The sequence below is a fragment of the Lathyrus oleraceus genome, chromosome 5 (assembly GCF_024323335.1).
Source record: "Lathyrus oleraceus cultivar Zhongwan6 chromosome 5, CAAS_Psat_ZW6_1.0, whole genome shotgun sequence".
In the NCBI taxonomy this organism is placed as follows: Eukaryota; Viridiplantae; Streptophyta; class Magnoliopsida; order Fabales; family Fabaceae; genus Lathyrus; species Lathyrus oleraceus.
The window spans coordinates 177,068,738-177,140,826 of record NC_066583.1 but is presented as its reverse complement, the minus strand read 5'-3'; the positions used below and the strand labels follow the sequence as shown (position 1 = coordinate 177,140,826).

The 72,089-nt window shown below is 35.8% G+C and overlaps 3 protein-coding genes and 1 non-coding gene across 4 annotated transcripts; 1 reads left to right on the top strand and 3 right to left on the bottom strand.

The window, feature by feature from the left end:
* Positions 1 to 23,820: 23,820 nt before the first annotated feature.
* LOC127081567 (probable 6-phosphogluconolactonase 4, chloroplastic) lies at positions 23,821 to 28,362 on the bottom strand. The gene is made up of 3 exons (XM_051021813.1): positions 27,869 to 28,362; positions 27,618 to 27,753; positions 23,821 to 24,522 (listed from the first exon to the last, which is right to left on the bottom strand). Exons 1-3 carry the CDS (start codon positions 28,192 to 28,194, stop codon positions 24,055 to 24,057), a joined length of 930 nt encoding a protein of 309 aa, XP_050877770.1. The 5' UTR covers positions 28,195 to 28,362; the 3' UTR covers positions 23,821 to 24,054.
* Positions 28,363 to 39,152: 10,790 nt separating this feature from the next.
* On the top strand, positions 39,153 to 40,876 carry LOC127081564 (ubiquitin-60S ribosomal protein L40). Its single transcript, XM_051021809.1, has 5 exons — positions 39,153 to 39,372; positions 39,461 to 39,547; positions 39,735 to 39,837; positions 40,474 to 40,540; positions 40,643 to 40,876. Exons 1-5 carry the CDS (start codon positions 39,270 to 39,272, stop codon positions 40,667 to 40,669), a joined length of 387 nt encoding a protein of 128 aa, XP_050877766.1. The 5' UTR covers positions 39,153 to 39,269; the 3' UTR covers positions 40,670 to 40,876.
* Positions 40,877 to 41,563: 687 nt separating this feature from the next.
* LOC127081562 (pyridoxal reductase, chloroplastic) lies at positions 41,564 to 45,417 on the bottom strand. The gene is made up of 9 exons (XM_051021808.1): positions 45,241 to 45,417; positions 44,910 to 45,138; positions 44,380 to 44,473; positions 44,170 to 44,293; positions 43,753 to 43,854; positions 43,285 to 43,436; positions 43,077 to 43,170; positions 41,897 to 42,078; positions 41,564 to 41,800 (listed from the first exon to the last, which is right to left on the bottom strand). The coding sequence occupies exons 1-9, from the start codon at positions 45,340 to 45,342 to the stop codon at positions 41,797 to 41,799; spliced, it is 1,083 nt and encodes a 360-aa protein (XP_050877765.1). The 5' UTR covers positions 45,343 to 45,417; the 3' UTR covers positions 41,564 to 41,796.
* Positions 45,417 to 45,496, bottom strand: TRNAL-UAG (transfer RNA leucine (anticodon UAG)). Its single transcript has one exon. It is a non-coding gene; the product is annotated as a tRNA-Leu (tRNA).
* Between the last annotated feature and the right edge of the window lie 26,593 nt (positions 45,497 to 72,089).

The window sequence follows — 72,089 nt, the reverse complement described above, 5'->3', positions numbered from 1 at the left end:
ATATTTATTGTGCAAACATTGATTGGGAGGATGAGAGAAGAATATACAATTTTTATTATTTTTGTGTTTGGATGGATGAATCCATTGCCTACGTACCCTTACAGGATCAAAACCTCGTAGTTCGGCTAAAAGATTTCCAAAAAAAGATAAGTGGATTGATTTTAAACAAAAGCCCTAAGGTCTTTCATTATCCACGGGAGAAAACTCAACCTATACAACCACAAGTCCACAATGTGAGAACAGCTTCAACTTGCTAGTGAGGGATTATGCCCTATAATAAGCAAGGAAGTCTTACAATTCAATCACTAAGGACAAAAGGTGAGATTCACATCAACCACTAAGATAATTGAGATCTATGGCTAATGTATGAAAACTTATCAAGAAGTGGACAAGGGCCACAAAAGCAATTGAGTGAGTGAAATTAACCGATTAGAGTATTCACAAAAAATGAAGTCAAAGTTGACATTAGATTCAATTCAGAAGAAGTATTGTGAAAATGAAGTTTGAAAATCAGAGGCTTAAGGCCTAGGTTTCTAATTTGAAAACAGATGAAAATGTTTGCACAAAGTTTTTGGTTTGAGTTACAAATGCAAGTGGAGGTTGTAAGGAAACAAAAGGTGGGGATGAGGAGTAAAACTTCATTAGGAGTTCCTCTCTTGAGATCATATGTAGATGATCCAAGTGATTCCTTTGGAAAAGGCAACAAGCAAAGCAAACAAGCAAGGTTCAAAAAGAAATAAAGATGGAAACAGATGGCCAATAAATGGTCTTATATCCAACTCCGAAAACGAAACGGGAAACGGAGTGCCAATAAATGGTCTTACGTCCAACTCTACAAAGCAACATGAGATAGGAAACAGGTAGCCAATCAATGGTCTTACACCGGACTCCACAAAAAGAAACAAAATAGGAAACAGGTAGCCAATCCATGGTCTTACACCTGACTCCACAAAAACAAAACAGGAAAGGAAATGGAGTGCCAATAAATGGTCTTAAATCCGGCTCCCCAATAGGAACAGGAAACAGATGGCCAATCAATGGTCTTACATCTGACTCCTCAAGCAAAGCAAAGAACAAATGCAAAAGAAATATGCGACAACATGCAAAAGCAGTATGCAAGAACAATATGCAAAGTAAGCACGAACAATCACAATCAATCAATTAGCACACACTATACACAATCAAGAGGCTCAATCAGGGTTAAGCTTTAGTCAAGGGGTCATATCAACCTCAACAAACAAGCTGGTACTGTATGGGTGTTTTGAGCTCTTAACCCTAACATTGAGAGTTAGGGTGAAGCAGATGAAATGGGAAATGAGGATTAGACCTCATAGCTCTTAACCCTGGCCGGGGTGAGCTTGAATCAAAGAAGGTGTGGGAGTCCAGAATGAGGAACTCTACTCCACAATGACTGACTCTATATACAATGATCTTGGGTGTTTATTCAAATGCATCAGCATGTAGTGCGAGCAATATGAAAGACTCAACTGAATAGCAGGGGATGGATTGCACATCCCTTCTATCTGCCAATGCCTCTTAAGAGGACTTAACCTGCTTGGCACAAATATAAACAATCAAATACATGGCCTCTTAAGGAGGGCTTCAGACAGGTGCCTGCCAAAAGAACATGACAGGTCTTCCAGACTACATGGAGAATAGGAATTTACCTAAGTGGTATGCCAACCACAAGCAAAGCAACTCAAGTAATGAGTTAAAGCTACTAAAGTACCTGTAAGAAAATCAAACAAGTCAATATTCACATTTAGACAAACAATCAACAGACAACAGTCAACAGTCAACAGTCAGACAACCAATATACACAATGTAAGTCAATAATTCAAGTGCATTAGCCTCCCAAGGACCTACAACACAATCAACATTAGTTAAACAAAACAAAATGCATCTCAACTCATGAGATCAACATCATCCATTAGGACTTATTACTTGAACCTGAAATGCACAACTCAAAATGTGAGTCCAAACCCCTAGGTCAAAACCTAGGGTCAAAAGTGAATCACAAAGTCAAAACAGCAGCTAAAATTCAACATGAATCACATTTAATCAATCAAGAACATGTCCTAAAAAGGACCAAATCAAAAGCATCAAACAAAGCCATGTAGTGAGCAAGAGAAGACCAAAGCAATTTCAAAGCACACAATTGATCATTAAGAATCAAAATTCCATATTAAAACAGAAATGACTCAAACAATTCTGGAATATTTTATGAGCACACAACATGTCAAACACAATCATCCTGCCAAAAATTGTAAACAGAGAAGCTCATTTGATATGGATATGAAAATGTATAAGTATGAGGCCAAGAATGTGACACCAAATGTTGCACAACAATGTCCATGTGTCTAAAACAGAGATGAAAAAGGGTAAAAATGCACAATCAAGCCTCAAACATCAAGCAACATGTTGGGAATCATCATACAAAATTTCATGGCAATTGGATCATTATTGAGCATTTCATAATAGAAAGAATGAAGCATGGTCACAAATGCATACATGTTCACGTAATCAGCCACAATTCAAATTCCAGAAGTGATAAAATCATGAAATTACCACCAAAAAATAATAGACACTTCAAGGATCATGTTGCCAAAAAATTGGAATTAATTGGATGATTTTTCAATTTGATATGAATTTTTGAAGTTGGCAAAAATAATTGAAATGAAAATGATCATGCATAGGCAATTGTGGAGGGAAAGGTTAAATGATGAGAACATTTGAAAATGTGGCTGAGCGGAGAATCGAACCTGGTTCAAATTAAAATGAAGCGCATAATATGAATAAAAGCCAGAAACTACATCGCCAGGAATCGAAGCGTGGAATGGTGAAACGCTGTAGTTTCACTTAAACGCGTTGGCGTCCAACTCAACAGGTCTATGCACATGTGGACGCGGTCAAGAGAGCACTGGCCAATGGAATAGCCAACGAGGCATGCATATGTGGCGTACAACTAGGACAAAACCCTAGCAAGCAAACAAAAGTTGCAGACGGCGGTCTTAGGGCGGAAACCACCGTCTTCTTCATGAAGACGGTGGAGGAACAGTACACGCTTGCAATTTTTTTTCCAGAATCACGAAAAAATTACATCAAATCAAAGCTCATGCAACGTACATCATAGATCAATCAATAACTAAACCTAATTCATCACCAATCATGAGAATCGAGCAAAAATAGTTTGGCATTCAAAACTTTAATCAAGCATATCTCAGTCATTTCTCATCCATTTCACACGAAATTTTCATCAGCATGATCAGCAAGCAAGGATCTACACTATCATGGCAAAATATTGGAGAATTAAGAGGTTCAAAAAACCTACCTCTTGAAGAGCAGTATGAGTAAACGCACGATTCAAGGCCTGGCAAGCTGCAAATCCAATCCTATATTGATGTTATGAAGCTTGATGTGTGAATTGAAGCTTGAAGATGCTTGGATCTAGCTCAGATTTGAACTTCCATGTTTGTGTTCTTGAGCTTGCACCACACGAATCTTGACCAAAAATTGCAATTAAGAGCTTGATCTACACCAAATCAATATCATAGAACAAGAATATGGAAGAAAATCACAATGCTATGTGGAAGAAATTTGAATTTCAATGGAGAGAGAAATTTGGAGGGAAGAAGAATTTAGATCTAGAAATGGTGAATCCTCTACAATTCTGTTAGGATTATGTATTTATATGACATGTTAATCCTACTGAAAATGTTAATTAAGCTTGGTTAATTGTGATTAAGTGAAATAGGGTGTATGACCAAAAATGACAATTTGTGTGGTGCATGGCAAATGCCAACGTGAACAGTACCACATGCATGATTAAATTCACTCAAAATCTTCCAATGAATACAATGGCAATGGTATTTAGTTCATGTAATGCACCAATTTTAAATTTAGCATTTTCCCTCCAAAATAGTCATGAAAGAACAAATGATCATATGATGAAATTTCATGCAATGTGATGAATGATTTGGAAATTTTATGTCATGAGAAACATTATGCAAAAAGGAGCACTCAATTTGGAGTTATGAGTCAAAAGTTATGGCCTTTTGAAGTTCCATGCACACTTGACAATGATTGGATCATATCTCCTTAACCATTCATCAGATGCTCATGATCTTGGACTTTTTGGAAATGGGAGAGAGAGATATTCAACTTTCATGTTGGACAAAAATTCATTTGAAGCTTCTTTGATGTTGGAAAGTTGAGTTGAAGTTGGTCCAAAAACTTTCCATTTTTGGAAACTTGAAATTATAGGTCACTTTCCATTTTGGGAAACTTTTGACTTGACCTCAAATTCTTCAATGTAGATGTTTGACATGATGAACAAGCATTGTTGGAACATGAATGGGATGAAGAAACTCAATTTCTCAATTCAAAACCCACAGTTGACTTTTCAGTTGACTGGCATAGGCCCTTAGATGACCTGAAAATGTTCTGATGAACTTGGGCCTCAACCACCTGGGGAATTTGCTCCAAGATGAACCTCTAGCTCACATAAGCTCAAAATAATGATCACATGATCCATATCACAATGGAAACTCCTTCTCTTGCACAAAGGATTCACTTGAATTGCATTGACCTGTTGAATGCTTAAGCTGCAAGTAACAAAGGTTAATGACATATTTTTGTACATTTTGGTTAGTGATTAAAAGAAAAGCAATGATATACAAATGCAAGCAATGCTTGGTGATCAAGAACCACTCTCAAGAAAGATCCCACCCACAGGGAAGGAAGCAAGGTGTCCAATGATCCTTGAGGCAATGCAATGTTATGATATGATGCCATGAGGGACCTTAGGGACAAAATTGGGGTCTTACAGGTGAGGTGATAATAAATATCAACGTTCTTGCGACGTTCATGAAATATCAGGATATGAGAAATTTGAATGGAAATCTTTTTATCACAATACATATGAATGGGTTTAGAGAGAGAGAATCACATCAGAAAAAAGTCAATATGGTCATATTATATCTAAAGTGATAGTTTCCATAGAAAAATCTCCTAAAAAAATCTTTTTTTGAATAACGACATATGTCTTACTTCTTACTCTTCCAAGAATTAAGAAAATCTCCTAGAAAAATACAAAAGTTTTTAGTATACTTGCGATCAGTGGGATCACCGCCCTAATCTCCATCAGAGTAAGCATGAAATTACAAGAAAGAATATGAAGGAAGAAGAAGACTTTGAAATTGAGTTCCCCAAAGATATCGAAGTAGGCGAAGAACAATTGCACAATGCATTATAGTAGTAGAAACAACAAACTAACTAATAACATGCACTACATAAGTAATATTTGGTTTAATAATAAAAAGATACACCAAATTGTCAATCAAAGTACAATATAAAGTGGGAATTAATAGAGGAACACCATCAGACGGGGAATAATTTACATTGATCTCAAGAGGGCTATGTGCTGATCTAGTATCAGAAATGAGAGTTTGTTCAAGAATGCTGACAATATATTTATATTGTGAAAGAAGATAACCTTTAGGGAATATGCAACCTAAATCCTCAAAATATAGCAAATAGTTCCTAAATCTTTCATCTAATTTTTTTTATCTAACTCTAATTTTAACTAATCAATATCATTAACATCATAACCTATAATAATCATCTCGTTGATATATAGATGATAGAATATGACCATGAGAATTAATTTTGAGAAATAAAGTTGAATCATGATTACTATAGAGGAAAACAAGAGAATTAATTATAGTTGAGAACTTCTCATTTGAATAAGGATTTCTTTGACTTACACATTTATCCCTGATTATGAACACCTGATGGAGGTACCATATAAACTTCCTCATAAAGATCACCATTTAGAAATGTATTTTTAACATCCATTTGAAAATATCCCATTGAAAAACATATGCAAACGAAATAAGAGTACGAATAGTATTCGTTTTGGCTACAAGCGCAAATGTTTATTCGTATTCCATGACATACCATTAAAAGAATCCATTAACAACAAGACAAGCTTTGTATCTCTTAACTAACTAATTAGACTTGGTTTTGATCTTGCATACCCGACGAGACCCAATATTATGTTTTTATGGTGGAAGAGGTACTAAGTTCCAAGTATTTCTCTTATGTAAAACATCAAGTTCCTCTTCTATAGCCTATTACCAAATAATATAAAGAATAAAAATATTTTTTTATAGGAAGAAGAACCATACAAATTGTGAATAAATGTTATAAAAGAGGGAAAAAAATATGAATAAGGGGAGTAGACAAAGTCATGATATTAGTACACTTATGATAATAAGAATGAGAGGTGTGGGTGGAGTATGATCAATAATATCAAGAGGTTGTTGGGTAGTCATGTGGACAAAGCGGATATTGGTAGGGGTGTTCAAATCCAAACTGATCCAAATAAAAATCGCAAATTGATTCAAAAAAAACTTAAAACCGCAAAAAAATTGAATATTATTGGATGTGTTTGGATGTCATTTTATAAAAATCGCTCGGTTTGGATTAAATTTCGGATTGATTTTTCAAAACTCATCCAAACCGAACCGAACGTGTGCATATATTTTTATTTTTTACTTTTTATTAATATGATATGTTGTGTTAATTTATTATTTTATGATACTTATTTTTTGATACTAATGATTAATTTAGTTTAATCTATTTATTTTTATTATTTCATTTGTTTCAATCATAATTGATCATTCTCATTTTGTAATATTAATTTTTAATATACTATATGTTATATATTATATCAAGTTTATTATTTATTTCTATTTTTGTAATCTTAATAAAAAGATATAATTTGTTATTTGGATATCCAAAAATCTATCCAAATTAAACCACATGAAATTGTATTGGATCGGATCGAATTTTTAATCAATAATCCAAAAACCGAACTGAGCCACAAGTAAATTTATCTTTGGATCGGATGGGTTTTTATCTCAAAACTGATCAAATCGCACCACGAACACCCCTAGATATTGATATCTAGAATAAAAATAGTATCATTCCTATAATTTTGAATATTATAATCACTAGAAATATCATCATCAAAGGCAAATAGGTCAATATGAGCAAGCTCAGACCTGGTCGGAGTATGAGAATCAGAAGAAAGAGAGTAAAATGATTTGTGTTCAAGAAACACAACACGACGAAAAACATACAAGTTTTTATTAGTAGGATTATAATAATGATAACCCTTTTGACCATCCTTATAGCCAATAAAAACACATATTGTATAACGATGACACAATTTACTACGTTCAACTTGTGGAAGAATAACAAAACAAGTAGAACAAAAAAAATCTAAATAGGAATAATCATGAGCATAGTCATACAAAGATTCAAATGGAGATAAACATCTAATGTCATATGAAGGAATTCTATTAATCATCTCGTTGATATATAGATGATAGAATACGACCATGAGGATTAATTTTGAGAAGTAAAGCTGAATCATGATTACTATAGAGGAAAACAAGAGAAGTAATTATAGTGGAGAACTTCTCATATGAATAGGGATTTCTTTAACTTACACATTTATCCCTGATTATGAACACCTGATGGAGGTACCATATAAACTTCCTCATAAAGATCACCATTTAGAAATGTATTTTTAACATCCATTTGAAAATATCCCATTGAAAAACATATGCAAACGAAATAAGAGTACGAATAGTATTCGTTTTGGATACAAGGTCAAATGTTTATTCGTATTCCATGACATACCATTAAAAGAATCCATCAACAACAAGACAAACTTTGTATCTCTTAACTAACTAATTAGACTTGGTTTTGATCTTGCATACCCAATGAGACCCAATAATATGTTTTTATGGTGGAAGAGGTACTAAGTTCCAAATATTTCTCTTATGTAAAACATCAAGTTCCTCTTCTATAGTCTACTACCAAATAATATCAAGAATAAAAATATTTTTTTTATAGGAAGAGGAACTATACAAATTGTGAATGAATGTTATAAAAGAGGAAAAATAATATGAATAAGGGGAGTAGACAAAGTCATGATATTAGTATACTTATGATAATGAGAATGAGAGGTGTGGATGGAGTATGATCAATAGTATCACGAGGTTGTTGGGTGGTCATGGGGACAAAGCGGATATTGATAGGGGTGTTCAAATCCAAACTAATCCAAATAAAAATCGCAAATTGATCCAAAAAAAACTGAAAATCGCAAAAAAAAACTTAATATTATTAGATGTGTTTGAATGTCATTTTATAAAAATCGTTCGGTTTGGATTAAATTTCGGATTGATTTTTCAAAACTCATCCAAACCGAATCGAGTGCGTGCATATATTTTTATTTTTTACTTTTTATTAATATGATATGTTGTGTTAATTTATTATTTTATGATACTTATTTTTTTATACTAATGATTAATTTAGTTTAATCTATTTATTTTTATTATTTCATTTGTTTCAATCATAATCGATCATTCTCATTTTCTAATATTAATTTTTAATATAGTATATGTTATATATTATATCAAGTTTATTATTTATTTCTATTTTTGTAATCTTAATAAAAAGATATAATTTGTTATTTGGATATCCAAAAATTATCCAAATTAAACCACGTGAAATTGTATTGGATCAGATCGAATTTTTAATCAATAATCCAAAAACCGAACCGAGCCACAAGTAAATTTATCACTAGAAATATCATCATCATCATCAAATATCATCATCAAAGGCAAAGAGAGTAAAATAATTTGTGTTCAAGAAACACAACACAACGAGAAACATACAAGTTTTTATTAGTAGGATTATAACAATGATAACCCTTTTGACCATCCTTATAGCCAATAAAAACACATATTGCATAACGATGACACAATTTACTACGTTCAACTTGTGGAAGAATAACAAAACAAGTAGAACAAAAAAAAAATCTAAATAGGAATAATCATGAGCATAGCCATACAAAGATTCAAATGGAGATAAACATTTAGTGTCATATGAAGGAATTATATTAATGACATAGAAATTTGTACAAATTGCTTCATCCTAAAACTCTATTAGAACTAAAGTAGACAACAAAAAGAGAATGAGTAGTTTCAACAATATGACAATGATTTCTCACAGAAATATCATTTTGTTGAGGAGTATCAGTACATGAAGTCTGGTGAATAATATCATCATAAGCAAGCAACTCAAAGAGTTTGTTAAAAGTATTTTCACCATCTAGATCACAATAAAAATCACTTTATAACAATATTATGTTGAGTTTTAACCATTGCACGAAACATATGATAAATGCCATAAATTTTTTAATGTTTTTCATAAAATAAACCCAACAATAATGAATGTAATCATCAATAAAAAGACATCTTATCTAGATTCACCTTTGATAAGAACTGGTGATGAACCTCACACATATGAATAAACTAAATCAAAAGGTGCATTAGAAACATAAATACTTTTATTAAAAGGCAAAGCAGAAAATTTAGCAAATTTGCAACCATGACAATCAGAAATATCACTAGTATTAAACTTTTGTAAAGCTCTAGGAAAAGCTAAGTACTTTAATCTAGAGGCAGAAACATGTCCAACGCAAGAATGTCATAAATAAAAACTTCTAGAAGACAAATTTAAATGAAAAGATGATCAATCAGCAGTCGAATTAGACATTGAGGCTGTAATATCTAGAACTCTCAGCTCGTCCAAAACATAAAGTCCCTCTATCTATGACGTGTCCCAAAAATAATGAATGTAATCATCATTAAAAAAAGACATAATATCTAGATCCACCTTTGATAAAAACTAGTGATGGACCCCACACATCAAAATGAACTAAATCAAAAGGTGCATTAGAAACATCAATACTTTTATTAAAAGGAAAAGCAGAAAATTTAACAAATTTACAACCACAACAATAAAAAATGTCACTAATTTGCAATTTTCCTAAAGCTCCAGATAAATAAAAAGTGCTAAAAGACGAATTTAAATGAAAAGATGATAAATCAGCAGTCGAAGTAGACATTAAGGTTATAATATTTGGAACTCTCAACTTATCCAAAACAAAAAGTCCCCTATCTATGACTTGTCCCAACCTTCCTCCCAAATTATGGATCCTCACATGACAAGAAGTGGAAGAAAACATAATTGAATATCCAGAGTCACACAATTAACTAGAAGAAACAATGCTCAAAACAAGTTTAGGAATATAATAAATATATGAGAGAGGCAAGTTAGTTCTGGAGACATAACCAATGCTTGCTAGTGACATAGGAGTACCAACGACAATTAAGACTGATATGGATTATGATCATATATCATATGATGTGATGCATAAGAATAAAGAAAACCATATGGAACAAGATATATCTAACACGCTAGAGGGGGTCAAACCTTTAACGGGGGAGGCGAACATAGCATGTGGTTGAGTTACGATAAACTTTTGAAACTGCTCACCAAGATCAAATATTTATGAATTAGTCTCATATGGGTATGAACAAGCAATTCCATAACCAACAAATAGAGGAGAAATAGTTGATGGAGTAGAAGCAACAACATTTGATGCATGAACCTTAAAAAAATTCTTCTCAGCTTCAACAATTTTGGACGTTATGCTTTCCATGCCACTTTTCCTTGCAAAAAGGATATTAGTCAATACCAACACAAATCATCCCTTGATGTTTTTTAAAAGAAGCAACAAAAACAAATGAAGGAGATGTATGAATTCCTTTTTCCGAATACGAATAAGGGTGAAACTTGAGTCTAATTTATTATGTCAACAATTTATTAACATCTTGAGTCAACATTGGAAAGAGGACTATGATGTAGAATACCCCCACGTAAATCCTCGAAATCATCACGATGAGCCATAAAAAATTAAACCAAGTGTTGCTCTTCACTTTAGTCAATGTATGCGTTGAAAACTTTAATTCAGTCAATTCCATAAGAGATAATTGATCCCACAATTTATTCATAGACAAATAAAATTATTGAATTCTCATATCCTTTTATTTAAGAGCTCTAATATCATTTTCCAGTTGATAATATTCTGCAAAATTAGACTGATTATACAAACATCCTAATTGGTCCCAAACCCTCTTAGCAAATATATTGCTAGTTGCATATCTATTGACTGAGAAACAAAGTTATTGATCCAAGTAAGGATTTTTTTAATTACTAAAATCCCATGTATCCAACTCTTTTGCATATTTTTCTTCATCTTTTATATCATTGGTCTTAACAAAGGTTCCATCAACATAATTTCAAATCCTTTTTCCTTTCAATTTTTTTCATTATATAACTCCAATAAAAAAATCATTAAATTGGACACTAATATATTGAAAATAGTCATTTTTATCACTAGTTATTGCAACAAATCAAATATAATCGAGTATAGCAAACATGTCTTACTCAAAAACATGTTCCAGTATAACAAATTTCATTTAATATTTGAGAAGTATTTATCAAAAAATTGAGGGAAACAACAAATTGAACCTTATTTTAGACATTGAGTAAGAGTTGTCATAAAAAAAGCCAATGTTCTAATCGAATTAACCAAGCTCTTTGATACCATATTAAATATTCTTGGACCTCAAACCCAAAAGCTTGCTCAAATGGTGAAGTTGCCATCACATCTATATAATTTATTAAATCTGAAGCATCAGATTATGTCACAACACATGTAAATTTTTCTAATTTATTTGTACCACATCATCTCATTGTCTTATGTGGCACCTCCCTAACCTTATTTCCAAAATGTCAAATTCAATAGTTATTCTCTACTGGAGGTCACAAGTTCAACTTCATGCAAAGACAAAAAGTGCAATTTTTATTCTCTATTAGAAGGAATAAATTCAACTCTTCACAACACTCTTCAAAACAAACATTTTAAAACTTCTATTATTTGTTTGAGAAAGATGTGTAACATTTTATTTATAAATCTTTTTTAATTAAAAAAAATTATATTTTCACATTTTATGAGTCATCTCCTTTCAATAATTTTTTTTTATCAATTTTCAAATATTTCGATAAAAAAAACTACGAGAGCTTATTCAATTCCTAAAAAAAATAAAATTATTTGATAAAAAAATAGTAAGAACTATTAAAAAAAATTATTAAAATTCTTTACACTTATTTCAGGTTTTAAAATTAAATTGTGATGTATTATTTACATATATATGATTCAAAAATATTATTATTCACTTAAACTTTTACTCTCTCCTTTTATCAACTTTATTTTATAATACTATTTAAAAAATTCATCTCAACCTCGCGCGCGGGTCGCTATCTAGTATTTATACATTTAACAATTTGAGAATCTAAGCAATGTGTGACTTCAAACAAACTTCAAAAACACAAATATATTTTCAACATCTTTAAGTTTTGTCTAAGTAATAGATTATAATTAACAGACTTTCCTCAATATTTTTCATAAGGACTAAGTCTCACCATAGGCTTTATCATAAAACTCTTAGCTTTTCTCTTAAGAAGACAATCACAAATTCCTTAGGTATATTATTTATACAACAAGACCAGCTTTCTAATTTGTTGTAATATCTACTTGAACATTTTTTTCTATTTCTTCAATTTATTCTAGGAACCAACCAAATTTTGTGAAGAGTCACTGTATAAGGGTTATCCTACTTACTCTATTTGATTGTTCTTTTTATTTTATAGATTAGAGATCAACCGACTTTGAGAAAAATAGTCGGATGAGAGATAACCTTTTTAGTAAGTTTGACTGCCTTTTAATGCCTTTATTTATTTTTTCTTTAATTCTTTTTTTTTTATCTCAAGAGACATACTAACAATTAAATATAGGTTCACAAAAGTAATACTTTTAGTCAACAAATGCTATTTTTGTTGACAAAATAATCAATTATTAATGGTTTTTAATTACTTCTACTATATTTACATACTCTTGACATTGACACAATTAAAATCAGACTCAAAAACAATCTAGTTTATGGCATTATAAACAATTTTATCGAACATATAAACAATTTTAGTTTTATGATATTCTATATGAATTCACAAGTTAAGGTTTTGCTAATGTGAATTAGACATGAAAAGTTATTGATACTATAAATTAGACATTGCATCGTCATATACACATGTATCAAATAGTTTCAAAAGATATATATGACGCAACTACAACATTAAAGATGTGAAAATCTTCACTTTTCATTTCTCTCATAACCTCTCTAAATTATTCTTGTTTTTCTCACATATTTTAGACATGATACTTCGAGAGTGTTCTTGAGTCTAAGTGAGGATATTGTTTTGGGTGAGGAAGACATTATTGTAAATTTACCAATATTATATTTTTCTCTTGAATAAATTATTATTTATTAGGAAGTAATTATTTTGGTTAGGAGCTAAACCACTTAAAAATCTCTTATTTAGGGACCGGTTTTAGTCTCTGTTTGGTTCGTGAGCTTCGTCATTGAAGAAAAGCTCTCTTTTGTGCTTGTAAAAATCACCTAGTGAAAAATCTTCACAGCAATTCTTGAGCTCAGCCCGGTTAAAGCCTCTATCGGTTTGAGATCAGTCTGGGATAAAATCTCACTCGGTTTGTGAGTTCAACTTATGTAAAAGTTTAGCGGGTTCTAGATTAACCCAATAAAAATATCACTTTGGTTTATCGTCAGTCTATGTAAAATCCTGATTCAGTTAAGAGGATAACCAACTCAAATCTCCATTTTGGTTCGAGACCATCCTATGTAAAATCTCTATTTAGCGAGAATACTAATTGCTTCAATCTTGTTCGGTGTTTAGTGAGAAGATTAACAACTTTAAGCATGTTTATTGTTTGGTTTTGACACTAAATGCTTTAAGCCTTATTCGTTGTTTGGTTCAAAGTTATTCTAAAAAATTTAGTTCGTTGTATAAGGGGGTTTATGGGATTAACTTTCTAAAAACTCTCAAGCAATAGTGGATACTCTCAAGGTTAATTTTTGGGGAAATAATTAAGTCATTCCATTAGATCGGACCTCTATAGATTTCTCGTGTTATCTTTTTTCCTTTATCTCTTTTATTTTCCTCTTAATTTATGTACTATGAATTTCCGCTACTTTTTTAATCAAACATTTTATAAAATGTTTTCAAACTCTGATTTCGAAAATGATTTTATTTTAAATCCACAATTTTTAAACCTCTAAAATTTGTTTGCTCTTGTGTATGGAGTCACATGTCTAACAATAGCCACATACTCCTGCAATAATGGATCTTTAGCTTGTGCATCCCCCTTGACCAGGGAGACTACAAGCTGAGACTTTCCGTGTAACTTAACTTTTTTATCCCCTATCGCATATGCCAACTTGAGTCTGGTGAAGAAGACTTCATATTCAACTTGTTTTTTTGTGTGGTACGTGAAGAAGTCAAAGTGCATTAATACTTCTACTATGAGCCATTCTCCACTCTCGATAATAAGGACGACTCCATTTTCACTTATATTTGATGACCTGTCTGTAAAGACGATCCAATTTGTGCATGGTTCCTATGTGGCCATAGTTAGTTCTATACTTAAAGACTTTGACTTTAACTGTCTTTTTAGGCTCGAAAGATATAACAAACTCTAAAATCTTGATATACCACTTTGTCATTTGCCTTGCCAAGTGTGGCTTGAAAATGTATTGTTTTAAAGGTTTATCAATGTCAATCACTAATGAATGTGCTAGAAAATGATGTCTCAATTTTCTCGAAACTATTACGAGAGATAAATCAATCTTATTAATCTTTGGGGTAGTGGATTTCAGATCTTGCTAATACATATGAAATGAAATAAATTCAATTTTGGTTGGTACCTACCTCTCTCACGAGGAAGGTGTTTATTGTTTTTGCAGATACAGTCAGATATATAAATTTGTCTCCCCCTTCTTTTGTTTATTCCATAAATTTGTTTTCTCTTTTTCTACAATTTTATTTCTTTTTTTCTCAATCCCCCCTTCTTGGCCATATGCCTTGACAGAACTGAGTAAACAAAGAGGGGGGGGGGGGGGGGGGGGGGGGGGGGGGGGGTTAAGAAAAAAAAGGAAACAAAATTGTGGAAAATAAATTGATGGAAAATGCAAAAAAAAATAGGATTCAATTAGTTTTAATATGGCCATAAAAAGAATATGTGAATTTATCTATAGAAGAATATTTTTTTCCAGCAATTCCACCATTCGCCGTGATGAAAATAAATTTTAAATATTGAAAATGGTGAAGATGGTCCATATAAAGAGGAACAATGTTATCGTTATTCTTCTAATATGTTACAAAATATGGACAAATCAGTCTCTCTGATTAGACCCATCAAAATGGGCTAGATCATACGGGTCGACCCGCCAAGCCCTGAAAATCATAGGGCTTGGGCCTTAAAAATTAAGGACCGTATTTTTTAGGATTTTTTAGCCTGGCCTTAAAAAACCAGCTATCCATCAGGATCAACCCGTAAGGGCCACTGGTAGCCCGTTAGGCCCGCATAACTATAAGTTTTAAAACATTATATTAATACTTATGTTGTTTCAGTCCAAAATAACACATTGATTTTTCTCACCTCACTAAATTTTATCTCTATTTTTTAATATTTCTCTTTTAAACATTATACATTAATATAATCAAATTAATATTCAATTATTTTGTGTTTTACTTTATATTCCACACTCATACTCTATTAGTTTCTCTTACTTTAAATATTTGGTTATTAATATATACAATTTAGACATGCATTGTATATATAATACTTATAAAGAATGTAATACTTAAAAATATATTATGCTTAAAATAATACAATTATTTTATTATATTTATAACAGAAAGAATTTCTTACCCGAATAATCCACTTTTTCAAATTAATTTCTCAAATAATTCATATTTCAAAAAAAATCCCAAAATAACCCACTTTTAAATGAGGATGAAGTGTTATTGCTAGATGAATTGGCGACAACCTTATATTTGTAAGAGGAGACGTTAATTGGATTGACCACTCCATAGGGTGTTGCCAATTCAAATGGCGCCAATGTACAAGTGCATAAAGGAGGCGCCAATTGGTCTGACACCAGTGTACAAGTAGAATTTTTTTAGTATAAATAGTAAAATTAATATTTAATTAAAAATACTTTTACATAAACTAATGATGACAATCAGGTTGGTCATACTGGCCACCGATTTCACATCCCCTAACCACCCTTACTCGTTGCCTTCGTTGTTGTTTCACTCTAGGTGTTTGAGGATTTGAGGTCTCAGGAACATTAGCAGAATCCCTAAGAAATTCTTTCATTTCTAGGAAGTCTTGTGTATGAAGCGACACACTGTCGTAACTGAATTCGCGATCCATGTCAAAGTAGTTGGGATGTGTTGAAGGGTTCATTAGTGTGCGACCTGAAAGATTGGAGGGGGATGTTGGTGTGAACGATTCATTAGATAAATGTTGAAATGGTTGTTGTGGTGTTTGAAAGCCATATGGTTGTTTTGATGTTTGTATAACTCTTGTTTGTATAACTCTTTGTGCACAAAAGTAAGTTAATAACTTCATTTTCATTTATTCACTCTATTGATTATTGCCTCTAACTAATTTATTTGAATTTTTTTTATTTAGATGATCGGCTCGTGGTATGACTTACAATAGATATCCTAGACATTGTATCATTTAATATCGCAATCTATTGGATCACCTTACACCTGGAGATATATGTCCACTAAATGAATCAATTTATTTTTAATATTACTCATTTTATGATCGAATATTTTTTCTTCTAAAATTCATTTGGCGTCCATATCTAAACTTGGAACATCAACATGAAGTCGGAGAAGAAGGTGCAGTTATTTGGACTGCATGCACGTCGATCATCAGATTCACCACTGTGGAGATGCACCCCAGTGACTATGTCAAACTGCAGTTCAGAATGCTTCAAAACATCTTAGATCCCCTGACTGACCTCGGTCAATGGCACTAACTAAAAATTAATGAATAATAGAACTTTACCAATTGGAAGGACTTTGCTAAATCCGAGTGTCGTAAATGGAGGCATCGTCCTGACCATGTCTTATGTGACGTTGTGATGCCAAGCCCATCTATACCAACTAATAGTTACATGGCTTGGTACATATCGGTTTGCAACTTAGTTTGTCTCCGAGGAGAGGTATCTATACAATCCATGATAAACCACGTACACACAACAAGCTTCAATGTCTAACCCCCCAGAAAATTATCAAACATGTTACTCACAACCCCTTACCCAACAAAATTACCGACCCACAATCAAAACATGCCAGACACATAACCACAATACCAAGAGTGCCCTTCATACCATCTCCAATAAAATGACTGTTATCAAGACACCCAAAATGTATATGCCCTTAACACAACATCAAGATATAGCCAAAAAACCCAAGCAACATATAACACCTATGTATCCTCATACCATAACCAAAACACCGAAACATCACACAATAGCCAAAACACTCAAACATCATAACAACCATATGACTTTCAAACACCACAACAACCATTTCAACCTTTCCCCAACGAATCGTTCATACCAATGCCCCCTTCAATCCTCCAGGCGCACACTAATGACCCCTTCAACACATCCCAACTACTCTGACATGGGTCGCGAACTTAGTTACGGCAGTGTGTCGTTCCATACACAAGACTTCTTAGAAATGGAAGAACTTCTTAGAGATTCTGCTATGTTCCTAAGACCTTAAATCCTCAAACACGTATAGTGAATCAACAACGAGGGCAACAAATAAGGGTTGTTAGGGGGTGTGGAATCGGTGACCGGTAGGACCAACCTAGTCATCATCATTAGTTTATGTAAAAGTATTTTTAATTAGATATTAATGTACTATTTATTGTAAAAAAAATTGTGTGTACACTGGTGTCAAACCAGTTGGTGTCTCCTTTAAACACTTGTACCCAGACGTCAATTGAATTGACAATACCATATGGAGTCGTCAATCCAATTGGCGTCTCCTCTTGAAAATATAAAGTTGTTGTCAGTTTATCTGACATCAACACCATCAACACTTCATTCTTATCTGAAAATGAGATATTTTAATTATTTTTTTTTAAATATGGATTATTTTTGAAAATTAATCTGAAAAAGTGGGTTATTCAGATAAAAAATTCTAATAAATATTATGAGGTTTTTCTTTTGATTTTTGTATAATTTTTTTTTTAAGTTTGTTTAAGGATGGATAGCTCTCACAAGATCGTGTTCGGATATTAATTTTTGAATTCATATTACAATAGATTTTTTTGGTTATTAAACCCTAAAAAATTAGAGATCCATCAAAATTGATCCGTTTAGAATCGATAGTCCGTTTTGACAGTTGTATCTCTATCGTGGAGTTAAGTTAACATTTTACAATGTTACATACTCAATTAACGTTCACATCATGGCTATTAATGGAGCAAACAGTTAGCAAGATCGATCTCTTAGACATCAAACAAATTAAGAGATTTATTTGACTATTCTTAAATTCAACTTCAAGAAAATTTTATTATTTACTCGAAAATAAATATGTTTACAATTTTATATTTTGAGAGGATATGATATTTGATATTTTTGTGTGGGCTCCATGGTTTTTCAAAGTTTATTGCTTTCCAATCAATTGCCATTATAAGATCCGACAAATACACTATTAAAAATTCTCCCCCAAGATATGCACATTTCTCTCCACAATCTTATCATACATTATACATTGATATCCTTTTGTTTGTTAGCCATAACCTTCCAACATTGTCACGATGAGTAATGAAGAGACACCTTTAAAAATGACACACGCACACACTTTTCTCTATACAATTCTTAACCTTACAAACAACTAATACAATCTCAATTGTTGAAGAGACATCAAAATTTTGATATTATGACTTAAATTGCAATCTTAGGCCTAAACATGATTAAAATGTCAACCATAGAGTAACTACTACTTAAAAAACATATTAATTGAAAAAAGTGAACAATCTTGTAAGGCCCATATGTTTCACCTTTTGAATTGTTCATGTTTTATACTAGGTCATTTTCATGATAAGTATAACACAATGATGAAAGAGGTTCCAAAGAATAAAGAACGAGTCTAAAGTGAGCATGCTTCATTTCTATAGGATAATGACATTGACAACAACACCAACACCACCATGGTAATTACCATAGTGCACTTGCAATTTATTGCCTTAATTATGTTAAGTGATTGCGGTCAAAATTGGTAATCATGAAGTGGTTTGTTTGTGTTTTTAAGCAACTCATAGATCATTGATTAATTTGGACTTTTTCAATGAAGTAAGGAAAATCAAAGGATATTAATTATATCTTAAACAACATTGTTTAAACCGGAGATATGGCTGGTTCTTGGTTTAACCAATTGAACAAGACGGTCTGGTTCGGTTTTCACATAACTATTTATTCAAATTTTTTATATTTATATTTAAGACTTGTACATGTAATTTTTTTCTTATAAAATTGAGGCAATATCAAAGTGGAGAAAGTATAATAAAGAAGTTAGTCAAATACACCTTTACTCTTTTTGTGAAGCATCAAATACTCCTTTAGCATGCATGCAATGAAAATGACATATAATATAAGGAAACAAAATACTAAAATAAGAGTTTTGGGGGGAAGAGAGGAGGAGACAAGGAAAAAGAAGAAAGTAAAATACCAAAACATTGTCATCTTGGACTAATAGTACCACCATCCAATTTGCTTGCAAATTGCAATAGGAAAAAAAATACTATTCGTGGTTAAAGGTGTTCAAAAAGCAATGCATGTAAAGCCATAAAATATACATAAAACGTGGTGTGAAAATTTAATTAAAATATGAAACGTGAGGTGAAGAGAACATTGTTTGCATCCCCAAATTTGCGGTTCCATGTGCTTAGAGGACGTTTCTTGCTTATATGTTCATCCCTTTTATAATTTGCAACTTGTTTTATTTGGATATATTCTTGGAGTGGTCTTTAAGATTGTAGCATTGAAACCCTTATAAGAAATTTGATAGTTTATTTCATAATTAATATCTTAAAGAAATTTCTTATCTCATCCTATATGGAATGGAAAAACATCTTTAAAAAATTCAATATACCTTTCAGATTTTGGATATGCATCTCCGGATGCATCTTGTCCAAAATCCAAATATTAATTAATCCGAAAATGCATATCTGTAATATTTTAAAACATATATCATTCATCCACTCTAAAAGCATTTTACATGTTTATATTCTAGAGATGCATCACCGATTATTTTACGGAGATGCATCTCCGTAACTTATTAGAACAATGCATGTTATGTTTTTTATGGTTATTTAGATGAAGATTTAAAAATATTATGTGTCATGTTATGTGATAAAATTTAAACCATACAATCGATATGCGAAATATGACATATATAAATTTAGATGGTCCCAAAAATGACATATATAAATAAAATCGAAATACACGATAAAGTAGCATGAAGTGAAAATAAAATACAATCCATAATAAATCCAAATTATAACTACTATATACTACTGCACTACTGTGTATGTCACACAACATCTCTTCTGCCTCGTCGGGCTTCGGTACCCCTTATCCTCTTGCGTTGTCTACGGTACATCAATGTCTCTCGTGCCTCTGTCATGATGACATATAGGACCTGCCTCACATCAGCCCTATCAGGGAAGATACCTCTGTCAATGTCTGTCTGCACAATCTCCAATATACTATGATATTTAGACAAGACATCTTCAGCATGATCTAACTATGTTTGCTCCTCCTCTAGTATCTCCTAATGAACTGGCCTCGGTGGATCTCCTAGAGCAGACTGCATCATATACGAATGTGACACCTTGAAGAACCATCTGATGTACCTGTCGATGTAGCTTCAACCACTCTCAGCTATGGTACTTTGTGCCTCCTCCGATATCAGATGACTCTCATAATCATTAAATATTGCATCCAACTGTCTACATGTCAAAGCAGGAGAAATAGAGACAACAGGGTGTCTGGTAATGGTCTGAGTGTAGCTGAACTACCGCATCACACACTCATGCAGATGAGGAGCAATGAGATGTGATCCACAAGCCAACCATTCTGAGTATAACATTATGTTGTCAAATGGTCGCGTCTCACGGTGATCAACATAGTTGTTGAAGTGCATGTCCTCGGTAACCAAGCGACTAAGATACACTTTGAACGACTATATCGCTTGATTCCCTCTAGGCGAGTAAAATGCAGTGGCACGTAGCATATCCTTAGTGTAAGTCGGTACACCCGCTCAGTCGGAGATGCGCGGGAAATGTTGGAGGATCAAGCCTGAAAAGTTTGGAACACACGAATCATCAATAATGACGTTGTAAAGATGAAATGAAAAATGACACAAAAACATTAAAAGATCAATAAATATTATCGTCATTAGTGTGATGTTGTTTGTGACCTGGTTCATCTTCCACCTACAGCTCTCTGATAACTTTGAGTACAAGTAGACTAAACAAGTGGCCCCAAGTTGTACTCATGGATCCGCTCGAAATCCTCGAAGTACTGTAGGTAGACGACATTTGTATAAGTGGCACTCTTGTCCATAAAAATCGTAGTACCAACCAAATATAACAGGTATGATCTCATAACATACGCTCTATGGAGCCCCACTTGATCGTCATCACCTCTAGCCTGCTCTGCTCTCTAAAGCTCATATGAATATACCTTTTTCAAGAATTCGAACCTAACATGAGCCCTTATGGTTCTCTCAATCTCCGTCAACGCAGCCTCTGGGTCAACTCATATATAGTTTACCATCAACTTCAGTGCCTCGTATTTGCTAATCCTCCCGTGATCTAGAAGTTTTCCCCTGATCGAAAGATGCAGCAAACACGACACTTCATCGAGTGTGATAGACATCTCACCAAGCAAGAGACTAAATGACGAGGTCCTAGTGTGCCATATCTCCACGAATGCATTAAGCATCATGTGTTTGATTGTAGTATAACCGGTCATGCACAAGTGTTTCATCCCAGATATGGAGAAAACTACTTGAAACCAATCCAATCCTCATTCGGCTCAGGCAAGCCAGTAATCTTTCGCCAGTGGTTAATAAACTTCAACAGATCACGGTCCTGTAGGAAAATAAATCAATGTCAGAAACTTGTAACATAATAGTAAACGTAAATTTAAAATAATGAATTCAACTGATGTTACCTCTCTGTCCCAGATATGTCTGGCAGTATGGTCTGGATACAGAAGCAGTAGTGACAACTCTATAATGCCTCCTCCAAATGCTTTAGGTGGCTTTGTCTCATCATCCTCAGTAGTCTCACCATACAGAGGTGACATTGGCTCAGTAGCATCAACAGCCGAAGGTGGCACTGGCTCAGAAGCATCATTTGTCGGTGGTGGCATTAGTGCCTCTGCATGGCTAGAGTGAACAGAAGCCTCAGAAACCTAACTCTTCTCCTACCGCGCTATTGCATGTTGTGCAATCCTCATGTGTCTCAGTCTATCGTGTCTATCAACCATAATGCATGTAAGTAAGTCAGGCAGTTAATGCAAGCAAGCAACACTACAAGCAAGAAAAACAAACTGTTAATTTTTGGAGATGCATCTCCGATTACGGGGAAACTTAAACGTTAAAAAGTTTCAGAGATAATCTCCAAAATTTTCTGTCTCTTCAGGTCCGTCAATGACAGTAATTCAAACATGCAAACCCCAAAAATAATTGTTTGATCATCATTTTCAGCCAACAAACATGTTTTACAGTATGTCTAAACTATCATTTATGCAACTTCTACTCATTTCTTACCTTAATCATCGATTTTTACTCATTTACTTTCTGGTGCGATTTAAGCTCCAATATCTTCTGGAGATGCATCTCCGAAATAAATTTGAAGATACATCTCCGAAATATTTTAAGGTTAAGTCAGAATTGAATGCGTTCGGAGATTTATCTCCAAAATTTATGAGCATTTTAGTATTTTTCATATGGTGCTTGAGTAATATATAAGATGCATTAAATTCTTTTCTATTTTAAATATGTGAGTGTGCCTCTTATCTTAAATAGACAAATGTTCGACGATATATCATAAAACAATCGGGAAATCAAAAAACAAGAATCACAATGAAAAATATTATTCATGGTATTTAGATTGTGAAAGAAAATAAGATGCCTAAAAATATATTAAAAGAATGATAAAAAATTTGATGGAACGAAAAACAAGAAAGAAACTTGAAAACGTCTTCCTTCAAAGAAAATAGAATGCCTAAAAATAGATTAAAAAGATGATAAAAAAATTTGATGGAAGGAAAAACAAGAAAGAAACTTGTAAACTTCTTCCTTTTAAGTGGTTGAATGGAAAAATAAATAAAAATATGCTAAAAACATGCTAAAGGATAATTATGCCCTTTAAATGTTTTTGTATAAGAGGACAAACACTTTTGTGGTTTGAAATCAAGACCTTTATAAGTGAAGCAAGGTTAGGAGATTTAAACCAACATGTTTTGATTTACAATGGAATGAACTATTTAATCTTTCAATTATCACACTTTCTTTCTCCAATTTGATCTTTACATTATAAAAAATATAAAAATCCTTAAACAATTAGTAATCAATTAAATTACTCTACCAAACTTTTAAAATATAAATATAGGAGAGTGGATGATGATAGTTCAGAGACGATTTAAATGATTAAAAATAGTTTAATACTTATTAAAATTATATAATTGAGGGAACAAATTGAATAGATGATGATAGTTTATAGATCAAATTAAGGGTTTATTTTATAATAAGTACTTAGTTTCAAGTTATGTTACTCTATTTTCTCATAGCATGTTGGTTTAAGTGACCAAACTTGAGTGGAGTAAGTTTGCAGTCTAACTCTGGTTTAGTTGAAACGAAAATGGAAGATGAGGAGGAGGGTATGTTACTTCCCATTAATGGAAATTTTGAACCAAAATAACAACTTCACATTGCACTCTTTCATTACTTTATCCTCTTATTGCTACAAAGACCTCTCTCCACTCTACAGTGTTAACTAGTATCACTTGAGTTGAGATATGGGAGATTCAGTACTAGTTATGTCTGATCTATTACACAAACTCCTTATTGCAAAAATAAACTTAACTGGCTCAGCTTTGGGATCTACAGCTTTGATGCTGCACCTTGGTCTAAGAACCATTTCAACTCCCCTTCAGGTGAAACCAATGCAGCAGGAAGCTTATTATCAGCCGTTTCAGAACCACGCAGCGCAGAGTGAACTGCATCTGCTTTCCCGGTACCAGTCACCACAAGTGCGATGTACGCGGAAGCGTTGATCACGGGAAAGGTAAATGTTATTCTCTCTGGTGGTGGTTTTGGGGAGTCGGTAATGGAGGTAACCCATTTCTTATTCTCATGCACAAGAGGGTGCCCTGGGAACAAAGAAGCAACGTGCCCATCAGGGCCCATGCCAAGCAACATGAGATCAAATTTTGGAAATCCACTGGTTGATGATGATGTTATCACATTGCTATTGACCAAGTGTTTGACACATGTCTCGTAATCATCAGCTGCTCCTTCAGCTGAAAGGGCGTCATTGATTGCATAAACATTGCCGGGTGGAATGGGGACCTGCCAAGATAATTGTGATGAGAGTACCAACAGGTTAGAAAGACAAAAAATATTTTAATAGAAGAATACCCTGGTCATGCATGCAGCCACTTTAAAGATTATACATAAATAAAAATCTTAGCATATAACTTGATACTAACAGCAATTAATTCCCCTCTAGCCTCATTTTATAGGAATGAGCAATACACTCACACTTGTCAATATAAAACCATCTTATCCAACAAAGGGGTTCATTCGCCTGATCATCTATACACAATAGTGTCTCCTTGAAATGCTTGTAGTCGTCCATTCACTTCACCATTAAAATTAATGTTATTTTTTGGTTTGCAATAGCATTATAACACTAACCAATTCCAGTTTGATATTGATCTCTCTGAATACGAGTAACAGCTACACCACCCGCACCCATGGAGTCTCTCATAACTCAAACATTTGTCCTCTGAAGGGCATACCACTGCCCCCCAACATCTTGTGGGTCACTTCAATAAGAAGTTAAGAACATGCCCAAACTGATAATGTTACAGTAAAATATCTATTCGCCTTTTCTCAAATTTTCCTAACAAATGCTTCAGCGTTGGTTTTATGTATTTTTAATGAAATATAAGCTTGCCAGCAAATTTTGGCTGGAAAGCTAGTGCTTCAGCATTCACGGAACAAACTTTAGGTTCGTTTACGCATACCCAATGCATTAGGAACTCGAGAATTGGATTCCAAAACAATAACAATTTATTTAAGAAATAGGAGAGAATCTCTCCTCCAAGGGTTTCCCCTTCACAATAGAGAATATTCCGTACACAAATACAAATATCCAAAGATGCTCTCCATCCTTGGTGTTCTCGTAACTACTACAATATATGTTATTCTATATCCTAATACGGGTGCTTAAGCCTTAAGAATTGGGAAGCAAATGCTTGACCACTGGCTGCAAAAAATGATATTTGCTTTGCAGTGCCCCCCGTGCATGAGCACCACCAGTAAAATCTCACCAAGTGTAGTAGTGGCTTTTAATAGAAGAAGGAAAGAAGCTGAAAGTACACTTTGCATATACGGGGCACTTGAAGTACGGGTTAGGATCTTGTCCATCCTCAAAATGGAGAGGATCCCAACTCCTGAAGTGCACCTTCTGAGCTTGATTGAGGAAGCTTGAAGGTTTAACCTACTACTCATCATCAATGGACTTCCTCACTTCATCTTTTTCTATTTTCATCTCTTTGCCATATTTTCAATCCCAATTAAATCTCTTGTTAGAGTGTTGTAGTTCACTTTGGATTATGTAATGAATGCTTCATTTTTTAATCTATCCCATTCTCTTAAGATTTGAGAAGTGTTCTTGTTTAATGCTTCTTTAGTGTAGCTAGCCATGAATTGATTGTGGATTTATAGTAGAGTTGGAAAAATTGACTATAATCCAAATCTAAGAGGTTCTTCTATTGATGATATGATATCTAAAAATATATTTAGTAATTTGAGTTGGTTTTGCTGAAGTCCTATTGTTTGACCATTGCTTTTGCTCATTAAAAAGAACAAAAGAATTGGTGGGTTCATTTGGTTAAAAGATGATTAATTAACCAAGGAATTTGTGGTCTGTTTGGTTGGAGGGAATGGATGGGAGGGAAGGGGAGGAGGGATTACTTTAAGTTTTAGTAGTTTGGTTCAATTTTGGCTCCCCTCCTAAATGGGGAATTGGAGGAGAGTGAATAATTGCATGTTTTTAGACTTAAATAGCCTTATAATTAATGTGATCTTAAATATTTAAAGGGTAAAAAGTAATTTCATACAATCACTCCCTTCCCCTGGTCGAACCAAAAAGAGTTTTTTAAAATCTCTCCCCTTCCCTCTCCTCCCCTCTCTTCCATAAAAATCCTTCCCCTCCGTTCCATAAAAATCCCTCCACTTCATTGAACCAAAATAAGGTGGGGTTAAAAGAAGTGCCAAAGGCTGATGAAACTATCTCAAACTGGTTGATACCTGCACACCACGCCTCTTAACTTTTAGTGAGGAAAAGTATGAAATAAGCTTAGTAGAAGTAAAGAATGAATGAAAGTCTGTCAGAAAGTATCCATTCAGCAATGGAAAGATTTAGAAGATTCAACCTTCAAATCTGAAGCTAGAGACTAGATCAAAATTTATCTAGGGTACATAGCAAGGTTTGGATGCAGTCATAGCAAAAATTCTGTGAAATCCTTTAAAAAATACTCAAACTGTTATTCTATTGCATCTTGTTCTGTTTTTTTGTCAGTGGCTCAGTGCTGTCTAATTTTCTTTTAGATTTAATTCTAAAAACGTTCCTTCAATCTGTGGACGTGGTGGTCAAACTCCAGACCCCGCCTAAGATCGTCTGAGTATAGGAAAATCGTGACATCGTAATACACAGATTGTAAGAAGCCCATCATGTGAAACAAGCCCTATAATTGAGACCCTTTCTCTAAACCCTAAAACTCAAACTTCATCTTCTCCAAAATGCATGCAGCTTCTTCTCCCGCTGCCCCCCAACTGTGTCTGCTGCACCTCTGCACTTTCCCGCCTCATCCATCACCTCTTCTTTTCAAGTGAGGGTGGTGGCTAGTAAACAGGGTCATACAATTTTCCCTGCAAACTAGACCAAATGGGTCATTGACTGACACTGATCCTACGTGTTTGTTCGCCATGCCGCTCGCACCACCTCATCAAGAGATTTCAGTACCGCACCGCCGCAGTGAATGGAGGATGTCAAGTGAGATCCTACAATCTGTCTCGTGCGGCCAACAACCATTGCTCAAACCACAATCCACATCTAGTATCATCCACCTTGTCTTAAATTAGGGATTAGTGATTGATAACACTACTCATCCATCCCTTTCAACACTCTTATGAGTTGGTATACTTGCCAAAGTCTGTAATGGATCCTCACATGCAGATTGCTTTTACCTAAGTACCACTCACACTTCAGATTGAATACAAGTTTGACGTCTACCATGTGTTGGTGTTAGACGATGACAGAATAGAGATCTATGTGGTTACATTCTATCAGTTCTAGGTTCTCAAACTATTACTAATGTCTCTGTCTTTATGCTTTAATACACAAGGCCTAAAAATGATGAAAAAACAGAAGATACCTTGGAGAGAAAGCCATCAAAAGCAAGCTTATAGTTACTATCTTCATGATCCTTTGGTACAACTCTCTCATCCACCCAAAACACATGCCATTTACCCCATTCAATAGAATCAACATACGGAGGCTCCAACAATTTCCTAAAATCACACATTTTCACCACAAAATCACCATAAAGACAACATGAATCTAATTCAAATCAATTCAATTAATCATCATCAATAATCAATAACAACAGTGAAAGAAGATACTCACTGAAGATAATTGATCAAAGAGCCACCAGACAAGCAAACAGTGAAAGCCCCTCTTTGTTGAGTAAACTTATTGGAGAGATCAGCGACGTATTTAGCCAGAGAAACAGCTAGTGCCTCTTTCTCGAATACCTCAACTTCAACCGCCATTGAAGATTTCACAGCCTCGCAGATAAATCTCTTGCTGGATTTGGTGCTGAGCCCTTTGAATCTGAGGGGTTTAAAGGAGAATCGAGTGGAAGATTGATGTGAGTTTGTGTTTGAAAGAGATACCGATGGGGTTTGCGGAGTGTTGAGACGCAAGGTGGAGTGGGTGTAAGTGTAGGCCATGTTCCGCGTGTGTCTTGTTCTTATAAGTGGGAGTCAAATCAAAAGGAACACGTTCTCGCTTGTTTGTTCACCAACCCAATTTCAAAAGAGTCAAGTGTTGTGTTGGTGCATTTTCATGATTTTATTCTATTGCTTTTCGATACACCCAACCAAAGGGTGATTTCAATCATCATAAAATAAAATAAAAAAGGTGATTTCAAACAAAGACCAAAACAAAATTTGTTCTTATTAAGCTGGGTCACTCTTCTCATTTTTATTTAGAAATTGAGAAGTACAATTGTGAATCGTGAATTTTTAGATATTAATATACAAATTTAGTGTATATATATATATATATAATTACTTCTTTTTACTCGTATAACATTGTGTGCGGGTCAAACGCGGCAGATTCAATTAGGAAAAATTCAATATAGAATTTCAGGAAGTAAGACGGATGATCAGGTGGAACCTTGTTAGAAAGTCGACCGTATAATTCTAGTTGCCCAAGCAACGTTTGACGTTAGATCTGATTGAACGTATTTTCGTATCACAACAGGTTAAACGAATATGATTTCAACAACATGTTATATATAAACCCTAACATGTATCTCACTCTCACTTTTAAACTACACATCTCTAAATTCAGTGAGTTGTCCATTGAAATGTTAACCTTGTATTTGAACCTCATGTCGCCGTATCGGAAGAGCTCTTTCTCCCAACATCTCAATTTTTTTCGTTCCACCATGAAATAATGGCATTATCTTTGGAAAATAACTTTTTGTTCTCTCGAAATTCCATATCGAATTCATCTAATTATGAAAGTCACGTTTCCTCGGTGACGACCCCTCCCGATCAGTAATGACAATCTTCGATTCATAAACCATATGTGATGTCACTGCATCAACCTCAAAAGCGTCAACAAATTTCATTATTTCTTCAATTAACAAAGGATCATACAATAAGATAAAACTGCACAAAGGACCTATAAAATAGGACTATATTGAGATGTTGACGACGAATGAGAAAATGAAGAAAGAAAGACATATCCTACAATTTCAAGACAACAAAAGTTAGATGGGATTTCCAACACGACACTTTCGTTATTGGTGACTGCCACTGTGGATAACAATCGAATCTCCAAAATCCTTATCAACGATAAAAAATTATGTGACGTCATGTACGCCAAAATCTTCATAGGACTAGGGCTAGGAAAATAGGACCTAACACCATATGAAAATAAGAATCTTTAAGCGTTCAATGACTCTTTCGCTCGTCCTTGTGGTCCTAAAGAATTAGCACTTTCCTTTAGAATAAAGAGAAAATAGGACAATGAATATGTGTTTCTTGATGATACCTTGATAAAGTGTTTACAATTGCATCTTAGGAAGATCTTTCTTCGCAACACTAGACAATGTAACTTTCAATATACATCTAAAGATGAAATACCACAATATTTCAGTGAGCCAAGTATCATTATGACTGACTCGCATGAAGCATGCCAGATATATGAGATGAATACCTTGTCAGCATGTTCAGGCGAGTCCGACAATATAAAATGAGGATTGACCTGAGAAGTGCATCTCGGGGTTAGAGTCGACGAATTGTTAGGCTTATAGTTAAAAAAGAAGGGCGTACATGCAAACCCATAAAGTGTATAACAATTATCGAAATGGAGACTACAACTACACAGAAAAGGATAATGAAGTTGAACGGGATGCTTACAAACCTAAATAGGTTCATCTCGAGATCAACTCAACACGATTTGTCATTTTACAAATTACCGAGGAAAGAAGCACCTTTCAAGTGGACCCTAAAGTGCGATCATGTTTTTGTATCACTAATCATGAAGATGATCTCGGGATGAACCTATTTAGGCCAGCGGTTGGAAGACCATATTCCTCTACTTACTTGTATTTGTCGAAGGAGTTAGACATGTCTTGAACCGAGAAGATGACCCTGTTAAAGAACCAATATAATTCATATTTAAGGCATTGCATGGCCGAAAAAGCGCTACAATAAGATATATAAGATTGCATTAGCGTTAGTAACGGCCTTGAGAAAACAACATGTTACTTCCTGGTGTACAACATCATCGTTCAGAGAAATCATGTAACACCCCGAGTTTTCAATTAATTATTTAATTACTTTTATTTATTTAATTAAGTGATAAAATATTTTATGTGATTTATATGAATTATTTGGTGTTTGTTGAACTTTATTGGGAATTAATAAAATTTTATTTAATTAAAATAATAGAAAATATGAATTATGAGTGTGGGGTGGAAATTAGTATTTTTGTAAAAGTGGTGGGTTAAGGAGATAATTACTTATAATTAAGGGGGAGTTTTGAATTAAACAGATTAGTATTAGGTCATTTATGTAGAAAAAGTGAGGGGAATGGAGGTTTTTTTAGTGGAAAAAGTGTAAAAGAGGCAAGGAGTGGGAAACCTAAAGGGAGCTTTAGGAAGAGAAAATTATTGTCAAGACATTAGATTTGTTGTTGGAAATTAAGGTATGGGGGAAATTACTTTAACCTTTGTGTCAAATGCATGAAGGGTAGAGAATGATCGTCACCCTCCTCCAGGTTTTCTCATCTTTTTCACTATTGTTGAAGTTTATGTATTTTTGGAAAAAGTTGTGTGAAATCTGTGATAATTGTTGTGATTGTTATGAAATTTGTTCCATGTTTTATTGATGAATTTTGTGTATGATATATATGTGCAAATCTAAGTTTGGATGTTTATGTTCATGGGTTTTTGGTTTGGTAAACACGTTCTTATATTTAGAATGGATTGATAATTAAATGATGTTAGGATATGTAATATATGTGTTGTATGATGTTATAATTGTTATATAATTATAGTATATCGAATTTTAAGTGTTCTGGTTTTTACATAATCGAAATCAGAGGTTTAGAAGTTATCATATGATGAAAACGCAAAATTCTGCATTCTGCAGTGGTGACGGGCATCACCTTTGTTACGGTTCATCCGTCTTTGCATCGAACGAGCTGACAGTTGTCAACTTTGTGATGGTCCACTCGTCACGACAAGATTGATTTTGTTTAAATACGGTTTTTATCATAACTTGAGTTTTGTGACTCCATTATTTAGTTTTTGGTTGCTCTGTTCAGCAACACTAGGAACATGTTATTATCGTTGTTTGAGTTAATTGTTTTGGATTTATTTAAATTTAATCAAATAATTTATTTTGAAGAGATAATTTAAATCTTATGTTTATATTGAGTTCCATTGCAAGTTTTTAATTAACTTGAAAGTAGGGATGTCAACGAGGCATGGAATGTGCGGAGGACGTTTCCTCACTCCCCGCCCCACCCCATGATATTGTCCTCATCCCCATCCCCATCTCCGTTCCCCGCCACAGAAGAATATTATTCCCTATCCTCATCCCCACAAATCCCACGGAGAATCAGAGATCCACGGAGATTGAGTCTTAAAAAAATTCTATATTTTTCGATCAAAACGATGACACTAGTATTTTGTTATTTTTTCCTTTAAAAAAAGATATATTTTGCATATTTCTTTTTTTATAAATAAAAACATATCATGTATCAATAACAAAAAATTGTAAAAACACTTGTAGTTACATAACCACTAATTTACTAATTGAATGAAAAACAGGTTATTAATTGAAGTATAGTGAAGTTGAAGCGTAATAACCATATGCACAATGAACTGAGGAAAGTGGTTGTGATGATGATAATGATGGTGAGGACAAAGGAGATGAAGAATGGAACAAGCAAAGAGAATTAAGAAAAGAAGAATATGAGATGGTGTATACATTGTATGTAATGAGTTCACTTTTTTAGAAGGCATAGAGAATTGAGAAAAGAAGAAGAGGAAATAATATATTATACAATGAAAAAAATTATCCACTGATAACTCTTCATTTTCTAATATATTAGTTATTATTTTCATGAAAAGAAAACATGCAAAATTATATAATTATATATTATATATAAAAGTTAAATAATATGGCCATGGTCAGGGAATCTGCGGGGCAAAGGATACTTCCCTGATCCCCGTCCCGAAGTGTCGTCGGGGGAACTTTTCCCCCCATCCTCGTCCACATTGGAAAAAAATATCAGACTTCGGAGCTCCGCACAAATAATCCCCAGAGAGATCTCCATTAACATATGCAAATTGACATCCCTACTTGAAAGAGTATGTGTAACACCCCATTTTCTATCAAATTATTTTAGTTAAGTTATTTGTGAATTCTTTGTGATTTATATATATTTTATTTAATTATTGTGTGTGAATAGAAAAATAAGTGTGATATGAGTGTGTGACCATGAGGGGATAGTGTAAAGTGTAATTAAAAGTTGGTAGATTTTATTTAGAATTATTTTACTAATTAAAATAATACTCTAGTTGTATTATTTAAATAAAACAATGAGATAAAGGGAAAATAGGAGTTTGTAGAGATATTAAGGACAATGTGGGAATTAAGGGGGAAAAGGTGAGGGTAAGGTAGGAATATCCTAATGAGAAAATTAGACTTTTATTTGTAAAAGGAGTGTTAAGAGGAAAGAGTTTTATCAATACCTACAAAAAGTGAAGGTGAGCATGCGATGGCAGGTGTTGCATGTTTAAATTAAGTTTTACATGATCAATATGTTGTGTTTTGAGATGTGTAACATCTTACGTGTGAATGTTATGAGAAATATCTGATTTAATCATAATTATGCATTAGGGAAATAAGAATTTCATTAGTTGTATCATAGCAGGTTGGTCTTGCCGGCCAGGTTTTTGGAATGTTGTTTGTTCCCTAGTATGTAACATGTGTGTGAAGCATTGTCGATGCTTTTTCTAATCACGTGCTAGCACAAGCAGGATTTAAACAAATGGGGGATAAACTTATGCTTCTCTGAGGTGTTGTAGGTGTGAAGTGTTGGTTTAACGCTCCGCTGATTTCAGAGTGAAGGTGAGGGATAACCTGGATGTTGAGGCATCACCTATGCGGATAGAGGATCGGGAAGTGAAGTAGTTGTGTGGTAAATAGGTTACCTTGGTGAAGGTAGCTTGGAGAGGACCAGCTGAAGGAAATGTGACTTTTGAGTTAGATGAGGCTGTCGTATCCGACTATTTTGCTTAAGAAATTTTCGAGGGCAAAAATTATTTAAGTGGGAGAGAGTTGTAACACATTAGTTTTTATTAAATTATTTTAGTTAAGTTATTTGTGAATACTTATTGATTTATATGTGTTTTATGTAATTATTGTGTGTGAATAGATAAATAAGTGTGATGGGGGGTGACCGCGAGGAGAGAGTCTATAGAATAATTAGAAGTTGATAGATTTTATTTAGAATTATTTTACTAATTAAAATAATGCTCTAATTTTGTTATTTAAATAAAATAATGATATAATGGGAAAATAGGAGTTTGTAAAGATGGTGAAGATAGTGTGGGAATTAAGGGAAAAAGATGAGGGTAAGGTAGGAATATCCTAATGAGGAAATTAGACTTTTATTTTAAAAATATAGTTAAGAGGAAATAGTTTTATCAGTACATACAACAAGTAAAGGTGAGCATGCGATGACAGACGTTGCATGTTTATTTAAATTAAGTATTACACGATCAACAGGTGTGTGTTTCGAGATGTGTAACATCCTATATGTGAATGTTGTGAAAAACTTATGATTTAATTATCAGTATGCATTAGGGAAATAAGGTGTTACAAAATGCATGTTGTGAATGTGTGACACCTTTTTGAGAATAATATGGTTTATCTTTTTAAATTAAAGACTCAGGTTTTTTAGGGTATTACATAGTTGGTATCAGATCATGTTGGTTCATTCGACCTAGATTTTGTGAATTTGTTTATTTTCATGGCATTTGACATGTGTGTTAACGTCGTCGATGCTCGTTTTTTCCTAACTGCTTGCTAGCAGAATCCAAATTCAAATAAGTGGAGGAGGAACTTCTATTTCTCTGAGATGTTTCAGGTGTGGGGGTTTTAGATTTGATTGCAATAGTGCATTTTTATGAGGTTGTGTTGTTTCCAGAACCCGAAGAGAGTATGAATTTGAGATTCATGTCCGCTGGTCAGTTGAGATGTCTTTGAGGGTGGGCGATCAGGTGCTCGTGATGTTCGTTGCCTTGAGAGTATAAGGCGATGTTGTGGCTAGTGATATGCTTGTTGTGTGTGAGTTTCTTGATGTGTTTCTTGAGGACATTTGTGACTTGTTGTCGGAGCGAGAAGTTGAGTTCGCCATAGATTTAGTACTTAGTACTAGACATGTGTTGATGGTATCGTATAAGATAACTGCATCAAATTTGAGTGAGCTGAAGAAGTACTTAGAAGATTTGCTCGATAAGAAGTTTGTTTGACCTCGTGTTTCCTCGTGGGGAGCACCGGTGTTGTTGGTCAAGAAGAAAGACGGTAGCATGAGGTTACATGTTGATTATCGACAACTAAATAAGGTAACGATCAAGAACAAGTACCTTATTCCCATAATTGATGACCTTATGGATCAATTGGTTGGTGTTTGTGTGTTCAGCAAGATCGATTTGAGACTGGGCTATCATCATATTAGAGTGAAGGCTGAAGATATTCTAAAGACAGCGTTTATGACTCAATATGGTCACTATGAGTACTTAGTAATGTCATTCAATGTGTCTAATGCTCCAGGTGTGTTCATGGATTATATGAATAAGATTTTCCATCCTTACTTTGATCAGTTCGTGGTTGTGTTCATTGACGATAATTTAGAGTACTCCAAGTCAGATTAAGAGCGTATGGGACATCTGAGAGTGGTGTTACAGACTTTACAAGGGAAGAAGTTATATGCCAAGTTATCTAATTATAGGTTCAGGATGCCATAAGCGAGTTTTCTTAGTCATGTGATCTCTAGTGGTGGAATAGTAGTTGATCTGTCAAAGGTTGATGCGGTGTTGTAGTGGGTGACTCTAAAGTTTGTTTTAGAGATCAGGTGTTTTCTAGATTTGGATGGTTATTATGAAAGGTTTATTAAAGGTGTTTTGAAGTTAGCTTTGCCTTTGACTCAACTAAACTAAAAAGGAAAATCAAGATAAGGAGACTCGCTGGGGATATGAAAGATCACCATCCACTAGCGGGTTAGCATGTTACTTTCAAAGATGGGATAAGATGATTAACTACTTCTGTCACTTACACTGGCAGGCTGATCGACAAAGGATCGAATAAGAGATTCATAGAAAGTTAACTTGGAAAACTCTTAAAGAAAGTTACAGCTGATAAATCTATCACTGAGGTTAAATGGGGATTGGTTTAGATCATTTAAGACAATTATCCACTAGGAAAGATTTTAGAAAGGACTCACCAAGGAGAATGCTTGTTGGGTAAAACTTTCAAAGTAAACTCTATGGGGAGATTACTTACCGTGGGAAACCAACAAGAAGCTTGATGAGATAAAAAACTCAATGGAGAGTTGTAACCAATTTTGTTAGGGATTAGTCTGAACTTCCATGAGTTGTCACAAAGTTTTGGCCTATGTTATGCATGTATCTTTACATTGATGCATTTGGTGACACATGACATGCCTTTGGCCACCTGGCGTAGTACACCACATCCCTAGATATGATACACATGAATTTATGCATGAAATGTAAACGATTGATCAATGCATGTAATGGGTTAACGAATGTGTGCAAATGTAGATTGGATTTCAATGCAAATATGTTTGGTAGAGTTTGATTTTCTTTTGTTGGAAAGGGCCAAGCGAGGTTAAGCTTTTGAGATGTGTCAAGCAAGGTTGGACTTTTGAGATGCGCGACAAGCGGGGATGGAGTTTTGAGAGATGCGCCAATCAAGAATGAACCTTGAACCTTTAAATGATTGAGTAACAAGCAGTGTTGGGCTTTTGGTTGCAGATGTTTGATTTTACTGCTTGTGTTATAAGGCTTTTCGATGATGTCAGATTCATGCTATGGGGCATGCCAGATGAATGAGATGATATGTATGATTTGATGCTAGAGCAATTCAAATATGATTAATGCAAGGGAAATGATTTAAATTCCCCTTTTATGCGGTGGCTTGAAGTTTTCAGAAAGTGCCCACGTGGTGGTAATAGAAGGATTCTTTTGCAACAAGGTTTCTTGTTGAGGGAAAATGTTTGATGGGAGATGGTTCTAGCATGATATCTCGATACTCATTTCAAAATTGATTGTTGCTAGTGTATTGCAGGATTTTCTTAAACACTTGGAAATATGGAGAGAACTCAATTCCATCATTTATGTAGCTTATCGTGCTCTAGTTTGTTGGGTCTTTGAATTTTTCTGCCTCAAAGTGAGTTTTGAAACAACTTGTCGTAATATGATCTTAAGACGGCTTACCCTAATATCTTGAATCTTGAAGCAGTCTTCAATACAATTACCTTGACACGACTTTCCCTAATATTTTGAATCTTGAAGTAGTCAGTCATACGACGACCTTAAGACTGAAGGAGAAGGGCGATCCAAAATGCAGCAGAATTTAAAATTTCTCCTTTAATGATCCTTACGAATGGGCATGATCAATGATAGAATCGTTACCTCTTGTGGCGATCACGAACGTTAAACGATGACAACGCCTTTACTCAGTCCACACGAATAGATTCCTTCAATCTCAGTGCTAGCTGCTACGAATGAAGGCTTTAAGTGAGTGAGAGAGAGAGAGAGAGAGAGAGAGAGAGAGAGAGAGAGAGAGAGAGAAACGAAATTGCAAGTGTAACAATGCTTCTACATAAGGGTTCTATTTATAGAACCACTTGTGTGGGTTGCAAGCTAAAAAGCCCACTTAAGTGTATATGGCCCATATCTTATAATATGCCAAAATCACTTAAGCGCGTGGTACCTTACCATATTTCGTATTCTACTTAAGTACACCGTACCTTACGATGTTCTATAATTCACTTAAGGGCACCGTACATTACGGTATTCCTTAATTACTCTATCTCTCATCAATCCGTCCTTTGTGTGTGACCCTATAGGTTTTCGCGGCATTGACAATTATATTAAATCACGTATTTAACATAATAAACAATGAGCGGTATCTAGCAATATATCACTGCTACCCAAGACACGAAAATGTCATGTGATCTGACAAATCCTTTTGTGATAATAATTATGTGTATAACTACCCTTTTGCCCTTATGTCTATATTGAACACAAGGCATAGACCGTGTCATCCTTGTCCAGTTCAATATTGCGCCCATAGACATTTATCCTGTTACGCAGGATGGGCAAATTCCATCTAGGTCACTCATGTCCCTTAGCATGCTTCGTGGAGTACCCATCAACTGTCTTTATGGTCATCCAGTTACGGATAACGTTTGATCAGCAATAAGGCACTCGATTCTATATCTAGGGTCCATAGTGGTTTCAGGTCGAAGGGTGGTATACACCATTATCACCATGAGAATAACTTATGACACTTTGCATAACATTCTATATAGTATTCTCATAGCGGGTCAATCCAGTATAAATATTACTCTTAATATTCATACCTATGTTTGAGACTTGATAACTCCTTATCCATGATTCATAAGATGTGATCACCAGTCTATAAACATAATATTCTTCACGCTTTAATGTTATCCCACTTCACAATAAAGCTCGACTACGAATACTTTAAGAATAATGTCCTTATGTTTAATGTGATCTCATGATTAAGTCACACTTGATGCATTAAACAGACTATCTATTCCAGGGACTTTATTAAACAAACATAATAAAGAAAAAGCCTTTTATTATTAATAAATAATTCAATACAAGTACCAAAGGTATTGGCCTCTAGGGCTTACACCAACAAAGACAACTTGCCAAAATATTTTGAATCTTGAAGTAGTTTGCCCCTGATTAACTGACCTTTGGAAAGTTTGTTTCATTGTGCTCATGGGGGTGGCTTGCTCCAATACGAGCATTAAAGAGATTTGTCCTTGACTAACTGACTCTTGGAGTGGCTGGCTTCCCCGTGCTCTTGAGGTGGCTTGCCCTAGTATGAGCCTTGAAGATATTTGTCATTGACGAACCAACTGTTGGAATGGTTGGTTTCGCTATGCTCTTGAGGTGGCTTTCTCCAATACGAGCCTTGAAGTGGTTTGCCCCTAGTTAACCGACCCTTGGAGTGGTTTACTAAGCCTTAAAGTGTTTTGCCTAAGGTGTGACCACTTATCAAGTATAACACTAATTGTATATTGCCCGAACTTTCTTATATGTAATAATGGTTTGCAAATAAAATTGTTCATTCAAAGATGGTAATTTTAATGCAATGTTCATTCGAGTTTTGAAATCAAAGTGATTATGGAGATAATATTGTGATGTACAGTGAATGGATCACTAATCAGAGCGCAATGTTGATTTAGACATTCAAGTCGTGAAAGATGATGCGAGAGCATGGATACCAATACGAATGATTAACAAAGATGTTTAGAGTGAAAATAACCATCTTTTTTTAACAAACTCCCAAAATAATCATGTTTCTCCATTAACTCTCATAGTATTAATGTTTAAAACAAAAAAAAGTTAGCAACACAGAACACATGACAATCCAGTTGGCGATTAAATTGAAAAAATAAAAGAATACACCAATTTAATTATCGGCTGCATCATGTCTAACCAATTGAGTCGACGACGATGTAAAAGCAGCAGGAGTAGTCATCGATCCAATTGACAATTGCATTGAAAAAAATAAGAAAAGACACCTAATAAATTTGCGACTGTATTTAAAAAAAGAAGGACAATCGCCAATTAGACTGATTTCTGCTCCTATTACTATTTGTACATAATCATCTATTCAATTAATTAGGTAAAATTCAGTCGCCAATTTAATTGACATTTTTTTTCAATGCAGTTACGTGTAATATGCGTTAATATTATTTTTGGTTTGAAACATACGGAAAAACATTATTATTTGGAGAATTTTGTTAAGATGATTATTTTGATAAAAGAATTCCATAATAAAGCCCTAATAATAATATTAAAAAACCAAAAAAAATTGGGCTAAGAAACACATCTAAAAAACCCTAATATGTTATCACCTAGTATAAAAACATCCCATTAGAACAACCGCAAAAACTTTGACAGCAGCTTGGAAAGAGTAACAGGCGGAAGAAGATGCAGATCTTTGTGAAAACCCTTACCGGCAAGACTATCACCCTTGAGGTGGAGTCAAGCGACACCATTGATAATGTCAAAGCTAAGATTCAGGACAAAGAAGGTTCGGTGTAACTAAATAACCAGATCCATTTGTTATCGTTTTCTCTTATTCGTTCTTGTTTGATTCATCTTGTTTTTGAATTGTTTAGGAATTCCTCCGGACCAGCAGAGGTTGATCTTCGCTGGAAAGCAGTTGGAGGATGGACGCACCCTCGCCGACTATAACATCCAGAAAGGTTCGGAATTTTCATATTCGAATTAATGACTGAACCCTAAATTTCATGTTCTTTTTGCTGAATGGTTGAACCCTAAATTTGTTTTGATTGAACGTTTGGCGACTGAACCCTAAATTTCATGTTTTTTTTTGTTGAATGACTATTGTTTAATTGGAGAGGCTTATAAGATCTGTTTTTGATTTTGCAGAGTCAACATTGCATCTTGTTTTGAGGCTTCGTGGTGGTATTATTGAGCCATCTTTGATGGCATTGGCCAGGAAATACAACCAGGATAAGACAATCTGCCGCAAGTAAGTTTACACTATCTGAGCTTTATGTTATTAGTTTTGGAAATTGAAGTGTATGTAGTTGTATTTTGTAAAGTTCAGAATAAGTATCTGCAAGAGTAATTGCAATGTTTAGGATGGCTAGTTTGATGATTGATGTATTCAAGGTGATGCATGTAGTTTAGTCTAATGTGTTAGTGAAACACTTAAGTTGCTGACAAGTAGAAGACTATACAACATTAAAAAAGAACAATCCGATTCTGTAAAATTATTGCTCCTGTCGATCCAATTTAGTGTGGTTACACAGGTGTTATGTTTAGGTCTTAAATAGTCCAATTGAGGGATTGTGTTTGGAATCATGTTAAACCTCACCATATGTGTTTGATATTGCCTTTTAACGATTTCTTATGTGTGAACTTCAGAAACCAATGATTTTGAAACAATATGTGCTCTTTATAAAGTAATGAATAGTAGTAATTGCCATGGTGGTGCATATTGGAAAATAAATATTTGAAACCCTACATCTTATTTGATACTATAAGTCTACATAATTACTTTGTAGTATTTCGCTTTTTGACGAAAGACAATTTGAAATACAATTGTCTTGCCATGTATTATCAAGTCACAACTTACATGCTTACTGATCATTGTGGTGTGCAGGTGCTATGCACGTCTGCACCCTCGTGCTGTCAACTGCAGGAAAAAGAAGTGTGGACACAGCAACCAGGTAGAATAATCTTTCTGGGTTGTTGCTTGTATGGATTATTAAACCTAATTCAGATATTATTATTATTATTTAGTCTTCATGGATTATATTTTTGTATTGCAGTTGAGGCCAAAGAAGAAGATCAAGTAGACTGTTCTGATTGCAAGAGGGATTTATTTGGTGTCATGGATTACTGGAGAATGCATTTTGATAATTAGCTTCTTAGTATTGTAGGAAGTTTGTTGGAAGTTAAACATGACAGTTTTTGTCCATGATTTTGTTTTTGTTTGAGACAGATCATCCTTGTCAATTATGCTACTTTTTGTTATATGTCATGTCATAATTTTGTTTTTTTAATTGTTCCAAACTTAGATGCAAGTTTTAAAACTTTTTATTGACAATTCAGTGTTTATTTATTTTCCCTAAAACAAATTATTTAAACATTATGTATACATCAGTAATATACAACCATTTTGAATTTGATGGCATCAGTGACACGTACTGGTAAATAAGCGTCCTTTAATAGACAGTTTATAAGTTGTCTTCATAATTTGTTTCATTTCAATTGAGTTGGTCTTAATTTCTATGGTTTCAAGTTATTTTATGTTTATATTTTAGTTGGGATCTAAACAACACCAGTGACGGTAATCAGTTACCCTATGAGGTGCTTTTGAATTTTGTTTTATACCTATTTGACGGCATGATATTACTAGATATTGTTTTACATATAATGTTACTATAAGTTTTTTTTCCTTCTGTTTTTCAATGTTATGAAATATGCTCAAGTTTTCTTAATTATGCAAGCAAGTTAATTTTGGCCTAAAATTTTGGCAACTAGACGAGTTAATTGATAATAATTTTTTTATATAATTACGATTTTAGATCCTTCCATTTACGGAAAGTTAAAGGAAAGTAAATTTGAGTGATTTTTGATACATCATATTTTGACTGTGCATGACAGTTTCTCACAGTAGGATTTTTTTAGCACTGTACCAGTAAAATATTTCTGAGTAAATTGTTATTAAACATATCAAAAAAATTATGAACATATTTTTAAGATTGTCCAATAGTATGTTGGATGGTTGCAATTCATGTTTTTGGAATTACAAACTCATAACAATAAATACAGTACTTGATTCGGGTATTCTCTTTTGAACCAGTACAAATGAAATTGTTCAACAATCTGTCCTGTTTTTCACGTTATGAGATGATAAAAACCCTGTGGCTTTGCCTTGTCATTCTCAGTGTGCAATTTATGCTGCCGAGGCTTGTTGCTATTATCTGATATATGAAAAGAGAAGTCGTGTGAAACACCAGTATTTACAAATTTTATTCACCTTTCAATATCTGAAATCATAAACTTGATAGCATGTATACCTGGTTTGGAAAATGTTTTGGATCATCCTACGAGGTGATTCCTGTGCTGCATACTCCAACTGAAGTATCTCGTCTGAGGAGAGGCGCCAATCCAGAGCACCCAAGTTTTCCTCTGCCTGTGTTATTGACTTCACTCCAGGAATAGGAATTGTGCCTTTGCTTATACACCAATTTATTGCAACCTGACATGACAATGGGATGCATTAGACGACGATTTTATTAAACTGGGCAAGGTTTGTCAGAGTAAGTGCTCAACATTGACTTTGTAACGCAACTAGGATAACAGACAATTATATGGGTTGGCTGGTAGTTCCTTAAAGTGAAGTTTAAAACCTTTAAAAAAGTAAGTTGTGTTGGCAAACACAGCATTAAAAACGGGAATGAATTGGCATTAAAGATTTGTCTTTTTTGGCGGTTGATCCTGTTAACAAAGAGTGTAGTAGGAATAGTTGTGATGTTGTTGTGGACAAGTTAAAAGCAGTTTTACTTTGTGACACCAGGCATCAATGATGTCTGATATCATATAATTTAAATTGAGTAATCTTTTACTTTTCTGTTGAATGAGTTTTTAGTACTGTCATTTGGAGCTCAGAACAAGGACCAGGAGTAGTATTGTACAAGAAACATTGGATCAAGAGACTGAAGAAAGATGTTTATAGTCTGAATATGAATATCAGATAATAGCATAAAGTTATGTTCTCCAGAAGACGGGCCAAGCCCGCGGGGCCTAGCTTTGCAAAAGTAGATGGAACTGTATGTAAGCATGCGCCTTATTAATGTGAAAATTATAGAACTTGTTTGTTGAAATGCCCTTGTCAAATAAATGTGAGAAAAAGAAAATCTACACGATGGAAAGAACATTTATAGCACTTTCTGTTCATTGACCTCATTCAGTAGTGGTACTGCTGGAATTCAAGTGATTGGTATATTCCACAATAAGTGTGGATGAGTGTTGTAAACTTCAGAGTAACGAGTTTGATTCTTACTGTTATAAATAAGGCCCTAAACCACTAATGTGTGATATGCATATTACACAGTACACCTTCAGGCTTCAAATATATTTAGTTGCATCAAACTAATACAGTCAAAAGAAATCGATGAGAATTTTAGTACTACCTCTGGGCAACTTAGTGATATTCATACACAAGGGTGTAGTGGGAAAAAGTAGGAAAAAGATTACCTGTGACATGGTTTTGCGTCTTTTATTTGCAATTTCTCTCAAGGAACTCAATAAAGGATCCAGACCTGGAAGTATTTGCTTAAATAGCAATCCCCTGTGATTTGCAATTAATAACAAAGGTACAGCGGAAAAAAAGCTAATAATGCATTAAGCTATAATGTTAAACGCTAAATAGCGGTCTAAAATGTTTGCCTAATTGTCAACACACCTTGGCCCAGTTGGAAGTTTGGATGACGAGTATTTCCCAGTAAGCATTCCAAGTCCCAGAGGACTATAAGCAATTACCCGAATACCCAGAGAATCACATATACTCTTGATCTCTAGTTGTTCTTCCCCCATGCTTAGCAAAGAAAATTGCACCTGAAATGTTGACATTACTATAAAGAATATTAATGAAAGAATAACCAGAAGAGCATTACAATTACTGAATGGTTATAGCATACTGATGGAATAATTTGCAGGATTCAAAATCACTACTGTTTCGAGTTATCCTGGCAACTCATGTTCATTTAACTCATATCTCATTCAGAAACTCAATAAGGTATGATACTATATTTTGTGTCTTGTTTGACAATTAGAACATGCTTATTTGTCACTACTGAGATTAAAATTCATTTCTCCAAAAACAATTTGAATGTCAAACGTTATTACATTACTAATATGCATAACATTATACCTGGGCTGAGCATAAGGGAACTCCACGTTCTTTTAAGTAAGCATGTATCTTTAAAAGCTGCTTCGGTCCATAATTACTAACCCCAACAGCTTGAACTAAACCCTAAATGGCAATAAATATGCAGATAAAATCTTGATTATTGAAGAAATCAAAACTAATGTTTTTCTTCTAGTAAGAATCATTGAACAATTTGTTTATGTTCTTCTGATATGTGAAAATATGAAAATTGCAAGTAAATAAAAATTATCCATAGCACCCTTAATGTCTTTATCCAAACATTGCATTTGCAAATTTCAATTATGGTACTTTTATACAGGAAAAAAACATTTGTAAGTAGCCTCCAAGTCAAAATTTTTAAAAAATGGTTTGTTTAAGGTCTTTATTGTGATTCTACTATTAACCATGAATTATTGTAACCTTGTCATACATTGCCACTAAACCATCCCAAAGTGCTAATTCCTGGAAAGGAGCATAGTTTGCAGTTGACCAATGTAGTTGTCCTATCCCAATTTGCTCAATCTGCATCCTATCTAGTGATGCCCTGAAAATTTATTTTATTCAAGTTCAATAGCATAAGCAAATATGTAAAACAGATATTTCCAGTGGAAGGTTGAATATGAAGACTACCTGCAAGCATTCACAAACTGCCCTGGTGTAAGGCGCCATGGATAAGCAGCAAATTTTGTAGCAATCACAATTTTACTCCTGCTCCCCTTTTTCTCTAAGGATGTGAACCCACAATTTGATGAACAAGAAAAGGAAGTCAAGGAATTCAATACAGTGTGTGTTATGTTTTTCCATTAAGGTTCTTTAGATTCATTTATTTAAGCTTATCTAATGGTATAAACACTTGTAGAAGTGTTTGGGAGAGCTTATGGAAATAATTTATGACATCCATATATAATTTTCAGAAATTCTCTAAGATAGATTAGTAAAATAGCTTAATAAAAGCAATTTGACTTTTGATATAGAAAACTTATATACATAAGCAATTATATGATAAGCGTTTATACTCTAAGGGCATAATCAAGTTAAGTTATTCATCCAAACATGGCCTAAGACATGTTTCATGAAATCTATTTCCTAGTCACATTTATTTACACAGGCAGGCTATTCAGAAAAGTAAAGGCTATACATGTAGTGGAAGATGAATGAACCTCGAAAATCTCGAATGAACTTCCCAAGGAGTTTCTCACTCTGGCCATTAAACCTTCCAGTCCCATAAGAATCAGCAGTATCAAAAAGATTAACACCATTGTCAACAGCCATGTTGAAGACTTGTTGAAGGTCATCATCCATAGATTCCTTATACCCCCATAGAATCTGATTCCCCCATGCCCATGTTCCAAAACCCATTGGAGAAACACTGAGAGGCCCCATCTTCACCTAAAAAAAAGCAGGCTAGTTAGCACAGTCAATACAACAAACACCATGCGTGCATGATTGAATTCAACTTGAAAGGGAAATAGAGAATAGAGAATAGAGTACCTTTTGTGTGGATGGCCATAAGGAAGGGAGTCTGAATGGAAAAGATGGTAAGGGGTTAATGTTTGATGAAGCAACAATGCAGCAAGAGGCTGAGAGTGCCATTGCTATGATGAAAGAAACAACACCAGTTTTGGATAACAATTTGATGGAAAAAAAAATAAAAAATAAAAAGAAAGTGACAGCTGTGGGATTTGAACCCACGCCCTTTCGGACCAGAGCCTAAATCTGGCGCCTTAGACCACTCGGCCAAACTGTCTTGTTGTTTAAATCATTTGATTTTTTATTTTACTTCATAAATTGAATATTATCATAATGCATACAATATCAACCTTACATTATCCCACCAAACAATACCATTGTATTTTATCTTATATTATATCTCTATCTAATTCATTAATATATAAATTTTTATCATTAATTTTTTAAAGTGTTAAATATGTTTGGTCAAGTTTTATTTTTAAGTCATCAAAATATTTTATTCAAAAAATAATTATTTTAAAATTTTTCATTACTTTGTTGGTCTCTCCTACAACTTAACGACAAAATTAACGATAATTTTAACGACAGTTTTAATATTAAAGATCAAAAGTGTGGATAATTTTTTTTAGAAAAATCATTCTTTAAAAGATATATTTTAAGGATCATTCTAGTGATTTATCATTCTAACCAAATAATTTTAATTTGATAATTTCTTCTTATATTTATGTCCTTTATACCATATCTCTAAATTTAAAATGTATAACTTATTTAATGACGTGTTATTTAACTTTTGTTTTAAGAGTTTTATTGGAGTAATATTTTGTTATGTCACATATGTAATTTAAAATTTTTAATTTGATTTAGCAGACAATCATCCATTTTTTCTTATTTTTAAGTAAAAAATCCTCTGCATTTTGTTAAGATTACATTTCATATACTTGCTTCTACTCAAGCAAAAGACATATGCTTTTCAAGTTTTCAAGTTTTCAAACTTCGTTTAATTTCGCTCCGAATTAGACACAACCCTTTAATTATGTGATCACACAATTGACTGACTATGTAAACTATTTCATTTGTAATAAACAGGCCATTTACTCGCCTAGTATTACACATTCCTAGGATATTACCCTTATGATTAGCATGATTCTATGTGCATTGTCATCCCATAAAATATACCAATCAATTTATTCATATCAAGGACATATCCTAACATCTGAGAAATAGAGGCCATAAAATTTATTGGTAAATAGTACTCCATCCTTCCTAAAATAAGTGATCATTTATAAAAAAATTTGCTAAAATAAACTACTATCTTTCTAATTTTTAATGCAATATTATTTTTTTTTTTTAATATGACAAAATGCATTTTTTACTCTTTAAACCCTATTCCTCTCATGCTCAGGCAATCTTATAATTGATTCACTATGATGTATGCAGTCTGTATTAATAATATCATCTTGTTGTTTTAAATATTATGTGCATTTTATTGATGGTTTCAGTAAATTTACATGGATTTATCACTTGAAATAAAAATTTGAAAATCTACAAGCCTTCATCCAATTTAAAAACTCTAGAAAAATCAATTTAATAAGAAAATTAAGATAATCTATTATGATGGCGGTAGTGAGGACAAACCAATACAAAAACTTGCAAAAGATCCCCGCATACAATTTAAAATGTATTGTTCCAAAACACATCAGCAAAAATGGCAGGGCTATGAGAAATCACATGCACATTGTTGAGTTTGGATTGTCCTTTCTTTCTTAGGCTCAAATGCCTTTCCACTATTGGTAAGACGCTTTCTCAACTGCATTATATCTTATAAACATGATACCTACAAAGATCACTCAAAACGAGAGTCCTTACTCTCTAATATAGCACAAGGCCTCGCATAACCTTTTCTATAAACAAAATCAACCAGTACATGAGTTTACCCGTTATTGATCACTGGCAATGAATAACAAAGATCCTAAGTGTCGCATCCGCGAAAAACAACCGGCGGGCTGAAATAAAACACAACACAGAGCCGCCACTGCGCGTTATTTATCCCAAGATAGGGAAAGGAAACGCTCAGAGAAACCTGGAAAAAGCATGGTCTCGCGACCAAAGAGAAAGGGTAAGGGAGTCGGTTACGCAAGGGGAAGGTATTAGCACCTCTCACGTCCGTCGTACTCGACGGGATCCACGCTCTAAGAAAAAGAAAAGGTTGCTAAAACACCACACACACACACACACCGAAGACAACACAGGTGGGGTTAAGGGGAAGAGAGCTCGATAGGACATCGCATCCTATGCCTACGTATCTCGTCTGGAACGAGAATCAGAGTTGCCGTAGTTCGGCTCACGCACGCCAAACAAACAAACAAACACACCGGCAAACATGGAGCCTGAAGGCCAATCACTGGACTTACATCAGCATCCGAACCAAAACGCATACAAGAAGGCAAACGTGGAGCCCGAAAGCCAATCAATGGACTTACATCGGCATCCGAACCAAAACACACACCAGAAGATAACAAGCAAACACACACAAAAAGAAAAAAAGTGCCCGGAGAGACCTCGCGCGGTCTCCTGCCTACATACCTCGTCTGGAACGAGGATCAGGGCGATGTAGTTCCCCTGAAAGGGAAAGAAAATCTAGCCCGAAACCAAGGGAAGACACACTACCAGGGAGCTGTACTCGAGCCTAGTGTTGTCATGCATCATTGCCCTACGTTGTGGTTTCTACCTACTTGCACAACTGCAAGCTAATCCTATCCAGGAAGAAAGCAAGCATACAAGCATACAAGCATTAACAGATCAAACAAATATTCACAAAGCACACACTATAACCAGTCAAGTGGGCTCAAACAATGGGTTTGACTGCCGAAGCAAGTCATCTGTACAGGGGTAGTATTCGCTCTTAACCTTGCCATTGCGGGGCTAAGGTGAAGCAGATGAAAGGTGAGTGAAGATTAGACTTCACAGCTCTTATCCCTGACCAGGTAGAGCTTCAGACAAAGGAGCGTGGGTCCAGAATGGAGGGACCCTTCTACGCTCAAAGACTCTGACTCGATTGTGCAACAGCACAAGATCTTGGGTTTGTGTCCCAATGCATCAACACACAGCCGTGTGAGCAGAGGGACGACTCACAGAATAGTGGGGGATAGATTGCATATCCCTTTGATCCACCAATTGCCTCATAGAGGTCTTTACCTGCTTGGCACAAATGTAAACAACCACAAACATCGCCTCTTAAGGAGGACTTCAGACAGTTGCCTGGCCAAGTAACAGGCCAGGTCTTCCAGACTACATGAAGAATAGAAGTCCTACCTCAAGTGGTTTAAAAACCAAGCAGCAGCAAGCAAGTTCTTAAAGAACTGTAAGCGACTAAATGTACCTGAAATCAATCAAGTATCATCAGTACTCAGACAAACCAACAGTAAGCAGCAAATGTTAATCTATACAGACAACACAAGTCAATGCACACAAGTGCAAGCTATAAGCTCAAGCTCAAGCTTCACAACCTACAAAACAAAGTCAAGTTAGTTTATAAACATCAACCAAACTCAATTCAAATTGCCTTGAAGCAATCTCCTTAAGCATTGTGCATTTCAACCTGAAAATCCACACCAAATGTGAGAAACTAGACCACTAGGCCAAGCCTAGGGTCCAAAAGGGAGAAAAAAATCTAAACAGCAAGCCAAACCAATCCAAAATCAAATTAAAACCATTCAAAAGCAAATGCAATTGGTCCCATGCTTATGTCCTTCACCATATTCATTTCATGCACAATTTAACATCAAACATGCAATTTGCAACACCAAAAGACCAAACAGAACTATTTCACTCAAAAGCATACCAAAACAATTCCAAAAATCCTCAAATAATTCACACCTAAACAGGACACAATCAACAAGTAGCATGTCAGTTTTTTAGCTCAATTGGACAAAAGAAAGTAGGTCAATGAAAATCAAGAAATCCAGACACAATTATTCAAGCCAATTCATAACATCAACACAAGCATTCACTTCAAAAATTCATAAAACAGTGAAAACAATTAAGAAATGAATGGGACCAAAAGCATGATGTCCTAAAATGTGTCTATAACCAGCATACCAAATTTCACATTCATCCAAAACCATATGAGAATTTCACAGAAGATATGCCAACATGTATCACACAATGTCACCAAATGAGCATACAGAGAAGAAAATTATCAATCAATTAGAAAATGACATCAAAAATTCCAGCAAAAATCACATGTTATCTTGACATATCAATGATCATTCATGCAAAAAATTGGAGCAATCAAACATTTCTAGGCCAGGCAAATAAAATCAGAAAGTTGACCTAGCTTGGTGTGACACAAATTGTCACACCTTACTTCAAAAAATCATATCTCAATCATCAAGTATCCAAAAATCACAAACTTTACATGGAAATCACCATCAACATGTCCAGAATAAGCACAAAATTTTTCAATCATTTCTTTAAATGTATGAGCATTTCATGTTAAAAATGGCAAAACATGCAAAAAATGTACACAAGTCAAAGATCAATAGGCCAGGTCAACATTTCTCCATGCACAACTTATGTTACCATGCCTATAAAAAACTAGAGAGAATTTGGGATCTATCAAAAAAAGTCTCACTATTTTTGGATTAGTAATTAATTTTTTATGATTTTTATAAGTTAAATGAATTATGTGAAATAATTATTTAAATGTATTATGAATTAAACTAAAGCTGTGGCAAACTTGTAATTAACGCGTCCAGGGGTCAAAACGACGCAGTATTATTAATTCAGTGTCAGCACGCGATTGGTCCAGATTCCGCGGGAAACAACAATTTCAAATGCCAAGCGAAAAAAGAAGATCAAACACAAAAAATTTCCAGAACTTCTCTTCCTTCTTCGCACGCTCAAGAGCTTCCATGTCCAGCTACGGCCTCGAGCAATTCTTCACCAAATCAAGCAAATGATACACCGATGGAAAGGTCTAAGTGCGTGGATCACAAATATGCTAACGATTCATCCTAATTCTAACTGTAGCTCACGGATCGAGCGATTAAAGTTTCACATTCAAACATTCAAAGCATGATAACTCAATCTACAGTTAACTAAATCAAAAACCAAGCCTATCATGTTGATCTACATTGAATGATCTTTCTAACGCATATCACAATTTGAGCAAAGAAAGAATTCGAAAACTGACCAATTGATGAAGGCAGTGCTTGATCTTCGAGTTTCCACGCGTAATTACATGAAACAGATGCAGATGAAGCTCGAGGAAGATGATTGGAACTCACACTTTAGCTCAGGATCGCTTCAATTGCCAGAAATCTCAAAATGCCATAGTTGAGCAAGGTATGAACAGTCACGGTTCTTGGAGATTTAGGCAATGGCACATCAAAACAGTTGAAGAACAAGGTCCATGGAGCACGAATCAAGAAGAATCACTCGAATTGATGAAGAATTGAAGGAGTTTTGTTGAATTTGGTTCTTGAAGCTTCTTGATGAATTTGGAGAATTGGAGGGAAAATCAGTTAGAATTTCTGGAGATTTGTGATTGTGTTTACAATTCAGTTATGATTAAGGTTATATACCTCCACTTAATCCATCTCTAATCACAAATTAACCAAAAATGATGTAATTAGCAAAAATGCAATTTTACAAAGCAAGGGCAAAATAGACATTTCGCCCTGGGGCTTGTGACAGCTGTATGACAGCTCACACACTCTCCAAATACCAGCTGTGATGTGTTGGCACTTGTCTCATGGCAATTGGCTTTGTAATTTTCATTTTCAACATGCTATGCCAAAATATGCAATTTCAAGTGCAATTCCAAAATGACTTAGTCAAATATTGGACTTTGAAAGTTTATGACAGTTGAGACAATTTCTAATTGGCAAATGTGAGGTGTTGCAAAAACTCCCATTCCAAAATTCCAATTATTTCTCAACTTGGACCATTTTGCCCTTGGATCTTTAATTGTACACTTGAAAATTGACCTTTTGCATTGACCATTTTTGAAGAATTGTGATTATGCACCATGAAAGTACATGTTAAATGGAGTTTGCTCATAAAAAGATCACTCATTTTGGACACTCCATGTGAAAGTTATGCCACTTTGATTATGGGTCATTTTTGAAATTGAATGGACCATAACTTGCCAACCATACATGGGATTTTTAAGTTCTTGGACTTTTTGGAAAGGTGAGAACAAGATCTACAACTTTCATGTTGAACAAATTTTAATTTGAAGCTTCCTTGGACATGTAATTTTGTGGTAAAAAACTTTCCACTTTTGGAAACTTCCATTACAAGTCACTTTCTATTTTTGGCAATTTTTGTCTTGACTTGATTTTCTCCATTCTTGAGCTTTGAAATGTCAAACAACACTTGTTCCAACATGAAGGAAGTGTATCCAACTCTCTCCCATCTCCAAATCCATAAAATCAAGCACAGTTGACCACAGTTGACTTTTTCAACTGATAGATGAATTTGGCAATGCACTGATCAATCTGAGCCCCCAATTCTCTGATGAAATGGCTCAAGGATGAACCCCTAGCCTCAATAAGCTCCATATAATCACATGAAATGATCCTCATATCCATCATAGACCCCATCTCCTAGCCATGCCCTAATTGGCCCAATGCACCTGATTAGGGTTGACCAGTGGTCAAAACCCTAATCTCAAGGTATATGATCAATCTTCTGGAATCTCTGGATGATATCAAGACCATGATGATGATGATGTATCACTTCAAACAAGACCAAGATCAATCTCCTTGAGAACCACAAAACCCTAATTTGGACCTCCATCCTCAGATGATTAATGATCAGTCCAATGAAACCTTAGCTTGCACATAATCTCTTCATCTTCTGATCAAGACTTGTGAGGATGACTTGCACAATGTAACCACATGATATGCAATATGCAATGCCTAATGACTTAAAAATGATATGCAATATGATATGCTAGTCCCAAGAGAGGAGGGCAAATTTTGAGGTGTTACACTAAGGTGTCCCTATTCAATCCACTGTGAACCTGTCGATATGAACAGCCTCGGCTTTCAGATGATCAGGATGAAGAGTGATTGAATACCAAGAACAGACGAACAATTTGCACTCTGATGGGATAATAATTAACAACGCCTGTCAGAATCGGCGAAGAAACAATCTTGAAGAAAAATCCGTCTGGAACGGAGAAAGTCGACCGAATCACCGAAACAGTAACGTCGACCTGGATACCAAAATAAATGGTAACGCAGGGATAACCATGACCTGAACCCCACATCCGCTCGGGATTATTATTTCTTTCTTCTCTTTTATGCTTTTCTTGAACCCCGAAATTTTCTTCTGCGCAAATGATCCTCAAATCACTGCATTTGAACCCCGCTCTCCTATTTGCCAAATAATGAACCCCATTCTCCAGTTTGAACCCCAGTCGCCTGACGATAACTCACGATCGCCATTGTGAACCCCGTTCTCCAGAAAATGCCTCAACATTTCCCTTTCTCCATTTGAACCCCATCTCCAGAAAATGTCTCCACATCTTCTTTTCTCCGTTTGAACCCCGATCTCCAATCTCTCGTGATAATTCCGCTGGCAACGCCGGAAATAACACCAAACACCACTCTGAGGGCGACATGTCAGAGGGTATACCTTCACAAAAGGAAGGTAGCATGTGTATCTCTTCCTCAGAAGACACCTATAACGACCTCCATCAGCCTCAGCCAGAGTCTAAGGTGACACATGAACAGAAGATAATCCTAAGGACCTCATCCCGGATACATTCTTCAACTCCAATCTTCATTTGAACCCCAGAAAATGCCTCAGCATATACTCTTCTCTGATTGAACCCCGATCTCTAGAAAATGTCGCAACACTTCCCTTTCTTCATTTGAACCCCATCTCCAGAAAATGCCTCAACATCTCCTTTTCTCCATTTGAACCCCGGAATCGCGCTGATCGCGTAACATCCTTTGATTTCATTTCCAACTCCGTCCGACGGAAAAACTCCTCCAGTATCGCACTACTGGGGAACACTGCTGATCTGACGTCATGATGCTGAACTCCTCAGAGTAACACTTTCAACCAGACACTGACTGATGACTGGGAGAAAACTCGACGTTTACTGGACATCGAACAATGATATTGACAGGCATCAAACAAGGATGTTGACAGGACATCAAACAAGGATGTTGACAGGACATCAAACAAGGATGTTGACAGGACATCAAACAAGGGTGTTGACAGGACATCAAACAAGGATGTTGACAGGACATCAAACAAGGATGTTGACAGGCATCAAACAAGGATGTTGACAAGACATCAAACAATGATGTTTACAGGCATCAAACAATGATGTTGACAGGACATCGAACAATGATCGACCAGACACTAACTGATGACTGGGAAGAACTCGACGTTTACTGGAAATCGAATAATGATGTTTATTGACACCAAAGAAAGCTCGACCAGACACTAAACAATGACTGGGAAATACTGCTGCTCCAAAATCCCGCTGCTGAACTCCTCGGAGTATCGTCTTCATTGTCCGGCAAAACCAATCCTCAAGCGGTAACCACGGCTTGAATCGCGCTGATCGTGTAACGTCCTCTGATTTTATTTCCATCTCTGTCCGACGGAAACATTTCCTCCAATATCGCACTACTGGGGAACATTGCTGATAAAAAACCTGATGCTAGACTCCTCGGAGTAACACCTTCACTGTCTGGTAAAACCACCTCTCAAACGGTAACCACGGTCTGAGACTAGCTTATGTTTGCAATGATGAATGATTGATTTTTCTGCGTAATGCTCCATAATTATGGGAATGCTACGCGATTTATTATTTTTCTATGCAACATGCTATGCTATTTTTTCATGATGAATGCATAAAAAGTATCCCCCTCAAGGGATTCTGCTGAGGAGCACGAGACACTCTGCTGAGGAACTCGTCAATACTCCGATCTCCACCCTGCTAGGGAATACCACTGCTGCTGGGAAAAGGTAACCCTTGCTGGGGGAGAACCTCCTTTGCACCCAATCCGCTCGGGAAACTGCTGGGGATAAGAACCACCAACATTCTGTGGGGATACAACAGTTTTCTGACTTGCTGGGGATGTCAATCCCGACTCTGCTTGGAGAACCCTCACAGATACCTGCCGACTTCACTGGGGAAATGCTCACAGATACTCTGCTGGGAAACAGCCACCTTCAGGCCTGGCGACTGGGGAAACATCGATCTGAAACCTGCTGGGGATAACCATCCTGACCCTGCTAGGGGAAATGAGTGCTACTCCGCTGGGAATTACCCATGCAATCCATAGATAGAATCAACTCAGCTGGGGATGCAAATATCAGTCTGCTACGGAAACTCATCCAATCCACTGGTAGGTTGAACACTGCTGGAGATATATTTCATTGAAACCCGCTCCACTCGGGGAGTAGCAACCTTCAGACCGGGTGGCTGAGGAAACACCGTTCTAAACCTGCCGGGGATAACCATCCCGACTCGGCTGGGAACCACAGACCTCGGATCTGCAGGGGATTTGGTCCTCTAATTCTGCTTGGGGACCTAGCTGGGAAATGAGAAAAGTTGGTACAGAACAACCGTCGACTCATCGAACCACGGTATCCACCTCCCAATCTCGTATCAGCTTTCCACTTTTGAGAACTCCCAGACTCGTCTGGACCTTTTCTGCTCCATCATCTTGTATTCCCAACCGCTCCGCGCTCGACGGAAAGCGAAATCCTGGGGATTATACAGACTTTCAATTTTCCGACTTTAAAGAGTCTTCTTGATTATTCCAAGGGCCATCATACGCCTCGACGTATTCTCATCGCTTCTCTACCCATTCAAACGTCCCTGCCTGGACCCTGCGGGGAATTTCTACAGACTTTCCAATCTTCCGATTTTGAAGAGTCTTCTTGATTAAAATCAAGGATCGTCGTACGTTTCGACGTCTTCTCGTCATCCCTTCATATTCTTTCGTCCCTGATCGGACTCCATGGGGATATGCTTTTGTCAACAGCTTCCACACCACAACCTGCAAGTGAGTGAAAATACCTAACAGTACCTGCAAAACAGACCGTTAGATAAAATCGTGCCCCAGGCGTGTCAAGATTTCAACACTTGGGTCACTCAACCTTCCGAATAAGATTTCAAGCTTTCAATCTTATAAACATGCATTGGAAGGGACCTGTATGTCTTAAAATGCAAGATTCTTTATCAAAAATATCTGGATGTTTTTGCAATCAAAGCGGTAATGAAAAACAAAAACAAAATTATCTGACTGAATATGCATTTTATTGATTGGAAAAGTGTGGCTCAAATGAGCAATACAAAGGAAGCAATTCCTGAAAAGAGGTAATTGCGCACAAAAGGAAAAATCTATCCTAATGGCAATGTGAAACCCGAGATCTCATCGAGTTCCAACTCGGTTACACCCCATATGTCCTCAGACTCTCCGTGCTTTCTGCCTTCTGAACAAGACGATTCCAATTGATCCCTACCGGGTATTATCCATGATGCTTTAACCAAGGCGCGAACGATCATGCTAGACGCAGTTGTTCGTTTCAATCCCTCTTTTGCCTGGACCGCCCTTCCAGGTTTTCAGTCCACCGGGATACCCCTTTTTGCCCAAGTCGCCTTTCCAGGTTTTCGACTTGCCGGGTGTACAGTTTTTTCATTTTATCCCTAATTTTTGCCCGAACCTTTCTTTCTGTTTTTTTGGTTCGCCGGGATGCCCATTTTTTCCTGGACTATTTTATTCTTTTCGTCCAGCAGGTCTCTTTATACGAAGTATTTTTTAACTGCGTCCGCATTCACAGGGGATGGAAAATCCTCGCCATCCATGGTCGTTAACAACAAGGCTCCACCAGAGAAAACCTTCTTGACCACGAATGGACCTTCATAATTCGGTGTCCATTTGCCCCTTCGATCGTTTTGAGGAGGAAGGATCCTTTTCAGCACCATATCACCTACGTGATATACCCGAGGTCGCACCTTCTTGTCAACAACACGCTTCATCCGTTGCTGGTACAACTGCCCATGACAGATGGCTGCCAGCCTCTTCTCCTCCAATCAGGATTAACTCCTCGTACCGGGTCCTTACCCGTTCCGCCTCTTACAATTTCACGTCCATCAGGACTCTTAAAGAGGGAATCTGAATCTCAACCGGTAGCACCGCTTCTATTCCATATACCAGCTTAGAAAGGCTTTGCCCCAGCAGATATGCACATCGAAGTTCGATACCCAGGATACAAGCTTCATACTCCATCACACCATCGGTGCACTCAAACACTATCCTGGCAGCAAAAGCTTATTCACCTTAACCTCCCCATCAGACATCAGAATCCGTTTGGATTCGGGGTCAGGCCCCTCCTCCGGGATCGGTTACTCTCAATCTTTCGATCAGAGCACCTCGAGATGTCCTCATCAGGGAACTCAACTTCATCGGTTGATAATCCTCCACGGGTTGCTGGGCGAGGTAATCGGACAATACACTCCCCTCGATTGCTTTCTGAGAGATGTATCGAATATCGTATTCAATCAAAATCATTGGCCCTTTCGCAACCCGTCCGGTCATTGTTGGCTCTTTCAGAAATCTACCTGATCAAATCCATCTCGAAATCCACAAAGTGGTATGAACCAGCATACACTGTCTCGGTCGGCGAGCAGCCTATGCCAAAGTACATCAAGTTTTCTCGAACAGTGAATGTATTGTTTCACAGTCGGTAAACTTTTTGCTAAGGTAAATTGCATGCTCTTTTCGACCAGACTCGTCATGCTGCCCCAATACACACCCCATAGACCCCTCGAAGGCCATCAAGTACCAAATTAACAATTGCTCCTTCCCAGGAGGTATCATAATCAGAGGTTCCTGCAACTTATTCTTTTATTTTTTCAATGCCCCTTGGCAATCACTATTCCGCCTGACCGTTTGATTTTTTCCTTGAATGGGTTCCCACATGGCTGTTAGGTGAGATGTGAATCATGACATGTAGTTCAATCTACCCAGGAGATCACGAACCTCTCTTTTTTTATTCTCGGTTCAGGCACTTCTCTTATTGTTCTTCTTTTTTTTTTTTTTTTTTTTTTTTTTTTTTTTTGCAGGATGAACCTCGATTCCTCCCTTACAATGAACCCCAACAGCTTACGGGCCCGCATTCTGATAGTGCACTTATCTGAATTCAACCTCAGTTTGAATTGTCTCAACCAGTTAACCAACTTGGCCAGAGCCACCAGATGCCCCTCTTCTGTCTGGGACTTTGCTATCATGTCATCAACATAGCATTCAACTTCATGATGAATCATATCATGAAACAAAGTCACCATGGCTCTCTGATACAGGCACTGGCGTTCTGCTTCTTTAGAGGACAATCTTCTCTCCATGGCAGCTTGTGCACAACGACATCGGTATCCGACCCTGGCATATCCTGACATGACCAGGCGAAGGTATCCACATACTCCTTCAACAAGGCTACCATTCTGCTCTCGACTTGCCTCTGAAGCGGCCCTAATTTCACTTCCTTCCTGACCTCGGCGGTGCTTGGAATAACAATCTCAATCCGCTCCGAATGCGGCTGAATCACCTTCTCCTCTTGTTTTGACAACCTGGCTAATTCCAGCAGATCACAATCTTCTTCGCCTTCTTCTTCAGCATGATAGATCGGATTGTCGAAGTCATATGAGGGGTAACCAAATTGTTATCGATGAGATCCGGAGAATTATTTTTGAATTCGGAACGAGACAGATCAAAAAGGAAAAAAATGAAAACAAACATTGTCATTTTTATTTGTTTTTAAACTGCAAAAATAAATGAAAAACAGGGAACACCGCTTTTTGACTGAAAAACATCCATTTATTTATGATGCAAAAATGTTGCAAATTATGAACATGAGGTGGCCCTTACAATGAACCAGTACGTGTCGGGAAACACGTATGGCTTTCATGCAAATAACATTGAGAAACAAGAAACATTACTCTTCCAGATGAGTGATAGTGCTGATTTTTCAGGCCTTCCAGTTCCCTGGTAAGCACGATTTTATCCACGATTAATTTCACAGTCACTGTCAATTTCTTCACCCACTGTATAGGCGTGATCTGAATCTAGCATTCCAGCACTGACAAAGGTGAACGACGGACGACGTCCTCTGTTCTGCTCAGACGAGTCTTGACCTGGATGATAACCAATCCCAAACATATCCGCCTTTACCACGATGCCTATGATCTGTCCCCAGCCTGGGATCCCTCCATTTCTCACCACTTCCACCGCCTGTTTGTAAGAAGAAATGGACGGCTTCTTCTCTTTCTCAACACCAACGACATTTTTCACCTTGATGGTTTCAACTGCCAGACTGGGTGCTTTACACCTTACATCGTCCATTTCTACTTTCATCTTTCTCTGGACCGATTCCCCAATTACTACACACCCCTTTGTAGCGATGGCCGCACAACAATCATCAACACGAGGGAAAGCTCCATTTTTCGTCGGGCGTTTTGGGACCACAGACATTGGAATCTTTAACTGATCCTTCTCAGTCACCTCTATCCCTTTCTTGTCCCTCGACATCATCTCCACTTTTACAGGACCATGCCTTGTCACGGGGTTAGCACTATCATCTATCGTCGGTGCAAAATTGATTGCCTTAGAATCCATCAAGTCCTGGACCACATGCTTAAAATCTTTGCAATCCTCAACATGATGTCCGGGTGCCCCAGCATGGAACTCGCACCTGACATTCTCATCGTAACTGGCAGGCCTCTGATCAGGTTTCAACAGAGTCAACATCCTCGGCTGCACCAACCCAAGATCCTTCAACTTTTTAAACAGAGAGGCGTAAGTCACGGGCGGCTTATTGAAATGACGATCTGTCGTCCTCCTTCTCACTTGGCCCACTGCTATTTGTGTCCTCTGTTGAGGTGGTGGTTGCCGCTGTTGTGCAGATTGATTACTAGTAGGGATTGTTACCGTATCAGCATATGGGTGATAACGATCCTTACCGCGTTCTCTTTTGGCCCGCACACCACCTGATTCAACTTCCTTCTCAAGATGACCATTGCCAGAGGACTTCTTTGCTACAGAGCCAGAGGGATTTGTTACTTCGGATGACGGAGCCTTTCCCTGAACTTTCTCCTCGATCATCCAGCCCTCAATCCTTTCCAATCTCTCGGCCATGGCTTTCTGCCCCAAGGCAAGCCCTTGCACAACACTGAACAAATCTCTCACCATCTCTTTCAGTTCGAGGATGTCGGCGTTGGGAGAATCCATCAGTTTGGATTTGTTGCCCCTAGCAGGATATCTGAGCAAACAAGCTATGCGCACCGGTTGACACCTACAAAACAGCAAATGGGTTAATATGCATGAATGCAACATCTATCCATATGAGGAAGATTCCGTCCTTTGATTCTGGTTTCATCGAGACGGATAACATTTCAACAATAACATTCTGACATCCGGATGTCTCTCAACCAGATTCTCAATCCATAATACTCCCCATATGGCTAGACATAGGTTTGATGCAGATGAATGCAAAATGAGAATGATGCAGATGTATGAATGCAATGCATTGCCATCCTCCAAGTCATCTGATCATCTGTTGCTCTGAACTACAGCTCGGATCTCTGGACTGATCACAACCATCTGAAGGAAAACATGTAACCACCAATCCATTCTCAAGGGTTCCGAAATAAACGGAAGACAGATACATCATCATCATCATCAAACCATCTCTTGGCAGATACCCATAACCATCTGAATCGGCCCGGGGAATCCTGAAATAAACGGATCCCCACTGATAAAATCGGCCCAGGGAATCCTGAAATAAACGGATCCCCACTGATAAATACCACGGACAGCACTCCGGCGTCACCGCAATAAATGGCCATAAATCCGACTTATAAATAGGACTCTGATCCACAGAACAAAAAGTCACCATCTGAGTCACCATCTGAACATGCATCTGAAAGAATCACCCTCCCCTCACAGGTAAATTCTAAACAGGTCATCCTAAGGCGGATAATAGTCTCGACAATCGGGCAGAGATACTCAATGGGTTTGCCCTTTCGGGTGTGCCATTGTAGCTCTCCTGAGATCGTCTAAACCAAAGATCCGGGAAATGATCGGTCACCGGAGTCAATAGCCCAAAAGAGATAATCCAACCTAAGCGGAATAACTCCACCCGGCAAGACTCTCTCAAATGAACCTCGTCCGGCTGTGGTGACATGTCTCCGCATCATGTCGTACAACATGTGAAGAGACATGAGACCACGCTAATCCTAGGTGCGTACTCAGGCCTGGGTATTGGGCCTCACTCAGAACACCCACCCCAAAACAGAGGAACCACCTGCATAGAGGACGGCAACATGATAGTATGATGCATGCAAATATTAATGCAAATATATACACAGTCAGAATAATAAATGCAATAAATAAAGCGGCACAAGCAACCTAAACTATCCTAAAACGCTAGGAAGGACTCGCTTAGGGAAGATGGACCAGCACAGGTCAACATCCTTGAGGTTCCCCAGCAGAGTCGCCAGCTGTTGCATCCGCGAAAAACAACCGGCGGGCTGAAATAAAACACAACACAGAGCCGCCACTGCGTGTTATTTATCCCAAGATAGGGAAAGGAAACGCTCAGAGAAACCTGGAAAAAGCATGGTCTCGCGACCAAAGAGAAAGGGTAAGGGAGTCGGTTACGCAAGGGGAAGGTATTAGCACCCCTCACGTCCGTCGTACTCGACGGAATCCACGCTCTAAGAAAAGAAAAGGTTGCTAAAACACCACACACACACACGCACCGAAGACAACACAGGTGGGGTTAAGGGGAAGAGAGCTCGATAGGACATCGCATCCTATGCCTACGTATCTCGTCTGGAACGAGAATCAGAGCTGCCGTAGTTCGGCTCACGCACGCCAAACAAACAAACAAACACACCGACAAACATGGAGCCTGAAGGCCAATCACTGGACTTACATCAGCATCCGAACCAAAACGCACACAAGAAGGCAAACGTGGAGCCCGAAAGCCAATCAATGGACTTACATCGGCATCCGAACCAAAACACACACCAGAAGATAACAAGCAAACACACACAAAAAGAAAAAAAGTGCCCGGAGAGACCTCGCGCGGTCTCCTGCCTACATACCTCGTCTGGAACGAGGATCAGGGCGATGTAGTTCCCCTGAAAGGGAAAGAAAATCTAGCCAGAAACCAAGGGAAGACACACTACTAGGGAGCTGTACTCGAGCCTAGTGTTGTCATGCATCATTGCCCTACGTTATGGTTTCTACCTACTTGCACAACTGCAAGCTAATCCTATCCAGGAAGAAAGCAAGCATACAAGCATACAAGCATTAACAGATCAAACAAATATTCACAAAGCACACACTATAACCAGTCAAGTGGGCTCAAACAATGGGTTTGACTGCCGAAGCAAGTCATCTGTACAGGGGTAGTATTCGCTCTTAACCTTGCCATTGCGGGGCTAAGGTGAAGCAGATGAAAGGTGAGTGAAGATTAGACTTCACAGCTCTTATCCCTGACCAGGTAGAGCTTCAGACAAAGGAGCGTGGGTCCAGAATGGAGGGACCCTTCTACGCTCAAAGACTCTGACTCGATTGTGCAACAGCACAAGATCTTGGGTTTGTGTCCCAATGCATCAACACACAACCGTGTGAGCAGAGGGACGACTCACAGAATAGTGGGGGATAGATTGCATATCCCTTTGATCCACCAATTGCCTCATAGAGGTCTTTACCTGCTTGGCACAAATGTAAACAACCACAAACATCGCCTCTTAAGGAGGACTTCAGACAGTTGCCTGGCCAAGTAACAGGCCAGGTCTTCCAGACTACATGAAGAATAGAAGTCCTACCTCAAGTGGTTTAAAAACCAAGCAGCAGCAAGCAAGTTCTTAAAGAACTGTAAGCGACTAAATGTACCTGAAATCAATCAAGTATCATCAGTACTCAGACAAACCAACAGTAAACAGCAAATGTTAATCTATACAGACAACACAAGTCAATGCACACAAGTGCAAGCTATAAGCTCAAGCTCAAGCTTCACAACCTACAAAACAAAGTCAAGTTAGTTTATAAACATCAACCAAACTCAATTCAAATTGCCTTGAAGCAATCTCCTTAAGCATTGTGCATTTCAACCTGAAAATCCACACCAAATGTGAGAAACTAGACCACTAGGCCAAGCCTAGGGTCCAAAAGGGAGAAAAAAAATCTAAACAGCAAGCCAAACCAATCCAAAATCAAATTAAAACCATTCAAAAGCAAATGCAATTGGTCCCATGCTTATGTCCTTCACCATATTCATTTCATGCACAATTTAACATCAAACATGCAATTTGCAACACCAAAAGACCAAACAGAACTATTTCACTCAAAAGCATACCAAAACAATTCCAAAAATCCTCAAATAATTCACACCTAAACAGGACACAATCAACAAGTAGCATGTCAATTTTCAGCTCAATTGGACAAAAGAAAGTAGGTCAATGAAAATCAAGAAATCCAGACACAATTATTCAAGCCAATTCATAACATCAACACAAGCATTCACTTCAAAAATTCATAAAACAGTGAAAACAATTAAGAAATGAATGGGACCAAAAGCATGATGTCCTAAAATGTGTCTATAACCAGCATACCAAATTTCACATTCATCCAAAACCATATGAGAATTTCACAGAAGATATGCCAACATGTATCACACAATGTCACCAAATGAGCATACAGAGAAGAAAATTATCAATCAATTAGAAAATGACATCAAAGATTCCAGCAAAAATCACATGTTATCTTGACATATCAATGATCATTCATGCAAAAAATTGGAGCAATCAAACATTTCTAGGCCAGGCAAATAAAATCAGAAAGTTGACCTAGCTTGGTGTGACACAAATTGTCACACCTTACTTCAAAAAATTATATCTCAATCATCAAGTATCCAAAAATCACAAACTTTACATGGAAATCACCATCAACATGTCCAGAATAAGCACAAAAATTTTCAATCATTTCTTTAAATGTATGAGCATTTCATGTTAAAAATGGCAAAACATGCAAAAAATGTACACAAGTCAAAGATCAATAGGCCAGGTCAACATTTCTCCATGCACAACTTATGTTACCATGCCTATAAAAAACTAGAGAGAATTTGGGATCTATCAAAAAAAAGTCTCACTATTTTTGGATTAGTAATTAATTTTTTATGATTTTTATAAGTTAAATGAATTATGTGAAATAATTATTTAAATGTATTATGATTAAACTAAAGCTGTGGCAAACTTGTAATTAACGCGTCCAGGGGTCAAAACGACGCAGTATTATTAATTCAGTGTCAGCACGCGATTGGTCCAGATTCCGCGGGAAACAACAATTTCAAATGCCAAGCGAAAAAAGAAGATCAAACACAAAAAATTTCCAGAACTTCTCTTCCTTCTTCGCACGCTCAAGAGCTTCCATGTCCAGCTACGGCCTCGAGCAATTCTTCACCAAATCAAGCAAATGATACACCGATGGAAAGGTCTAAGTGCGTGGATCACAAATATGCTAACGATTCATCCTAATTCTAACTGTAGCTCACGGATCGAGCGATTAAAGTTTCACATTCAAACATTCAAAGCATGATAACTCAATCTACAGTTAACTAAATCAAAAACCAAGCCTATCATGTTGATCTACATTGAATGATCTTTCTAACGCATATCACAATTTGAGCAAAGAAAGAATTCGAAAACTGACCAATTGATGAAGGCAGTGCTTGATCTTCGAGTTTCCACGCGTAATTACATGAAACAGATGCAGATGAAGCTCGAGGAAGATGATTGGAACTCACACTTTAGCTCAGGATCGCTTCAATTGCCAGAAATCTCAAAATGCCATAGTTGAGCAAGGTATGAACAGTCACGGTTCTTGGAGATTTAGGCAATGGCACATCAAAACAGTTGAAGAACAAGGTCCATGGAGCACGAATCAAGAAGAATCACTCGAATTGATGAAGAATTGAAGGAGTTTTGTTGAATTTGGTTCTTGAAGCTTCTTGATGAATTTGGAGAATTGGAGGGAAAATCAGTTAGAATTTCTGGAGATTTGTGATTGTGTTTACAATTCAGTTATGATTAAGGTTATATACCTCCACTTAATCCATCTCTAATCACAAATTAACCAAAAATGATGTAATTAGCAAAAATGCAATTTTACAAAGCAAGGGCAAAATAGACATTTCGCCCTGGGGCTTGTGACAGCTGTATGACAGCTCACACACTCTCCAAATACCAGCTGTGATGTGTTGGCACTTGTCTCATGGCAATTGGCTTTGTAATTTTCATTTTCAACATGCTATGCCAAAATATGCAATTTCAAGTGCAATTCCAAAATGACTTAGTCAAATATTGGACTTTGAAAGTTTATGACAGTTGAGACAATTTCTAATTGACAAATGTGAGGTGTTGCAAAAACTCCCATTCCAAAATTCCAATTATTTCTCAACTTGGACCATTTTGCCCTTGGATCTTTAATTGTACACTTGAAAATTGACCTTTTGCATTGACCATTTTTGAAGAATTGTGATTATGCACCATGAAAGTACATGTTAAATGGAGTTTGCTCATAAAAAGATCACTCATTTTGGACACTCCATGTGAAAGTTATGCCACTTTGATTATGGGTCATTTTTGAAATTGAATGGACCATAACTTGCCAACCATACATGGGATTTTTAAGTTCTTGGACTTTTTGGAAAGGTGAGAACAAGATCTACAACTTTCATGTTGAACAAATTTTAATTTGAAGCTTCCTTGGACATGTAATTTTGTGGTAAAAAACTTTCCACTTTTGGAAACTTCCATTACAAGTCACTTTCTATTTTTGGCAATTTTTGTCTTGACTTGATTTTCTCCATTCTTGAGCTTTGAAATGTCAAACAACACTTGTTCCAACATGAAGGAAGTGTATCCAACTCTCTCCCATCTCCAAATCCATAAAATCAAGCACAGTTGACCACAGTTGACTTTTTCAACTGATAGATGAATTTGGCAATGCACTGATCAATCTGAGCCCCCATTCTCTGATGAAATGGCTCAAGGATGAACCCCTAGCCTCAATAAGCTCCATATAATCACATGAAATGATCCTCATATCCATCATAGACCCCATCTCCTAGCCATGCCCTGATTGGCCCAATGCACCTGATTAGGGTTGACCAGTGGTCAAAACCCTAATCTCAAGGTATATGATCAATCTTCTGGAATCTCTGGATGATATCAAGACCATGATGATGATGATGTATCACTTCAAACAAGACCAAGATCAATCTCCTTGAGAACCACAAAACCCTAATTTGGACCTCCATCCTCAGATGATTAATGATCAGTCCAATGAAACCTTAGCTTGCACATAATCTCTTCATCTTCTGATCAAGACTTGTGAGGATGACTTGCACAATGTAACCACATGATATGCAATATGCAATGCCTAATAACTTAAAAATGATATGCAATATGATATGCTAGTCCCAAGAGAGGAGGGCAAATTTTGAGGTGTTACACTAAGGTGTCTCTAAGGCTCTATCAATATTTGCTTATGCATTGAGCCATTTACCGACCTGAACTTAATAGGTTTCTCATATACAGATTGAACCACTAGTGTTGATAACATGAAGTCTGTGGCTGAATAAGGTGTCTTTCTTGGTGAAACACTAGTTTCTTGGACTTTAAGAAAATAAAAATTGGTTGATCGCCTTGGTTGATTTAGCTGTTGAAATATTATGGCCTCAATCAATACTCATTAAGCTCAAATTTCTGTTAGTTAGAAAACCTATTCGATGGTGTGATAACTTAAGTACTAAGGAATTAGCCTTTAAACCAATTATGCGCACGCGCACACAAACACACACACACACACACACACACACACACGTTCAAATCTCATTGATATTGATGCCCACTATATTAGAGACAAAGTATTACAAAATAAATTTGATTTTCTTTAAGGGTACCTGCTGATAGTGTGTGGTCCAGGTCGTAAGTCCGAGACGTGAGGCAGTAACACCGTTGGTTTAGCATACTGTAGTTGCCATTAAGAAAACAACCAATAAGGGAGAGGAGTGAGATAAAAAATAAGTAAGAAAACTAAGAAATAAGCAGTTACATAGACAGAAAAGTTGTTTAATAATTTACTGTTTAGTAGCTATGTCTCAAATCATTAAGGCTTTGAGTGAGTTAGGATGCAGTTCACGTAATAATATTAGTAGCCGAACCTTAGTTCCTGCTACCTTAAACAATGATAAATTCGAATTAGATCAAGATACTTTCCAAAATCAGGAATTAGAAATTCAAGAAATGGAAAATAGATTAGTTAACTGGTCTATGCCGAAAATTAAATTAAAAGAAATTTATAAAATGAGCACGTTTGATTTTTATAGTAAACAAATTATTCATACTACGGAATCTGCTACATCTATATGTAATAAACATGAAACCATTAATTTGTTAAATAGAAAGTTATTAGAAAATCATGTTAGAGAAGGATATCGTTATATCCATCTAGGATTAATCCAAATAGCTATAAAGCCTTTACATAAACTAGGGTTAAACACCCCTATTTTGTTAGTCCTTCGTGATACTCGTATCAAAGATTTTCATAACTCAACTATTGCTAAGTTGAATCTAACCTTAATGATGGTCCTGTTTGCTTTAACTGCCATCCTAATTACTCTATGAGTTTAACTGATAAATTCACTAAAAACTCACTTGTCATATATGTTCAAGGCCTAAGTAACACATTCAATCTTGGAGTTGCCAACATAGACATTATTAGTAGAATTACCTATAAAGTTTCTAATGTTAATTACAATTTTAAATCTCTTAAAACTACTCCTAGAAATGAAACATGTATTATTGAAGTCAATCTTAGCAGATCTAATGTTATGACCCCGAAAATTCTTACTGCTTTTGATATTATTGACAAATTCCCTTAGGAATGGGTTTTGCAAGATGTGGTTAAATATGAAAAGATTGAAGCCAGATCTATTAGAGATGTTATTCAGGATATTGATGGATCTGTCAGGATTCGAACGAATAGGAGCCAGTCCTTTCGTTACAATCAGTCTAATAGCATTGGATCGATATCCAACACTAGAAATTTTGTTGATTCAACCATTAGGGTTAATCTTGCAGGAGTAAACTTTGATCTTACAATTCCCCGACCTATTTACTCAGAGAGGACTTCTAGGTTACCATCTCCAACCGAGTCTCAAATCTTAGGAGTTATTACCCAAAAAGAACCCTTTGTCATTGACAAAGCCTAGATTAGAGCCGATTTTGAGGCTGAGTATAATTTGGAGTAGAGAAATTGGTATTTCTCATCTTTCTCTAAAAATCATACTCAAATATATTTACAAAAGTTTTACAAATTTTAAGAAAATCATGAGGTTAATGTTTATTTTTTTACATGGTTTGAATTACTTTGCCTAGAGGAAGGGATAGAAAATCCTTTTGATGTTAAGATATACTTAGATGCTAATGTTAGAATTAGTACTAAATAGAAGACTGTTAAAAAAGATATAATAGAATCCATCCATCCACCTTTAGAATCCATAAAAATTACCCCTTCCAAAGAAAACATAGAAATAGAGGCTTCTCCGTTTAAATCAATTACCAATCCTACAGAACAAAGGAAATATATAAATAATCTGCATAGTCAGATGAGTTACTCAAACCAAATACTTCACACTATTTCCCAACAATTAGACATAATAGAAAACTCCACCCCTCAACCTAAGGATGTTAAAACCTTTAAAATAGATCCTACCCGAACTATATATCATTACCATACTCCTTCTACGTAAGAGCTAAAGGATATGAGTTTGGGTCGTGATGCTAACCATAAGATAAAAGAATTAGTTGAAAAATTAAGGACCTTAAGCATGGGAAATTCTTCAGAAGAGATAAATACTTTATCTCAGGAAGAAGAATTTGATAATATGGTGAGTAAATTAGGTTGAAGATGTTGGTGTAAGCCCTAAAGGCCAATACTTTTGGTACTTGTATCGAATTATTTATTAATAATAAAAGGCTTTTTCTTTATTATGTTTGTTTAATAAAGTCCCTAGAATAGCTAGTCCGTTTAATGTATCGAGTTTGACTTAATCATGAGATCACATTAAATATAAGTACACTATTCTTAAAGTATCCATAGTCAAGCTTTATTGTGAAGTGGGATAACATTAAAGCATGAAGACTATTATGTTTATAGACTGATGATAACATCTCATGGATCATGGATAAAGAGTTATAAAGTCTTAAACATAGGTATGAATATTAAGAGTAATATTTATACTGGATTGACCCGCTATGAGAATACTATATAGAATGTTATGCAAAGTGTCATAAGTTATTCTCATGGCGATAATGGTGTATACCACCCTTCGACCTGAAACCACTATGGACCCTAGATGTAGAGTCGAGTGCCTTATTGCTGATCAAACGTTGTCCGTAATTGGATGACCATAAAGACAGTTGATGGGTACTCCACGAAGCATGCTAAGGGACATGAGTGACCTAGATGAAATTTTCCCATCCTGCGTAACAAGATAAATGTCTATGGGCCCAATATTGAACTGGACAAGGATGACACGGTCTATGCCTTGTGTTCAATATAGACATAAGGGTAAAAAGGTAATTATACACATAATTATTATCACGGAAGGATTTGTCAGATCACATGACATTTTCGTGTCTTGGGTAGCAGTGATGTGTTGCTAGATACCGCTCACTATTTATTATGTTAAATACGTGATTTAATATAATTGCCAATGCCGCGAAAACCTATAGGGTCACACACAAAGGACGAATTGATGAGAGATAGAGTAATTAAGGAATACCGTAATGTACGGTGCCCTTAAGTGAATTATAGAACATCGTAAGGTACGATGTACTTAAGTAGAATACGAAATATGGTAAGGTACCACACGCTTAAGTGATTTTGGCATATTATAAGATATGGGCCATATACACTTGAGTGGGCTTTTTAGCTTGCAGCCCACACAAGTGGATCTATAAATAGAACCCTTGTGTAGAAGCATTATTAAATTTGCAATTTCGTTTCTCTCTCTCTCTCTCTCTCATACACACACACACACACACACACACTCAAAGCCTTCATTCGTAGCAGCTAGCACTGAGATTGAAGGAATCCGTTCGTGTGGACTGAGTAGAGGCGTTGTCATTGTTCAACGTTCGTAATCACTCCGTAGATCTGCATCAAAGGTTATAATCGCCACAAGAGGTAACGATTCTATCACTGATCATGCCCATTCGTAAGGATCATTAAAGGAGAAATTTTAAATTCTGCTGCGTTTTGGATCGCCATTCTCCTTCAGAAGAGCCCTAAGACCTAAAACTCGAAACTACTATCCTAAACCGTCATTTACTGATGTGCAATTTGAAGAAAGAAGTAGTTTTATTGAAAATAGTTATTCAGGAGAATCCATTATAGAATGGAACATCGATGGTGCTTCTGAGCAACAAGTGTTAGATACCATACAAAATATGACTATGGCTGCTACAACTTTTAAACTCAAAGGAAACATCGACACACATACTAAAGATATATTAGTTATGGGATTTACATGGAAATTAAAAGGACGGCGGGATAATCTCCTTAGTTCTGAAGACAAAATCCAAATTAAGTTAGCTATTAAAACAGAATCCAGTGAAGCTATTTGTGTTACAACTCTCTTGTATGCTATTACCAAGTTCTTTGTAGGGGAGCCTTTAAAGCTCAAACAAAGAGCAGCAGACCAATTACAAAATATGTAATGTCCAACCATGTCTGATTATAGATGGTATAGAGACATGTTTCTTTCTAAACTCTGCCTTAGGTCAGATGGTGCTGCTGATTATTGGAAAGAAAGTTTTATTAGTGGCTTACCCATATTATTTGCTGAGAAGGTTAAGACAAATATTAAACAAAATTTCAACGGAGTTATTCCTTATCAGTCCTTAACTGTGGGCAAATTATCTAATTATGTTATTGAAACTGGTATACAAATCTGTACTGATTACAAACTCCAAAATAAGATTAAAAATGAAAAAAATGAGTAATATGCGCGAAATGAGTTCATTTTGCGAACAATATGGATCTACTCCTTTAAGAGCTCCTAGTAACCCTAAGAATAAAAGCATTGCTATTAAAGGTAATAAAAACTTCCGTTACCATAAGAAACAACCTTACAAAGATAACTCTGAATTTCATAAAGCCTCTTATAAGAAAAATTATGGTAAGAAAGCTTACAGAAAACCCTATGCTAAAACGAAACCTAAAGATAAAGATGTCAAATGTTATAAATGTGGTCGCTTTTGCCATTATGCTAATAAATGTAAGATGCACGAAAAAATTAATCAATTAGGAAATTTAGATATTTCAGAGGAGTTAAAAGAAAGTTTGATATCTACATTAAAAAAATATCTTGCTAAATTCTGAAGAACAAGACAACTCTTCATCTTATGAAGAATCTTCTTATGAAGAAATTCATCAAATTAATAATTCGGAGGAGTCAAATTCTGATTCTGATGAATGTTTAAGAATAGACTTTTGTAATTGTAATAGTTGTAATAAAAATATTAATGTTCTTACTAATCATCAAACTAATACCCTAATAGGAATATTAGATAAGATGGAAGAATCTGAAAGTAAGAATGCTTTCATGAGACAAATTAAAAACATTATTAACGAAAACGATATTTGTAAAAAACATGTTAACAAAGTAGAATTTAAATATGTTATGAACTTATTTAAATAACCTGTTGAGAAAACCGTTTCTGTTAATAAATTACAAGAAGAAATTAAGAATTAAAAAAATGAAATTCAAATGCTAAAAACCCGGGATGATGAGATAGAACTTAAAATTTTAGAATTACAAGGGCACATGATTATTCAAAATCAACATAGGTTAGCTTCCTCTAGTAAGAAACATGAAGAAACTAATGAAGAATTTATTGTTTCAACCAATGAAGATCCTTATATCAATAAAATAGAAAAGATGATATCTCACAAATGATATAGTAAAATAAATCTCATTATTAAGGATACATTTTTTGAACTAGTTGCTTTAATAGACTCAGGGGCAGATTTAAACTGCATTCAAGAAGGGTTAATCTCAACCCAATATTACGAGAAAACCAAAGAATCCTTACGAGGAGCTAATGGTAACATATTACATGTGTCATATAAATTATCCAACGCTAAGATCTGTAAAGATCAAATATGTTATAAAACTTCTTTTCTTCTAGTTAAAAACATTCAAGAAGCTATTATTCTAGGAACCCCTTTCTTGGCTTTACTTTATCTTTTCATCGTTGATAACCTAGATATAACTACTAATGCTTTAGGTCGTGAAGTTAAGTTTGAATTTTTAGACCAACCTAGAATTATAGATCTTAACTCTGTCCAGAGTAAAGATATATCTTTTATTAATATTATCAATAATAAAAGAAAACATATTAATTTCATAAACAGAGAAATACATTTTAAAAGAATAGAAGAGCAATTGCGATCTTTCTGTGTTCAAGAAAAAAAATTAAAATTATGCAAAATAAGTTTACTAAAGATCTTTGTTTAGAACGACCTAATGCCTTGTGGAAAAGGAAGATACATACTATTTCTTTGCCTTATGAGCCCAACTTTAAAGAAAAAGATATTCCAACTAAAGCCAGACCTATACAGATGAATAAGCAACATTTAGATTATTGTAAAAAAGAAATACAAGATTATTTAGACAAAGGTTTAATTAGGCTGAGTAAGTCTCCTTAGAGTTGCTCTGCCTTTTATGTTGTTAATGCTTCTGAATTAGAAAGA

Coding starts and splice junctions, on each gene's coding strand:
- LOC127081567 (XM_051021813.1), bottom strand. CDS start 28,194: ATGGCCTACACTTACACCCACTCCACCTTGCGTCTCAACACTCCGCAA. Junction 27,754..27,868: donor TCTTTGATCAATTATCTTCA/GTGAGTATCTTC, acceptor GTGTGATTTTAG/GAAATTGTTGGAGCCTCCGT. Junction 24,523..27,617: donor TTGATGGCTTTCTCTCCAAG/GTATCTTCTGTT, acceptor TTATCTTGGCAG/GTCCCCATTCCACCCGGCAA.
- LOC127081564 (XM_051021809.1), top strand. CDS start 39,270: ATGCAGATCTTTGTGAAAACCCTTACCGGCAAGACTATCACCCTTGAG. Junction 39,838..40,473: donor GATAAGACAATCTGCCGCAA/GTAAGTTTACAC, acceptor TGTGGTGTGCAG/GTGCTATGCACGTCTGCACC. Junction 40,541..40,642: donor AGTGTGGACACAGCAACCAG/GTAGAATAATCT, acceptor TTTGTATTGCAG/TTGAGGCCAAAGAAGAAGAT.
- LOC127081562 (XM_051021808.1), bottom strand. CDS start 45,342: ATGGCACTCTCAGCCTCTTGCTGCATTGTTGCTTCATCAAACATTAAC. Junction 44,474..44,909: donor GTTCATTCGAGATTTTCGAG/GTTCATTCATCT, acceptor TCACATCCTTAG/AGAAAAAGGGGAGCAGGAGT. Junction 43,437..43,752: donor TTCCCTTATGCTCAGCCCAG/GTATAATGTTAT, acceptor TCAACATTTCAG/GTGCAATTTTCTTTGCTAAG.